This window comes from Camellia sinensis, chromosome 7, assembly GCF_055761805.1.
Source record: "Camellia sinensis isolate YWXY chromosome 7, ASM5576180v1, whole genome shotgun sequence".
Lineage (NCBI taxonomy): Eukaryota > Viridiplantae > Streptophyta > Magnoliopsida > Ericales > Theaceae > Camellia > Camellia sinensis.
This window is the reverse complement of record NC_138967.1, coordinates 197,602,149-197,674,237: the sequence shown is the minus strand read 5'-3', so window position 1 is coordinate 197,674,237 and position 72,089 is coordinate 197,602,149. Positions and strand designations below refer to the sequence as shown.

Genomic DNA, 72,089 nt, shown 5'->3' with positions numbered 1-72,089 from the left:
ACACTGTCTTCGGCGCGAGCGATTTGTCGCTTTCTTAAAAACTTTCGAAAAATGTTTTGCGCAGTCCTGTGAAGACTTGTGTGGAATCGCTCTTGAGATTGTGCAGCCTAGGATCGCTCTCAGCCTCAAGATTCTGTCCATTTGTTTTCAAACCTCGAACTTAAATTCAGAATGTTCAATGGTCAACCGCCATATGAGGCCTGTGTGGCCAGATTCGAAGCAGCCCTCGGACAAGAGGCAAGAAAGTCAGATCAAGAAGATTAGATGTCATCAAAAGAAGCTTGCAAAGCTAGATCAGAAGTATCCCTGGAACTAGGTGCAAAAATGCCAGATGTGTTCGAAGAGCCGAAGATTGGTCGTCCTGCAAATCAATGAAGACCGGCAAGAACGCCAAATCCCAGAGGGAGGGAAGAGAAAGTATTGTTAAAGAAAAATTGAGTTCCGATCTACAACACTAGGGGCAAATCCAGCCCCCATGGGATGGACTCCTGCACTGTCAGCGAACAACAGTCACTCTCCTGGATTTAGACGAATTCGAGATCTCAGAACCATTTGACATGGACAAAGCTACACTTTTACCCTTGAGAGGCTCGCTGGGTCGAAAACCTGGAAAGGCGACCCAGGCAAAAGTTAGAGCAAGGAAAAAAGGAAAAGAACAAAAAAAAAAAGAAAAGAAAAAAAAAAGGGAAGAAAAGAAAAAAAAAAGAAAGAAAAGAAAAGATAAAAAAAATGAAAAGAATTGAAAAGAAAAGAAGAACGAAGCTCGCAAGGTCGAAAACCCGCAACGGGCACCTTGGCAAAAGTTAGAGCCTAAAAAGGAGAGGTTAATACCCGAGTGTACCTTACCCCGAACTACGTAAGGCTTGATTCCCATGTTTGGGATACGTAGGCAACTTCATTCTGAAGTCCAGCCGTAAAATACTTCAAATTCAACTGTGTCCATGTGATGGTTCTAGTCATCTTTGTCTTTTCTGTATCCGGGAGTTCGGTTGCAATCGTCGCTCTGAGGACTGATTACAATACACTACGGTGCCATTCAGACAAGGGGCAACTTTCCGTTGCCATTCAATGCGCTGCGGTGCCGTCCAAACAAGGGGCAACTTTCCGTTGCCATACAGCTCTCTTCGAGCAAGAGGGCAATTTTTGTCCAAATCCGAGGTTGTGCGTCTCAAGAGTGGGTTCCGTGCTTGTTAAGCATTGGCCGTTTGCAAAAATAGTTTTTGAGAATTTTTACTGAGGTTGACTAATTTTCTCGAAAATTGTTCCATCTTTTCCAAAAACTAGACCATTTCTTGGACCCAAAAAGGAAAATTTTCAGTGCTCATAGCCTAACTTGCATGATTTCAAATCAAAAATCGAACAAGTATGTTAATCTAACTCTCATATTGGTCAAAATTGTTTTAGTAGAAAACCAAAACAAAAAATGGTCAAAATGATGAACTAGGGGCACAGTTGAGTCAGGCTTCTTGGCTTTTCCCTGTTGTCAATGCATTTGCCAGAAAGGGCACTCTACTTGCCAGAAAGGGCACAACTGAAGTCAACAACAAAGGGCTAAAAGCTCTCTCATCCTCCAAGCAACGAGGAATCAAGTCAAGTACGAAGCACGAACTGGAATGGGGCGAGATGTTCCACTCCCTCATCTGGACAGATCTAACCACGTCCAAACTCCCCAGCAGGGCATCATCAACCGATGTTAGCTGCAGATTTGCTACACACCCAGTTGTAGCACAACCCCTCTATGGGAGAAACTTACTGTTGTGAACAAGAGTCTAGCGAAATACCAGGGGCAAGAGCCCACAATTTCCAGCTTATCCATCAACCACCCAGGGGAGGGATGAAAAATGAGAGATTAAAGAATAGAGAGATGTGCGCTGAGAGAAAAAGCGAGAAAAGGGTTTTGAGAGAAAAATCGAGCTTGAGAGCCGAGTGATGTGAGAATCACAAATAAGAAAGGGTGGGAATAATACCCGGTGAAACAGGCTCACTGTGCACGTCTGTGTGTCGTGTCTTTTGTTTTGTTTGTCTCGATTCTTGCTTTGAGTCGTTCCGAGCGTGTCTCGACGTGTTTAGGTTGTTTACCTTTGTTTTTCCCTTGTCGAGTCGTTTTGGTTGTGGCCAGTCGTCGGCTCAATACCCGGTTAAGAACTCATTTCTCAATTTTCAAAAATCATCTTGTGCTCAGAGTGCTGTGCCATTCTCCACATTTGTGCAAAACAGTATTTGTTCTTTCATAAAACTGCAGGGTCCACCCCCGATAAGTGTGAACAGTAGAACAATGACCTATCTGAAGCTATGTAGGTTCCAGACTGCAAAGCAAAAGAAAAAGGAAAATTCGGAGCATCTTAGGGTGTTCCAGCTTTGGCAAGATCCGAGACTGCATTCCAGGTGCACCTTCTCAGGCCTCACCATCTCTCTGGAGTATGAGTGTATCTCGACCCCAAGTGTAAGCCTGCTTCAAGTCAGAATGACAATTAAAGCAACAGTAGATGTTATCTCTTGCCAACATAAACAGGGTGTCCCCTTTTGAGCTGAGCGTATTACAAAGTCCTCCGAAAGGTAAATCGGAGGCACCAGAGTACATGTTTGATGCCTTTCCATTGCATGGAGTGTGCACTTTCATATACACTTCTGTTACATGCGTGCCGCACATTGTTATGATTCATGCATAGAATATGCTTGATTTCGATTCTGCATAGAATTTGCTTTCAAATACTGCATAGAATATGCTCCCGTTTCTTGCATAGAAAATGCTCGTATCTTTTGCATAGAAAATGCACTCTTCCATACTTGCATAGAAAATGCACCTCATTTGCATAGAACATGCATTCACTTGCACTGTCTTGTGCACTTACACTTTGTATCTCACTAGCACTGTCTTGTGCATCTTGTGGTTGTATCTCGCTCGCACTATTTTGTGCATTTCAAAATCAATCGCGCTGTTTAGCGCATCGCACTGTTTTGTGCATTTCAAAGTTGTTCGCGCTGTTCTGCGCATCGCACTGTTTTGTGCATTTCAAAGTTGTTCGCGCTGTTCTGCGCATCGCACTGTTTTGTGCATTTCAAAGTTGTTCGTGCTGTTTTGTGCATCGCACTGTTTTGTGCATTTCAAAGTTGTTCGCGCTGTTCTGCGCATCGCACTATTTTTGTGCATTTCATTGTATTGTTCGCGCTGTTCTGCGCATCGCACTGTTTTGTGCATTTCAAAGTTGTTCGCGCTGTTCTGTGCATCGCACTATTTTTATGCATTTCAAAGTTGTTCACGTTGTTCTGCGCATCGCACTATTTTTGTGCATTTCAAAGTTGTTCGCGCTGTTCTGCGCATCGCACTATTTTTGTGCATTTCAAAATTCGTTCGCGCCGTTTTGCGCATCGCACTGTTTTGTGCATTTCAAAGTTGTTCGCGCTGTTTTATGCATCGCACTGTTTTGTGCATTTCAAAGCTGTTCGCGTTGTTCTGCGCATCGCACTATTTTTGTGCATTTCAAAGTTGTTCGCGCTGTTCTGCGCATCGCACTATTTTTGTGCATTTCAAAGTTGTTCGCGCTGTTCTGCGCATCGCACTATTTTTGTGCATTTGAAAATTCGTTCGCGCCGTTTTGCGCATCGCACTGTTTTGTGCATTTCAAAGTTGTTCGCGCTGTTCTGCACATCGCACTGTTTTGTGCACCTCACTTGCATCTTGCATGCATTCTATCGCGCTATCTTGCGCACCTCACTTGTACTTGTTAGTACATTGTATTGTTTTGAATACAAACCGGCTTCGCGTAGCGTATAAGTCCAACTTTCAAAATCGGCTTCGCGTAGCGTATAAGTCCAACTTTCAAAACCGGCTTCGCGTAGCGTATAAGTCCAACTTTCAAAACCGGCTTCGCGTAGCGTATAAGTCCAACTTTCAAAACTGGCTTCGCGTGGCGTATAAGTCCAATTATCAAAGTCTTCCTGCATATCATTTGCATCATGCCCCTGAACTACGCTGGTTTGATTCCTTGCAAAGGGATACGTAGGCAGCCTGTGGGCACAACCAGTCATTCATTTGTATTTTGTTTGTTTGTCCAAATCTTCGGCCTTGTCAAAAATGGGTCGTCTCGGGGCTTTGACATTCACTCCCGTCATTGTTATGACTTTCGAGTTCTGTCAAAGAGGGGCAACTGTAGACACCCCATTTTTGACCGCCCTTAAGACTTGGGCGTTACTGATGGTTTACTTGGTGGAGACAGGTGTGCAGGGGAAATGTTTAGTTTCTTCGGCAAGGAGAGAGGCAAATCCTTCAAAACACTTTGTTTAGGAGTTTGGAGTTGAAGAAGAGAGGAAAGGAGAGGAGAAAACTAATTTGGGAGAAGTTCGGCATGAATCCGGGTAGAAGCGAGTCGAGCAGCCCTCGCTGAATCGGGCTTATCTGTCTGTATGCTTGGAGTTTAGCTATGGGGCCACCACCGTCTGAAAGCTTACTTCCGGGGCTTCATTTTTCACTCAAGAATCGCCTAGAGCCAAGTCCGGGTGGGGGAGATATGATCAGTTGAAGTCGGGCATCATCCCGGTTGGATCGAATCTGCGCGGCTTCACGAAAAAGGGCATAACTTTTTGCACAGAAGAAATTTTAATGCAAGGTTTGCGCCATTGGAAAACTAACTTCCGGGGCTTCAATTTGGACACCAACCGGAACTTTTTTGACCTCACCGGCCACCCATCGGCACTATATTTATCCGACCGGCAATTTATTGTGCCGACCGGCAGGTTAAAGTAGCCGACCGGCCTTTTTTGCTAGCCGACGACCTTCCGGAGCATTCTGCAGATTGAGTGGATTCCAGCTGTGCCAGCTGGAGGGCACAGACTGGATCCTCCATACACGTGTATGGAGGATCTTGGCTCTTGGTTTTGAAGCTTCTAAGAGAAGTCTTACTCCCTTGGCTCTATAAAGGAAGCCCTCTTCTTCCTTATACTGGGTTAGAAGAAAAAAACCAGCTGAGGCACCATATAGATACAACCCTATATCTATACATTGAACCCTCCTCTTCCAAGCTCAAAAAAGTCCATTATCCTTGGCCATTTACACACCAACCCATAGCACAAGGCCTCCATCCTCCATTCCAGCCATTTGAGGCTAATTTTCAGAGGTCAAGAGCTCCTTTTCTTGGATCAAAGGCTGCTGCATGGCTGCTCTTCAAGGGTAAGTCTTCATTCCCTCTTTTCTAGCCTTTTCTTGCATCATATCTAAGCCATAGTTTCTGGTATATTTGAGCTCCGGCCAAAACTGAAAGTAGCCTTATTTTGAGCTATTCTACATGTTTGTTGAAGGGCTCAACACTGTTTGAGCCCCCCCTCTTGCACTTGCTTCATTATCCTCCTTGAATGCCATAATCTTGCATAGAATTCTTGGCTTGTGTGTGATCTGTTTTAGAGCCTGATTTAAACTGAAAATAGGCTTATTTTGAGCCCCTCTTCAACATTGAAGAAGGGCTCAACACTGTTTGGGACTTCCATATTGTACTTCCCTTTATATCCTCTTTTTGGTCCCATTTTTGTATGTCTTGGCAGCCCCTGATGTTGCTGTTTTTGGACCTTGGTCCGAACTAAAAGTGGCTTTATTTTGACCTTCTTAACATGTTTTATTAAGGGTCTTTGGCTGTTTGGTGAATTTTTTGTATACCTCATGTTATAGCCACTTTTGAGCCTCATTTTTGCATTGCATTTATAATATATTTTTATACTGTTTTTGGGGCTTCCATAAACTGTAGATAGTCTTATTTTGGGCCCCTCTTCAATGTTGTTGAAGGGCCCTAACCTGTTCGGAGTTAGCATCCGTGAGTTGCTTCATAACCTCATGTTTAGGGCCATTTTTGCATGCCATTGTTGCCCTATCTTTACTTGTTGTTTGGCCATGACTTGTACTAGAAAAACGCTTATTTTGAGGCTGCCTTGCTTCTGTCTTCATGCTCCATGTCCATATTGTGCATGCTTTGTATAGCTGTAAGCCATTTCGGGTGCCAAAAGTCCATGTTTCGGGACTATTCCATGTATCGGTTGTGTTTTCGCCTCATTTCGGGGCTGTTTTCCCCCACATTTCAGTGCTGAAATTCCATTAGCATGATTGCATGCCATTTCCATGCTATTGCATTGCGTATGCCATTGCCTCGGTTTGCGTGCCCGTGTGCACGCATTTCGAGGCACTTCATTTTCATCCATCGGCCTCTTATGTGGGTGTGGCTGAGGCTCTCTCATGTTAGTATAAGTCCATGTTGCATTCTATATGCCGTTTTAGCCATTGCATTGCATATGCCATTGCCTCGGTTTGCGTGCCCGTGTGCACGCGTTTTGAGGCACATCATTTTCATATTATGGCCACTGTTTTGGGCCTAACTAGAGCTGCCTAATTCATGTTTAAGACCATCCTTGGCTTATTTGCATGCATCATCTTGCATGTTTGCTTGTATCGGCATGTTGCATCCTTAGCTCGTATGCCTAAGTTGCATTGCATCTTGCATGCATCACCTTGCCTCTTGAGATGAGTATGATAGAGGTTAGGCCTCCTTGTGTGTTTATTTGGTTTGCATGCATTTGAAATCAAAGTTGCATACTTGGTTCTTTGGGCCATCATGCATGGAAATGCATGATTGGTGGTCCGAGAATCGAGGCACATGTCCCTTCGAGTCATTACAATGATAAGAGACATGGTTGGTGCATATATGCCTTGAAATGTGCTGCCATGCTTTTCCTTGTCCTCTGTTGCTGTGGGTTGCAGGTTCTGCAGGAATACTCTGCCGACCGGCAGTGTAAGGTGCCGGCCGACAATCTTTTCTCTGCTGACAGCTTCAATTTTGTGCCGGTGGCAACATCTCAGTGCCGGTGGCAATTTCACCCAGCCGGTGGTGTCTCCCAGCATCCAAGGAAGCAGTCCTGAAATTTTGGCAGCCTCCAGAGGAGCACAGGAAAGAAAACAGAGGCAGCCTACGCATGGTGACGCGCTTCCCGAGGCGGTTTACTGTTTTCTTAGAATAATTAATTTGTTAATTAAGTTGTAATATTTAATTAGCTTGCGTAGTTAATTAATTTGTAATATTTATTTGGTCCCTCCGAGCGAGGGCATATTTGTAATAAGTGTGCGTGCGTGTGTGTATGTCTTCCAACCCCCACTTCTTTCTCCCTTTTATTTACCTGCTTATGATGGTAGATTAGGGCACATTTATTTTAGCATACCTTATGCTATGCATGCGTGCATTCATGCATTTGTTGACATGCATTAGGCTCGGTAGATCACGCTAACTGCATTCGTACTTCAAATCAAAAAGTGAATATGGCAAAGCAGTCCATGTTTGGCACTACTCTTTCAAAAATCTGTTTCTCAAAACGATTTGCCAGGTTTGGACTCTTTGGTTCAGATTAAGAACCGTGACACAAATCGAGTCCGAACTGTAGCATGAGGTCCCACGCGGGCGCTGTTACACCGGGCCACCTGGGCCTCCTTGGAGAGCTGGGCCATCTGGGCCTTCTTACGGAGCTGGGCCATCTGGGCCTTCACAGGGAGCTGGGCCATCCAAGCCTTTTCGAGGAGCTCGAGGAGGGTCCTCCCGCAGACGTAGGGTACGCGTTGTAGAGGCGGAGCCCGAGGAGGAGGAGGAGGAGGAGGTTACCGACCGCCAGTCAGAGACATTTGCCGAGGAGGGGGGCTCCGGTCTTGGTTCAGGGAACAGAGGCGAGGCTGAGGGGGATTCTGAGGATGACAGCTCCGACCCGGATGATGATGATGGTGCAGAGGTTGTCCCGCAGAAGAGGATGAGGAGTGCTTCTCGTTCCCGCTCCCGAGGACATTGATACTGCTATTTCCTGTTTTATTTCTCTTTTTGCTAGTAGTTTGTAGCACTTTGCATATTGCTAGGCAGTTTTATTTTTTTGTAAAACTTGTACCTTTGTTCATTGTAAAGCATGATGGAATGAAACAGCTTTTGAAAAGGTGTTCGTATTTTAAACTTTTAGCATCGTATCGCATCATTTTATTTTTCACAAAAATGAAATTGAATGGGAACGCGCATTGTGTAATCACCAAGTCAGGTAGTGAACCGACGCAACAAACTAAGCAGCTCAACTTACTAAGATATAACAGAACCTTTAGCAAGTTTACAACTCGATAAGCAAAAACAACAGTGTTGATAACGTAAATAAACAAGACTCAAACAAAGATTGTTTATACAGAGAGCAATGACTCGAAAACACGAAAACACGTCCGCTCGACAAACAACTCGATAAGCAAAACAACAACTCGATAATCAAAACAACAACTCGATAAACAAAACTTAGCAACAATAGAGTGTACTTCGGACGATCTGGGCACCGGAACGCATCCGAAACAGAGGGAAATGAAGGCCTTTGACTCTCCCGTTGCACGGAAATGTTTGAAACTTTCCCTCGAAGGGTAAAACAGGGCCAAGGAGGTACACTGGAGCATTGCCGGCCATCTTTGGGAGTCGGCCGGCCAATTTTATGGAGAGTGGGAGCCGGCCGGCCAGTTTTTGAAAAAGAGAATGGCCGGCCAGCCAGAAAAGGTGGCCGGCCGGCCATTTATTCCTGCAGCCACCTGGTTTTTGACACGTGTCCCCGTGAATAGTGTTTTTCCCTCTATAAAAGCCTCAACTTCGGGAACATTCATTTCATCTTAGTTTTTTACGAGGATGGAGGCGTTTCTCGTGGAAAATCTCACATCTTGGATCTCTTCTCTAGATGGCTCGGAAAAGCTGAACTTCTGGGGTTTCGGCTTGAATGCACTATTCACGTTGAGCCGTACTCCGCTATAGCTCCCTTTTCTCCATGCCGCGGCAAGGTTCTGGAACCCAGTGACGCACGTTTTTAGCTTTGGCGGCCAAGAGATATGTCCCACTTTCGAAGATTTTCAGGTTTTGATGGAGTCTGAATGTTCTGAAGTGATCTTGCCCCAGCTCCGTTTTGGCCATGCCCAGGCTTTAGGGCGGATGTGTGGGCTCATGGCGCATGATGCTCGATCTCTGATCTGCAGTGGGGAACTGGACATCCTCGGCTTGATCTATCGTTTTTCCGACGCCGGTGACCGCAACAACCATTATTGGTAGGGTTTCCGGCAACACGCCCTCTGCTTGTGTTTGTTGTCTCACTTTCTGTTTTCCTCGGGCTTCGGCGGAGCTAGCATTCGCCTGATTAAAGTCACCCAAGGCTTGAGGGAGGGAAAGAGCTGCATCGCTATGACCTTGGCCGAGACGCTGATGGGTTTAGATTCTGTCTATTGCCGGGAGGTGACTAGGTTTGCTGGGAGTCCACTGCTGCTGCAGGTAATGCTTCCCACCCAACCTTACATATATATTTGCTCACATCACTCGACCCTCAGGCTCGGTTTTTCCTCACAAAACCCTTGTCTTACTTTTCTCTCATCGTACATCTCTCTGTTCTTTATTCTCTCATTTTCCATCCCTCCCCTAGGTATGGTTAATGGACAAGTTGCAGGTTGTGGACTCTTGCCCGGTCTATTCAGCTCGAGGCTACTTCTTTCGGCAGCGCCTAGTCAATGCTCTTGACGAAAGGTGGTGGTTTGATTGGATGTGTAATTTGTCCGCAGACCGCATCGCTTGGCGTTGTCCTTGGCTCGACCTCCCGGCAATGAGCTATAGTATGTCCCGGCTGATTGGGATCCAATTGATTGGTCTAACCCACTGCGTATTCTATTTTCCGTTCCGGTTCCTGCGTCAGTTTGGTCATGATCAGACCTGTCCACCGGAGGGGATTGAGTACCCAGCTGCTTTCCCAGTCCGGGGTGCACAGCTTGCCCGATATGCCACAGCATGGAGGACTAGAGAGCTCCTGGCCCCTGCTTCTACTTTCAGTTGCACTTTGTCCGATGAATGCTTAGATTGGCTTAACGAGGAGGCACAGGTTGGGCCTAGCTTGGCATCAGATGCTTCGTCCAGCTCTGGGAGGGGACGCAGAGATACTTGACTCAACCATGCCCCAAACTTATTGCTTATTTAGCATTTTCAAGTTTTCTTTATGAATGTACAAAAAAAAAAGCAACCTCGATTGTAATGCAAGAGCAGGAGAACTCAGTTTTGAAATCAATGGAATTGAAGGTTGTGGTACTGAAAATTTTCCGCTTTGGTCCAAAAATGGTCTTAGTCGTAAAAAGATTAATTTGAACAAAGTCAACTTTTATTAAAACTTTTCAAAACTATTTTCGATGTGGATCAGAACTGGACACGCCGAAGATCTGTCACTGAGATGCACAACCCCAGATCCCTGCAACTGGAAAGTTGCCCCTAGTCTGAAGAACAATGCAGCACTTCATGGCAACGGAAAGTTGCCCCTAGTCTGAGTAACTTTGCACCATCGCGGCAACGGAAAGTTGCCCCTAGTCTGAACAGCACTGTACCGGAGATCGCGATAAATGCTGATGGATAAAGATGACTGAGATGATCAAAATGGACAGAGTTGATCGGGGAAAAGTTTATGGTTGAACTTCAAGGTGAAGTTGCCTACGTATCCCAAAGATGGGAATCAAGCCTTACGTAGTTCAGGCCGAGGTTCACTCGAGTATTTTCACTCTCCTTTTGCGCTCTAACTTTTGCCAAGGCCGCCCTTTGCGGGTTTTCAACCTTGCGAGCTCAGTTTTTATATTTTCTAATTTTTTGTGCTCTGACTTTTGCCTAGGTCGCCCTTTCGGGTTTTCAGCCTAGCGAGCCTCTCAAGGGTAATATTTCTTCAACTTGTCCATATTGATCGGTTGTGAGAACTCCAAGCCATCTAGATCCATCAGAACCACAGCTTCACCTGACCAGATAGCTTTGATGATGTAAGGACCAGTCCAATTGGGTTTGAACTTGCCCCTTGGGTCGTGGATGGGAGCTCGGTTGTCTTTGAGCACCAAATCCCCTTCCTTTAGATTTCTGGACTTAACCTTCTTGTTAAAAGCCCGCGCAATTCTGCGTTGATAACTTTGGACGTGGTACAGTGCTTTCAGCCTTCTCTCGTCAAAGAGCATGAGTTCCTCAAACCTGCTCTGCTGCCAATCTGCCTCAGCTATCTGACACTCAGCCAATACCCGTAAAGACGGAACTTCAATTTCAATAGGTAGAACAGCCTCCATTCCATAAACTAACGAATACGGAGTCGCTCCGGTAGAAGTTCTAATTGAAGTCCTGTAGCCCCACAGAGCAAACGGCAACTTATCTGGCCAATCTCGGTAGGTTTCCACCATCTTCTACAGTATATGCTTGATGTTCTTGTTGGCGGCCTCAACTGCTCCATTGGTTTGCGGCCGGTACGTAGATGACTTATGAAAAGCCACGTTATACTTTTCCAACAAGTCGACCACTTCTTTCTTAAAGTGGGATCCATTATCCGAAATGATCTCGTTTGGCACCCCGTAGCGACAAATGATGTTGTTTCTGATGAACTTGGCGACGTGCGACGCCTTCAACACCGCGTATGATTGGGCCTCGACCTACTTTGTGAAGTAATCTATCGTTACCAGGATATACTCATGTCCGTTCGACCCCTTCGGGGTAACAGCTCCGATCACATAAATTCCCCAAATGGAAAATGGCCACGGGGACGTCATGTTGTATAGCTTGGACGGTGGGATGTTCATACGGTTTGCATGGATCTGGCATTTGTGGCATCGCCGAACAAAGCCGATACAATCCTCCTCCATGGTTGACCAGTAGTAGCCCTGTCTGAGGATCTTTCTGGCCAGCATTACTCCATTCATGTGCGCACCGCACTCCCCTCCATGGATGGCCTCCATTAGGCGCTTCGACTCTTCAGCTTCTACACAGAGCTTATGCATTCCCAGATGACCCCTTTTGTACAGCTTACCCCCGCAGATGATGAACTGAACAGCCATTCTTCTGATTGCCCTCTTATCCTTGGCACTCGCCCTGGTGGATACGTCTCCTTTTCTAAGAAGTTCCAAATGTCATAATACCAGGGGTTGTCGTCTTGAGCCTCATCTATGGCAGAAATTGACTCGTATGCCGGTGCAAACTTCTGATCAATGATGACTGGACGCATCCGGACTCCGGACGGGATGTCTATCATGGAAGATAGAGTTGCTAGCGAATCGGCGAACCTGCTGTTCTCTCTTACTAGGTGGGTGAAATTTAACTTCTCAAATCAAGGAATTAACAAATCCAAGGTTTGGTGGTAAATTATCATCCTTTCCTCTTTGACTTTCCAGTCTCCTTTTGCTTGTGATACAACGAGGTTTGAGTCCCCAATGACGTCCAACCGTCTTGCCCCTAGTTCTAGGGCCGCTTCTAGGCCAGCAATACATGCCTCATACTCTGCCTCATTGTTCGAGACTTTGAACTGGAGCTTGAATGCTAAAGGGATACGGGAATCGTCAGGCGCTATCAGCAACACCCCTATCCCATACCCATACTGGTTTGATGCTCTGTCAAAGTACATCGTCCAAGTTTCATCTTCGATGTGCAGAATGGCTTCATCTGGGAATAGGTACTCAACCGCTTCATCCCCCTTAACCGGGTGGTCGGCAAGGAACTCCGCTACCGCTCTCCCTTTTACTGACTTGCGCGTTACATACTTCAAATCAAATTCGGAGAGCAACAGCAGCCAACGAGCTAGCCTACCCGTAAGTGCTGGTTTCTCGAAAAGATATTTGATGGGACCCAAACGTGAAACCAACATTACAGAGTGAGCTAATAGGTAGTGCCGCAGCTTCCTGGTAGCCCATACCAAGGCCAAACAAGCCTTCTCCAGCGGTGTATAACGGGTCTCGTAATCCAGCATCTTTTTGCTCAGATAGTAGATGGCTCTTTCCACTTTGTCTTCTGACTCCTACGCGAGCATGCAGCCCATGGTAGTCTCAGTTACCGAAAGGTACAATATCAACGGTCTCCCCGGCTCTGGTGGTGACAACACGGGCGGGTTCTGTAGATATTCTTTGATCTGCTCAAAAGCTGCTTGACATCGGCCGTCCCATTGGAATTTCTTTCCTTTCTTCAGGAGACCAAAAAGTGGTTCACAAGTCAAGGTTAATTTAGAGATAAACCGTCTTATGAATTGCACTTTACCTTGAAAGCCTCGCACCTCCTTTTCAGTCCTTGGTGGTGGCATTTCTAAGATGGCCTTGATTTTGGAAGGGTCGACCTCGATGCCCCTTTGTGTAATCAGAAACCCTAGCATCTTCCCTGCTGTAACACCAAACGTGCACTTCTGGGGATTCAATCGCAGCCGAAACTCTCTGATCCTTTGAAAGAATTTTTGTAAGGCGGTGTAGTGGCCCTCTCTTTCTTTGGACTTGACAATTATGTCGTCCACATACACCTCGACCTCTTTATGGATCATATCATGCAATATTGTAGTTGCTGCCCGCTGATAAGTTGCTCCAGCGTTTTTCAACCCGAATGGCATCACTCTATAACAATATGTACCCCACGGGGTAGTGAACGTAGTCTTCTCTCGGTCTTCGGGTGCCATTACTATCTGATTATAGCCTGAGAAACCATCCATAAACGAAATCAAAGCGTGTCCTGCCGTGAAATCCACCAATTCATCAATCTGTGGCAAGGGAAAGTCGTCCTTCGGACTGGCCCTGTTCAAATCTCTGAAGTCTACACAGACCCGAATTCTGCCGTCCTTCTTTGGCACCGGAACAATGTTGGCCAACCAAGTTGGGTATTCAGATACCAGCAGGAACCCTGCGTCAATTTGCTTGGTGACTTCTTCCTTAATTTTGAGAGCCCAGTCCGGGCGGATCCTTCTGAGTTTCTGTTTGACAGGGCGGGCCTCGGGATCGAGAGGGATCCGGTGCTGTACAATCTCAGGATCGATTCCAGGCATGTCTTCGTAGGACTACGCGAAACCATCTTTGAAATCTTTTAATAAAGCGACTAAGCGCTCGCGCTCCTCCGAAGACAACGTGGACCCGATCTGGACCAGCCGTGGGTCCTTCTCAGTACCAACATTCACAGTAGTGATTTCATCCATTAAAGGTTTAACAAATCTTTCCTGCTCTTGATCAATTAACCGTTGCAAAACTAGGGGAATTTCTCCCTTGTTGTTTTCATCAAAATTTTGAAAATCCTGATTTAAGCAATAAATCAAAGGCACAGAAAAATACTCAGAAACCACATCCACATCATTCTCATTAAATATTTCCAAGCCGTCAGATTCCTCTGTTACAACAGACTCAAAAGAAAATGAAAATGACGACCTAGACAGGACTGTGGCATCTGGGTTATCACCTCCAGGAATACCGGACTTAGACTCAGTCGAGCTGGAATCTGATTCCGACGCACAAGATTCGGTGGAATCAGATTCCGGCTCATTACCTGACCCGGAGCTGCTAGATAAAAGGCCTTCTTCATATTGCCAGATGAGAGAAGGTGCGATAGATGCATCCAAGATCGGCGCTGGAAAGCCCGCAGCTATTTCATCTCTAATCATGGAAACCGAAGAGTTATCCCCCAAGCACTCTTGGTCGATCGGAGGATCTAAAAGTAGACTCGCCAGTGCTACCCCCATTTCAAGCTCTGTGCTCTCAGGATCCACTGCTCTACACTGCTCAACCTCAGTTGGTGGGTCTTCCCCCTCCCGGACGAAACGTCCGTTTAGGGTACCCCAGATGGGCCTATGCATTAACTCAAATGGCTTCCCAGCCTTCTTTGCTCTGGCCCTTCCGGCCATTTCTCTCCCTTTTCTCACCCAGTCCTCTTTGGTGGGCAGATAACCCAATCCAAAGGTGTGAGGGTTGTGTGGCACTTCGGCCGATACCGCGACGCCCTTCTGGCCGCTTCTTCCTAATCCCATGCCGGGGATATGTTGTAGCTTGTTCATGAGGTAGATAGATTGAGCACTGACGTACATACCCTCATTCACAGCCATGACATTCTGCGCCACTTGAGCCTTGGCCAAAGTGAACCCCGACAAAAACACATCCTCCGTGCCGTGCTCGATCTCCAAGACAGGTGTGGACACTTCCGGCGGCGGATGGATTGATGAATTCCCAAAAACGATCGCTACCCCTTTCCCGTGAGGGTACTTTAGCATCTGATGTAGAGTGGAAGAGACTGCTTTGACCTGGTGCAACCACGGTCGCCCCAAAAGTAGGTTAAAGGTTCCAGGAACGTCCAAGATATGAAATTCAATGCTGTGTTGTCCTGGACCAACCTTGGTTTGAATTTTAACAGTCCCCATCACTTCTCTGCTGGTATTGTCGTATGCTCTGATCACTTGAGTAGTTGGGACGAAATCCACGGGCTTCAACCGGATTGCATATGCCGTTCTGGTCGGGCAGACATTAATCGCAGACCCGGTATCAACAAGTACCACCGGTATCCACTTATCTCTACATTCGACAGAAATATAGAGAGGTTTGTTATGATTTGTGCCCTCAGGCGGTAATTCCTTGTCCGAAAAGGTTAATGCCGGGGAACCTCCTCCCGGAAAAACCAGCCCAACCAGCTGTTCAGGCGTGGTGTCTATGGAGAGTTTGGACTTGTCCATAGCAGACAGGACAGCTTCCCTATGTACTCGTGATGCCATTAGCAGTCCGCAGATGGAGATGTCTGCTTGTATCTTTTTTAACTGTTTCAACACAACTTCGTCTTCAATCTGCTTCTCCTTCTGTTTCTCCGCTTCTCTATCCTTCCCGGATGCCTCGGGTTGGTCCAGGTGTGGGGGTTTGAAGTACCGCCCACTTCTCGTCATATGGTCAACCTCATCGAGGTACCAAGTGTCATCCGGTTGATTATTTCCCCAGTCTTCATCCGTGTGGGCAAGACATAAGTCATCGTCTTCCCACCACATTCCGTCGGCAGCCAGCAGACACCTGTCTAGCTCCCGTTTAGTTGCACTCGCAGAACTCCCTGTCCACATGCTCGCAGCATTCTCTATCTTCGTGCACACAGCACTTTCAGTCCCCTCAGGACCTTTAGCTTTCCTAATTCTCTCAGCCTCCTCAAACTTTTCTTGTTCCAGCTGCGTCAGTACAGCTGGTTGTTGAACAATTCCCGTATCCATAATGCCCATGTCTCGAGCGGAATTCTTAGCACCGGCGCTCTCCGGTGATACAACTTGACTTTCGGCCATTCCGGCCACAGCTGATACCCCTGCCCCTGCCGGGCTCTGTTCTGGTTGGGCTTCCCCCACTTCATCTGGTTGATCCTCGAGCCATCCAATGGCCTCTGCCGATTCCTTATAGTCGAACCAGTTGATTGCCGAATCCCTCGATTCCTGGTCGTCAAAAAATTGCAGGTTGGCAAAGTCCTCCTCTACGGCTGTCAGATCATCTGCCCCTAGCCCAGATCCATCCCCCCGGATCATGCATAGCTCTCCTGTCTCTGGCAATTCTATACCTAGCCCAATTCGGCTCGTTGATAGGATGTACTCGCTTGGATCATAGGCTCCCCCAGCAAAACTCTGTCCAGTCCCAGATTCAACAATCTCATTCTCTCCTGAAATCTGCCCTGCCCCATCTTTGACGGTCACCACCGTCGGTTCTGGTTGGGTTTTGGAGATGTCCACCATGCACAAAAGGTCAGTGCAATCGGGGAGGAGCACCTCCGGCTTGGGTAGGTGGGTGGGCGTAATATAGATGCTAGGATCGTAAGACACGACCCCAGTCTGGATAAAATTGATTCTATTGGGAGGGGGAGCTTGGTTATGTGGTGGGAGAGGGTTGGTTGTGACATTGGGTTTATCAGGAGGCGCGATCACCTGCTTGTCAATAAGATCTTGGATTTCATGACGCAATCTGAAACAACGGTCGGTGTCATGACCGTGTTGTTGGTGATACGCGCAGTACTTTGCTGGGTCATGAGAGGGAGGGAGTGGATTCGGTAGTGGCTTCGGCTCCAGGGGTTTCAAATGCTTTTTCCTGATCAATACCCCTAGAGCTTTGGACAGGGGCATATATAGTGGGGTAAAGGTTCTTTGGCCTCGCGGTTGGAATCTGTTGGTTTGTGTGTTGCTTCCGGACGCGCCGGAGAAGGGTGTGGCAGCCATGGGCCTTGGAGGGGGAGGGGGAGTGGTGGTGACCATACTGACTTCCGAGGCTCTTGTATTTGCAGCACCACTCGGGCCTGCATTGTTGTTACGGTTGAAAGTCCTCCTCGGTTGTTCCCTGTCGTGGTCAAACAGACCTTGTTTCATTGCATCTTCGATTTGCACCCCCATCTCGTGTAAATCTGCAAAAGTAGGAAAGGGGACTACAATCATTCTCTGCATCAACTTTGGGTGGAGATTGCGCACAATCATCCGGATTTGATGTTTGTCAGTAGGCCTTAAAGTCATCATTGACGCCTTCGCCCTCCATCGGATTACAAAGTCCGAGAAAGTTTCCTTGGGCTCTTTCCTTGTTGTTTCGAGATCACGGGTTGTGATCTCGATCTGAGTGTTGTACGAATATTGCGCGACAAAGGCCTCAGCCATTTCATCCCAATTCTTTTTCACTTCATCTTGTAACTTTGCGTACCAGTGGGCGGCCACACCCGACAGGGTTCGGCCGAATAATGAAAGCTTCTGTGGTCGTGTTAGGCCCATTGGCCGCAAGATGTCTGCAAACAGTCGGAGATGGACCATGGGGTCGCCGGACCCGTCAAAGCGGTCGATTTGTGGCATTTTGAACCTATCGGGGAGTGTCACGGCCTCCTCGGTATATCCGTCTTCGATATCCGGCATAGCCTTGACCCCTTGGGATTTCTTGAAGAGCTTCTCAAGTTTGCTCAATTTCAGAGCTGTATGATCAACCTCGAACTCGAAGGGAGAGTCGGGGCGATTGGGTGCATGGACCTTGGACAGTTGTGGTGGAAGCGGGGGCGGAGCTGGCCCCATTGGAAGATTCGTGTCCTCTTGTAAGTTTTGGGGATTTGGCAGGGTATTCTGGGCATTTGGTGGGGCGTTCTGAACAGTAGGTGCCTGCTCAGGTAATGGAGCCCCTGCCGGAGGAGGGACTTGATGTGAAGCAGATGCAGCATTCTGCTGTTACAATCGGGTAATTAGCTCAGCCTGCTGGGTCATAATCTCGGCCTGTTGCTTGGCAAGTTCATCTCGGCGAACGGCATCCTGCTGCATGGCCCGCATGGTTTCTTGCATTTGGCGCACCATCTCCTCAACTCCTGTTGGCGTCGCCATACTGTTTTGATCTATCTGAACTACTGGCAGATCTGTCTCAATGGGGATCTCAATCCGACTGTCCACTAATGGGGGAAACCACTGTTCTGGTGATCTCTGTTCAGATACACTGCGCTTTTTCTGCTTTCTTCTGGTAACAGGGGGTAGAGAATGGAACACTGGCTATCCGTCAATTAGATCCTCAAATCGATTGAGTCGACGACCTCGTGTCCAAAGTGCTTGGGGGGTATCTGCTAGGTTTGAAGCAATTGTGCTAGAACTGCCCTAGACAAAAGATAAATAAAGCAATAAGGAAATAAATAAACAGATAAATGGACAGCATAACAGCGTAAAATAAAATGCATGACACACAGCCGGGCATAACAACACACAGTCAATAAGCTGAATACACACTGTCCTCAAACACTGATTATTATCCCTGTATCACTGTCCCCTAAAACAGAATCTGATATCCGCAGATAACTAATTCTCAAATACTGGCTGATGCCCGCAGGCCTGATACCCATAATACTGAACTGATGCCCGCAGGCCTGATGCCCAAACTCATATACTGAACTGATGCCCGCAGGCCTGATACTGACAATACTGAACTGATGCCCGCAGGCCTGATGCCCAAACTCATATACTGATATATGCATTCCTGTAGAGACGCACTCTAAAGCACATAACAGATAAGTGAGAGCCAAAACACCCCTATGTTGGGGTAGGGTTTCCCTGTCCTATTTTGTCAGGAGCTAGGGTTTCACTACGCACACAACGGTTTCAAACAACCTATAAACGGGTAAGCAACCTGTCCTAGTTTGGAATGGTCACTATGGATTCCGAATATGCACTAGGTCGAATGGTCAAAGAGGGTGCCCCGATAAAACCGGGGTTTGTGTTCCCATACTGGCAGAGCCCACAACCGGTCAGCCTTATGGTCATGCCTTGACAAGGCAAACCGTTCAGGAATAGCAGATGGCAAACACGGTGTCCTAGGTGCACCAATGCAAATGCAATACAAAGAAACACACAAGTGTAGTCAAAAACAGATATCATGAGTTCGAGTCATGTTCTCTAAATCCCCAGCAGAGTCGCCAGAAACTGTAACAAGCCCGCGGGGGACCTCGCTCCAGCTCGGACTCGATTTGTAGTCACGGTTCTAAATCTGAACCAAAGAGTCCAAATCCGGCAAATCGTTTTGAGAAAACAGATTTTTGAAAGAAGTGCCAAACATGGACTGCTTTGCCAGATACAGAGTCGCCACATAAATATTTTATTTTGGGAAATTTAGGAAACCCTGACTCGTTGCCAAAGGCCACGTGTCTGTCATCACCAAAGTTGCCTTGGCTCGGGAACTTGGGTACGATTGGGAAAGGTCACTTCGTGAGCACCCCCGCTCGCCCGGTCATAGACCGGCCTCTACTAACCATGATATCTATTTTTGAAAACATTGTGTGTTCTTATTCCGGTTATTAGCCTAGGTTACTATGTGATGCGTGCAGCATACAAGTATAGATCGGGTCGCCCGAATTGGAACAGAACATTTTATGTTTGCTTTTTTGGAAGATGGTTTGCTACTCGCAAGTAGGCTTAAAATGCAGATTTTGCCACTCTCAGGTGGGCTTAGAAAAGATGGTTTTGCCACTATCTAGTGGGCTTAAAACAAATATTTGATGAATTGTCCCAATCCAAACAACCAAACCTTCACCCATAGGCATTCAGGCAGTTATATCATATAAGCATTTAGCCTCATGGTAAGCATGTTATTCATGGCAGTCACTCACACGCATGCAAGGATGCTAAAGCATAAAGCTCACCGGGTACTCCAAGCCAAAATAGAAACTACATTAGAAATCATGCATGATCCTAAGTATACAAAAATGCCTAATGCAACACATGCAAAAATGCAACTATAGCAGGCTCGGCTATTCTAAACATGGCATATGGAATGCTACAGCTAACACGTATTCAACTTTGAAATTGAAATACAATGCAGTTAGTATGATGCGCCGAGCCCGGTGCATGTAAAACAGATGAATGATGCAAACATGCTGTCATACTGTATGCTAATTAAAATATGCCCTAATCTAACCATCATATGCAGGTAAATAAAAGGGAGAAAGACGTGGGGTTGGAAGACATACATCACACTCACGCACACTTATTACAGTTGTGCCATCGCGCAGAGGGTCCGAATAAATATACAGTCCCGAATAAAAGAATATTACAGTCCAAATATTATTACAGTCCAAATAATGTACAAATTCCTAATTAATTAACAAATCAACTAAGAAAACTGTAAAACTGGCATGCAAGCCAGGGACTGCCTTGCTTCTGATGGATGATGCATGTCCGGGTTGTCTTGCGCGGAAATCCACCGGGATGCCCCAATTAGCCTCTGTTTAGCAGTTTATTCTTGGAAAATGGGCCAAGTCCCGAAAAATTACCGATTCTTCATTTTGCTGCAACAGAGAGCAGGAAAGGGGCATAGCAATGTATTTTCACAGATATATGCATGTCTCGATCCTCGTGCCACCAATCACGCATACCGAGGCATGATGGTCGAGGAGTCGAAATGCACAATTCAATATAGGATGAATGCACATGAAAACACAACAAAACCTAACTCCATCATGGATGATCCGGAGTGTCGGTGATTGGGAATTAAGACGCGTTCCGTCACTCAGAGTACGAAATGCACCTCGTTTCCCGTGCCCGGGCTAACTCCTATCCCGAACACGATGCAATATGCATGACATGCATGAAATGCAACTAAGATACAATCCTAACATACACAATGCTATGGAAATGAGATGTCTCAAAATGCATGCACACGGGCACGTAAACCGAGGAAATGCATGAATGCGATCTAAGATACAACCTAGTATGCACTATGCTGTGAAAATGAGATGCCTCAAAATGCGTGCATACGAGCACGCAAACCGAGACAATGGCATATGCAATGCAAATGACATGGAAATATGATATGGGCTTACACTAACATGAGAGAGCCTCAGCCACACTCACATAAGAGGCCGATAGATGAAAATGAAGTGCCTCGAAATGCGTGCACACGGGCACGCAAACCGAGGCAATGGCATACGCAATGCAATGGCATGGAAATGACATATAGAATGCAACATGGACTTATACTAACATGAGAGAGCCTCAGCCGCACTCACATAAGAGGCCGGTGGATCAAAAGAAGTGCCTCGAAATGCGTGCACACGGGGACGCAAACCGAGGCAATGGCATATGCAATGCAATGGCATGGAAATGATATGCAAATATGCTGAGGGAATTTCAGCACTGAAATGTGGGGGGAAAACAGCCCCGGAATGAGGCGAAAACACACCCGATGCATGGAATCTCTCCCGAAATGCAAAGTTAGGCGCATAGAATGAACTACAGCTATACAAAGCATGCATAATTGGTACATGGAATGAAAATACAGAAGCAAGGAAGCCTCAAAATAAGCATTTTTCCAGTACAAATCATGGCCAAACAGCAAGCAAGGATAGGGCAACAATGGCATGCAAAAATGGCCCTAAACATGAGATTATGAAGCAACTCACAGCTGCTAACTCCAAATAGGTTAGGGCCCTTCAACAACATTGAAGAGGGACCAAAAATAAGCCACTTTACAGAACTGTAAAAAACCTAAAAACAAACATGGATATGGCTAAGCTCTTATGCAAGAAAAAGGGCCAAAAGGTGGCCAAAGAGGCAAGTGGTATATGCAAAGCCCAAACTGAAAAAGTCCCTTCTACAACATTGAAGAGGAACAAAAAATATGACTATTTACAGAACTGTAAAAACTCCAAAACAGTATACAAACATGCTAGAAATGCAATGCAAAATAAGGCTCAAAAGAGGCTATAACATGAGGTATGCAAAATATTCCACAAACAGCCAAAGACCCTTAATGAAACATGAATAATGGGCCAAAATAAGACTATTTTCAGAACTGTAAAATGGCCAAAAACAAAAGCATGATAGGCTAACAAAACATGCAAGAATGGGGACCAAAAGAGAGATATAACATGAAGTGGCATATGGAGGTCCCAAACCATGAAAGGCCCTAAATGAAACATGAATAATGGACCAAAATGAGACTATTTTCAGTGCTGTAAAATGGCCAAAAACCAAAGCACAATAGGCTGCCAAAGCATGCAAAAATGGGACCAAAAAGGGAGTATAAAGGAAAGTATAGCATGGAGGTCCCAAACAGTGTTGATCCCTTCTTCAATGTTGAAGAGGGACTCAAAATAAGCCTATTTACAGTTTACATAATGCTCCAAAACAGATCACACACAAGCTAAAAAAATCATGCAAGAAAACGGTATTTAAGAAGGGTATTGAAGCAAGTGCAATATGGGGGGCTCAAACAGGGTTGAGCCCTTAACAAAAAGTGAAAATGAGCTCAAAAAAAGGCCACTTTCAGTTATGGCCGGAGCTCAAAGCAAAAAGCATATATGGTTAAGAAAAGTTGCAAAAAATAAGCCCAAAAAGGGTGAAATAGCAACTCACCCTTGTAGACCAATCTTTGGTTGCTTCTTGGACCAAGTTGCAGCACCTTTAGCCTTGACAAGCCCTCCTTGTTGCTGGAAATGGAGTGGTGGTGGTGGTGCTTGGTGGTGATGAAGGAATGAAGTATAGAACTTGGATGTTTTTGAGGAAAATGAGAGAGATAGAGGGAGGTTTGAATGTATATGCTTGAAGGCAATTTCTCTAACCCCTAATACAAGTGTTGGCCCTTGGTTATATGGACCAAAAAGAGGGGCAAAAGGTGGGGGAAAAAGGAGGCAAGCTTTCCCCCACAAAATATCCCCCGAATATAGATATTTTCTGGGGGATAAAGCTATACAGCTGTAAAGTGAACAGTGTGAGGATCATGGCCGGCTAGGTATTTTTGTTGCAGGTGGCCGGCCGGCCACACCCCCTAGCCGGCCGGCTAGGGGTCAAAAGGGTCAAGTTGGTTTAGTGGCCGGCCACCACATAATGGTGTCCTCCCATGTGCCCTCAACACAACCCTGTGGTTAAAAGTCCAAGAAAGTGGCTCAAGGGTGTTCAACATTGGCTCGGAAGGAGGGGTTCAAAAGGGTCAAGCAACATTAGTGGCCGGCCACCAACTTTTAGGGTCCTCCCATGTGTGTACATCACAAGTATGTGGTTCAAAGTTCAAGAAAGTGGGCCCAAGGTGTTCAACATTAGCCCGGAAGGAGGGGTTCAAAAGGGTCAAGTAACATTAGTGGCCGGCCACCAACTTTTAGGGTCCTCCCATGTGTGTACATCACAAGTATGTGGTTCAAAGTTCAAGAAAGTGGGCCCAAGGTGTTCCACATTAGCCCGGAAGTGTGAAAAACGGGCGTCGGAGGGCGTCGGAGGATATATAACTGGTTGCTGCAACAATTACTGGCCTCCCACCCTTCAGTGACCTTCCCAGTGATAAAACAGAGGTACCTGCCAAAAATGAACGAAAACCGTTGCAAAACGAATGTTCGGGGGCGAAAACGCGTAGTTCGAGGTCCCGAAAATGGGCTGTTAAGCACCAAAAGTGGCATTCGGCCACGAAGTGGGTTTCTCAGACCCCAGTGTGCCTCAAAAGGGAGTAGAAAGGAAGTATGCCAAAAATCAGAACAAACGGAGATGGTTAGGCGGTCCCGAACCGAGGCACACGGCCTGACGGCTCCGAAAACTGCGAACCAGACTCCAGAATGGGCAAAATGGCCTGCGGCCACTGAATGTAGCCTACGGCCACTGAGAGATGGTCTACGGGACCTCTCCCTTCCCTCAGAAAAAGGAACAGCGAAAACCGAGCCTGGTTCGCAAACCGAGGCAAAGCACAAAAGAGGGTTCGGAAGTCCGGAGGTAGGGCTCACGGCCGCGACTCTGAAACTTCTGAACGAGCACATTATGTAATATCACCAAGCACTCAATCGGTGACGTCTGAGTCTTAAGGTCGGTCAAAAATGGGGTGTCTACACTTAGGCTCACTTTTTCTCTCAACTTACACCTCTCTATTCTTTATTCTCTCATTTTTCATCCCTTTCCAGGTGTGGTTGATGGACAAGTTGCAGGTTGTGGACTCTTGCCCAGCATACTCAGCTCGCGGCTACTTCTTCCGGTGACGTCTCGTCGGTGTCCCAGATGAGGGAATGGAGTATCTTGATCCGTTCTGATTCGTGCTTCACACTTGGTTCAATACCTCGTTGCTCGGAGGTTGAGAGAGCTTTCAGCCCTTTAATGACAGCTTCAGTTGTGCCCTTCTTGGCAAGTATGCTGGCGATGGGGGAAAGACAGGAAGCCTGACTCAACCGTGCCCATTGTTCATCATTTTGACCATTTTTTGTTTTGGTTTCTATGAAAACAATTTTGACCAATATGAGAGTTAGATTAACATACTTGTGTGATTTTTGATTTGAAAATCATGCAAGTCAGGCTATGAGCACTGAAAATTTTCCTTTTTTGGGTCCAAGAAAATGGTCCAGTTTTGGAAAATGAAATAGTTTACGAGAAAATGGTCAACCTCAGTGTAGACACCCCATTTTTGACCGTCCTCAAGAATTGGACGTCACCGTCTGAACACCCGGTGATCATCCATGTTTGTGTTCGTTTAGAGTTCCCGGAGGTCTCGGCTCACGCGCCTTGCCTCAGGATCTCCGAACCCGACTGTTTAGTGTCTGGTTTTGCACCAAACACTTATGTTTTACCTTGGAAAGGCAGGGAATGCCTTGTGAGGCATCCCCACACATCACCGGCCATGGCCAGAGGCCACCGGCTGGTATTTTACTGCCATCGGCAATGTTTATTGTCGATCGACATTATTTGTTGCCGGTCGGCACTCCCTTTTGCCAAAATGGCATTTTTGGGCAGCCGACTACTGTTTATCTGCTTTTGTAGATATTTTATTACAGCTGTCTTGCATTTGGCTCCCCTCCATACACGTGTATGGAGGGATCTCCCTCTTTAGAAGCTTGTCTTGTAAGCTTTACAAGACAAAAAGCTCTATAATAGGAGCCCTTTTCTCCCTTGCTTAGGGTTAGAGACTTTAGAGATTTTAGACAGCCATATTAGGGTTTTGAGTTCTAGGGTTAGGATTGATACACATTTTATCTCTATACCTCTCTCTTTTTACCTTTGTGTGTGTTTAAGTGTGTTTGTGTCTTACTATTGCACACAAACACACAGTGTTTCACCTTCCCTTTGCTACTGAGGTTCTAAGAGGTTGTTTTTGAGGTTTTGGAGCTGGTTTCAACCTAAAAGAGGCTGCTGGTCCACCATTGTTGAAGGGGTCTTCAAGGCTAAGAAACTAGTCCCTTTATTCTCCATTTTTGCATTGTATTTTTACCTATCTTAAAATTGTTTTTGAGCTTGGTGTATAATATAAAAAGTTCTGTTTTTAGGCCCTCTAAATAGTTTCTTTAGAGTGTTTTGTGGTTTGGAGGTGTTTGACCCCACTTAGGCCTTGAAAGGCCCCATTTTGTGCTATTTTGAGTGAGCTCCGAGACCTTGATGTTTGGGCCTCCTCACCACTGAAATCTTGAGGGATTTTAGAGGTGAGGATGGTGCCTTGAGGTCCCAAGAAGGAGAGGGCAACCCCTCTCCTTGTTGTCCTTGAAATGGACCATTTTTGGCCTCTTGAGGGAGCATCCGGCTAAGCTTCATGTTGACCATGCCTTGGCTATTTTTTGTGCCTATTATATCATAATATTCCTCTGTTTATTGTTGGTTTTGGTACACCATGCATGCTTAGCATACCTACCTTGTAATGCCATGTTTAGGCCTTAACATGCCTTAGGTTGTAAACCTTTGTTCAAGCTTGTTTTGGGTCTAGTTTTGTGAAGCTTCTATGCTTATTTTACCATACTAGAGGTCTGTCCATAGTTGTTTGGGTCGGCCATGGCATGCATTGTATAGCCCCTTTGCATTTTTGGCTTGTTGGCCTTAAGTGTGTGAATGTATAGCATGCATCCTTGCCTTAATTTAGTGGGTTGGGACCATTTGTCATGTAATTTCAGTCCCTTTGACATGCTTGTATGCTTGCCTTGGACACCTCTTTAATGCTTTGAAAGCTTGTGTAGCATATTCCATGTTTTGGCCATTGTACATGCCTTTGAAGTCGAGCCACTTAGATGCCATCTAGGGGGTCCTCTTTGCATGGTCTAGGTCTGCCTTGAACCTATTTTAAGTCCTCTTAGCCTTGTGGGGCTTGGTTGACTTGGTCATGGTTCAAGTCCCTTTGACTTGCTTCAATTACTTGGGCCATTTTTTTTGCATGCTTAGTCTATTTTGTTTGTTTGGTTTGGCACCATCTTTACATGATTTTCAATGCTTACCTTGCATACCACATGTCCATGATTACCCACTTTCAAATGTGTTTGAGAGTTGTCCCATTTGTGCCTAAGTGTTGGCCCCTTTAATATGTGCATGTGTGTATGTGTTTAGCCCCTTATTTTGGTCACTTTGGCCACTGTTTTGGGCCTTATTAGAGTTGCCCAAATCATGTTTAAGTTCATTATTTGTTTGCTCGCATGCTTACCTTGCATGTTTGTTTGCATGCTTGCATGTGCATCTTGCATTTCCATGTTGCATCCTTAGCTTGTATGCCTAGGTTGCATTACATTTAGCATGCATGTCTTGCTCCTTGATCTAGTGATAGGAATTGGACTTTGGTTCGTTGGTTTGCATTGCATTTGACATCAAAATGTGCACACTTGGTCCTTTGGGCCATCATGAATGGAAATGCGCGATTGATGGTCCAAGAACCAAGGAGCATGTCCCTTTGAGTCATTAACATGATAAGGGACATGATTGGTGCATATATGCCTTGAATTGTATTGCCATGCTCTGCCTTGCCCTCTATTGCTGCCAATTGCAGATTCTGCAGGAGCTTTCTGCCGACCGGCAGTGCTAAGTGCCGACCAGCAATCCTACCTCTGCCGATAGCTTCACCAATGGCCGGTGATCACATGCCACTGCCGGTGGGCATTCTACCCAGCCGATGGCATTCCCAGTATCCAGAGAAGCAACCCTGAGGTTTTGGCAGCCTCCAGAGGAGTACATCAAGGAAAACAGAGGCAGCCTATGCATGGCGGTGCACTTCCGAGCAAGACCCGAGCACACATTGCATTGGGTTCCCTTCCCGAGGCAGTTTACTGTTTTTCCTAGCTTAGTTAGTTTCTTAGCTAATTAGGCAATTTGTAATATTTAATTAGCTTGTGGGTTAATTTTCTGTATTATTCTTTTGGTCCCTCCGAGCGAGGACAAATCTGTAATAAGTGTGGGTGAGTGTGTGAATGTCTTCCAACCCCCACTTCTTTCTTCCCTTTTATTTACCTGCTTATGATGGTAGATTAGGGCATGTTTAAATTAGAATACCTTATGCTATGCATGCGTGCATCCATACATTTGTCTCGCACGCACCGGGCTCGGTACACCATGCTAACTGCATTTGTATTTCAATTCCAAATTGAATACGTGCATCAATTGATTGCATTTCACATGCCATGTTTAGGTTAGCCGAGCCTACTCTAATTGCATCCTGTATGTGTTGCATTAGTCAATTTGACATAAACTAGGACCATGCATGTTGGCTAACTAGTTTATTGTTTTGGCACGGAGTATGATGTAAGTATTTTCATGTTTTAGCATATCGCATGCGTGTGAATGCTATTATGACAGCATGCTTACCATGTGGCTAGATGCTTATGTGATAAACTGCTTGAATGCCTGTGGGTGAAGGTTGGATTGTCTGAGTTGGAAAAACTCGTTGAAATCCGTATTTTTAGCCTACTTGCGAGTAGCAAATTCCAAAACATTTTTTCAAAACAAACGGATATGCAATGCTTGTTTCCAAATTAGGCAATCTAGTCCATATTTGTTTGCTGTGCGCATAACGTAGTAATTCTAGGCTAATAAATGGAATAAGAACACATAACGTTTTCAAAAACGGATATCACGGTTAGTAGAGGCCGATCTTCGGATCGGGCGAGAGGGGGTGCTCATAGCTGACCTTCCCCAATCGTACCCTAGCTCCCAAGCCGAGGCAACTCTGGGGATGACGGACATGTGGCCTTCGGCACCAAGTCTGGGTTTTCTAAATTCCCCCATAAAAAATATTTTGGTGGCAACTCTGTATCTGGTGAAGCAGTCCATGTTTGGCACTTCTTTTTCTAAAAATTTGTTTCTCAAAATGATTTGCCAGATTTGGACTCTTTGGTTCAGATTAAGAACCGTGACACAAATCGAGTCCGAACTGTAGCGGGGTCCCTCGCGGGCGCGTCTACAGTTTCTGGCGACTCTGCTGGGGATTTAGAGAGCTTGACTCGAACTCGTGATATCCTGTTTTGATTTCAGTTATGTGTCTCTTTGCATTGCATTTGCATTGGTGCGCCTAGGACACCATGTTTGCCATCTGCCATTCCTGAACGGTTTGCCGGAGGCATGTCTTGTCAAGGCATGACCATAAGGCTGACCGGTTATGGGCTCTGACAGTATGGGAACACAAACCCCGGTTTTACCGGGGCACCCTTTTGACCATTCGACCTAGTGCATATTCGGATCCATAGTGACCATTCCAAGTTAGGACAGGCTGCTTACCCGATGTTAGGTTGTTTGAAGACTACTGCGTGTATAGTGAAATCCTAGCTCCTGACAAAATAGGACAGGGAAACCCTACCCCAACATAGGGGTGTTTTGGTTCTCACTTATCTGCTATGTGCTTTTAGAATGTATCTCTACAGGAACGTACATATCAGTTTGCGAGTTTGAGTATCGGACCTGAGAGCATCAGTGTCAGTTATGAGAATTAGTTATCCGCGGGTATCGGGTTCAGTTTTGGGAACATTGATTTCTAGGGAACAGTGATCAGTGGTAGAGTGCAGTTGTTCAGCTACGCCCGTGTTTGATCTGTTTAGGCTGAAATGCTGTTTGTTGTCTCTTTCAGTTCGGACAGTTGGTACAGAATAGCTAGTGCTCCCCCTTGCTGAGGCAGGACTTATGATGACGCAGAATTTAGAAGAGATCGTGGTTATGATAGATGCATTAGATCAAGGGATCACTCAGCAAAGTGAGGCCAACATTGATGTGTCACATCCACCCAGGTCGCCTGTTGCGCACCCGGTTTGGGCCCCCCAACTATACCAGGCTCGCGAACTTACTACATTTGAACTAATGGGGATGATAGGTGATCTCCAGAGGTCTGTGGCGGATCTTGCCTACAGAATGTCAGCTTCACCTCCAGCCGCACCATATACTGGGAGTTTTGTACCCCAGGAACCCCCGTTGTTGGGGCGAATTGTGATCGAACTTAGCCAACTGGAGATGGCCTCCAGCTATGGCAATGACATATCAACATCAACTCAAACGCTCGATCAAGCTGAGGCCAGAGGAAAAGACAAAATGAAGGCAGATGCCAATCCCATTGAACAATTGCTGTGGGCAGTCGAGGCTTTGAAAGCCGGAGGGATGAACAAGCAACAGATATCCACAGTTGTGGCAAAAACTGTGGAGGATGCTTTCCCCACTCCACCTGAGGGTAGTTCAAGCCAGTCAGAAAATCAGGATAGGCCCCGTCATGCCAGAACAGTTCCTCCTATTCCCGCACCTGCACCCGGGAAAGATCAGAAAGCTAAGGTGGCACCTGCCGACCCTTTCGCTTGTGCGGCTAGTAAGAGCGCTCAGACTCCAAAGTACCTGCCCCGGGGGCGCAGGACCTTTCATGCTCTCTACATGCCTCTGTCCAAGGCACTTCAGATCCTTACCGAGAGGGGACACCTTAAACCCTTGGAGCCTCGGCCTCTCCCGAAGAATCTCCCGGCCACGCATGATGCTGCCCAGTACTGCGCGTACCATCAGCAGACAGGCCATGCAACCGACAATTGTTTCCGCCTCCGTCATGAGGTGCAAGATTTGATTGATAACGAGGTTATCCTCCCGCCCACCTCAGCCAAGTCCGTTACCACCCAGTTATTGGATTTTGAGGACACAGATACTGCAAGTATGTAATCAGAAAGTGAACCACCCGCGGGCGGCATCTGGTATATTTTGAATGTGGCGTCTGGCATGCATTTTTGAGCATCTGTGAACGCTAGCTTTGTAAATTCTGGCTTGGGTATCGAGTCAGTCTTTTATTTTGAGTCTGTCTCTTTGTCTTGAGTCAGTCTTTTTTGCTTAAGGGTCTGTCTTGTTGTAGCGAGTCAGTCCCTTTTATATAGAATACCAGGTGATTCTGAGTTGTTGCCTCGAACACCGTTTTGTCTTGTAATTACCTGTTTTTGTTTTTTGAGTCTGTTTCTGCCGAGGGGCCAGTTACACCAACAAATCTGAATGAAACAGCTGTTGCTATCTCACTTTCGTGCTTGCCTTCAGTGTAAGTTAGTTGTGCCAGAGAATTTGAATGGGCTGACAGTACATCTCGCCTGCTCTCCTGTGCGCCAAACTCATTGCATTAACCTAAATTTTTCAAAAAACCCTTTTGAACACTGTGGTGATAAAAACGAAGAGGAAGGAATTCCTCGGGTTTTATAAAACTTTGATCGTTTTGAGAGAAGGAGAGGCATGCTAAGCCTTTTTATGAATGAAATCATGCTTGTCGGCGTGAGTACTGAGAAGGATCCTGGCTTGATCCAGATTGGTTCCACACTATCTTCGGCGCAAGCAATTTGTCGCTTTCTTAAAAACTTTCAAAAACAAATGTTTTACGCGGCCCTGTGAAGACCTGTGTGGGATCGCTCTTGAGATTGTGCAGCCTAGGATCGCTCTCAGCCTCAAGATTCAACCCGTTCGTTTTCAAACCTTGAACCCGTTCAGAACGTTCAACGGTCAACCGTCAGAGGAGGCCCGTGTGGCCAGTTTTGAAGCAGCCCTCGAACAAGAGGCACCAAAGTCGAATAAAAAAGATTAGATCTCACCAGAAGAAGCTCGTGGAGCAGCCATGATGGATTCTCCTACAAATCATTGCAACAGCTGTTCTCCTAGATACAGAGAGGCTTCAACTTCAAAAACCATTTGGCATGGACTTGTTACATTTTTACCCTTTGAGAGGCTCGCTGGGCCGAAAACCCGGAAGGGCGACCCAGGCAAAAGTTAGAGCAAGAGAAAAATACAAAAAATGCAAAAAAAAAAAGAGGAGAAATAAAATAAAAAAAGAAAGAAAAAAAAGAGAGAATGAAAAAGAAAGAAAATGAACAAAAATAAAATAAAATAAAACAAAGCTCGCAAGGTCGAAAACCCGCAATGAGTGCCTTGGCAAAAGTTAGAGCCTGAGAAAGTGAAGGTTAAAATACCCGAGTGTACCTTAACCGGAACTACGTAAGGCTTGATTCCCATGTTTGGGATACGTAAGCAACTTCATCATGAAGTCCAGCCCCCAACGCTTTCATAGCGTCTCGGTCCATACAATGGTTTCGATTTCATCCCAAAGTCCAGTCGCCAACACCTTCAAAGTGACTGTGTCCATATATTGGTTTTGACCATCTTCGTCTTCTCTGTGTTCGAGGGAGTTCGGTCGTGATCATCACTAGTGAAGACTGCTTGCGGACCGCTGCGGCACCATCCCAAACAAGGGGCAACTTTCCGTTGCCACGAGTCGTCGTGACCCGCCATTCAAACCAGGGGCAACTTTCCGTTGCCATCCACCCGCTTTAAGCCAGGGGCAATTTTCCATTGCCTCCGATCCGAGGTTGCGCATCTCAAAGAGTAAGTTCCATGCTCGTTGAGCGTTGACTGTTTGCAAAATAGTTTTTGAAAATTTTTACTGAGATTGACTATTTTCTCGAAAACTATTCCATTTTCCAAAACTGGACCATTTTCTTGGACCCAAAAAGGAAAATTTTCAGTGCTTACAGCCTGACTTGCATGGTCTTCAAATCAAAAATCAAACAAGTATGTTAATTCGACTTTCATTTTGATCAAAACTGTTTTAGTAGAAAGCAAAAACAAAAATGGTCAAAATGATGAACTAGGGGCACAGTTGAGTCAGGTGTTCTGTCTTCCCCCCGTCGTCAACATACTTTCCAGAAGGGCATTCTACCTACCAGAAGAAATAGCCGTGAGCTAACGGTGTTGAGCATGAACCCACACCTTCCTATTCATTCATTAATCACCTTGGGGAGGGACGAAAAATGAGAGAATAAAGAATAGAGAGGTGTAAGTTGAGAGAAAAGAGAGGAAAAAGGGTTTTGAGAGAAAAAACCGAGCTTGAGTGCCAGAGTGATGTGAGAATCACAAATGACAAAATGGTGGGAAACAATACCCAGAGAAACTGGCTCCTCGTGATCTGAGGTCCCTCGTCTTCGTTGACGCGTCTGTATGTCTTGTCTTTTCGATTTGTCGGTCTCGCCTTTTGTTTTCAAGTCTTTCCCGAGCATGTCTCGTTGTGTTTAGGTCGTGTACCCTTTTGTTTGAGTCCTCCCCACTGTGTTCAGTTGTAGGCTCGATACCCCGGTTTGAAAAACCCTTATTTAATTTCAAAAATCGTTTATACTCAGAATGCTGTGCCGTTCTCTGTATTTGAGCGTGCTTCAACTCCAACCGGTTCCATCTTTGAGCTCCGTCTTGTCAGATTGGGCCGTTCGCTCAGGATTTGCTGTGTGCAGAATGAATCGAATGCTGTGTTACGGGCTGTATGCAGATTAATCCCCAGCAGGGTAAGGGCTGTGTGTCCAGAATTAGGCAGTGGGTTGCTTGGGTTTACTTTGCTGTTGGCTGTTTAATTATCTGATTATTACTATGCAAGTGTTCAATTTTCAAACAACTAATCATATTTCATTTACATTGAGGTGTAACATGGTGTGATGCAATGCAAAGTATGAAATGTAAAGATATACGGATGTAAACACTTTTTCAGATAAAAAGCCTGTTTCATTTCATCATCTTTTCAAGTACACAAATTTTGGAAACAAAAAGCTGCCTGCGGCAGTACAAAGTATCCTGACTACCAACAAAAGGGAAAAGTACAAAAAGAAGAAAAACAACAAAAATCTGTATCCATGTCAAGCGACTCCGAGGGCTATCAGTCTGTCCTAGTCCTCTTCCTGGACGAAGGTCCAGGAGCATCATCAGCATCGTTGTCAGAGCCCGAGCTAGTGCTGCCTCTGGTCTCCTCCTCCGATGACTCCGCCTCTGACTCTGCCTCCGCCTCCGACTCGTCATCATCATCATCATCATCATCATCATCAGGGATGGGAGCCCGCGAACTACTCCCGACATGAGTGCGCCCCGCCTTGGTGCGGGGGAATACTCTGCCCTCCTCATCTCTCCCTCGGGCAGGGATGGAAGGTCCAGCTGGAGCACCTCCTACCACGGGAATCTGGAAGGGAGGCTGAAAAAGTACATAAAAGGCAAATGCATCAGTATACTGTGGACAGTTTAACAGTGCAGAATGCAGTGTATGAGTACAATGTGTGAATGCTGTGGACAATCTATCAGTGCAAAATGCGGTGTATGAGTACAATGTATGAATGCTGTGAGCAGTTTATCAGTGCAGAGTACAGTGCAGAATGCAGTGTATGCAATGTATCAGACGTTGTGAGATCAGTGTGTCGGGTGTTGTGTCGTGCATCAGATTACGTGAATCAGCTTGTGAGTGATTTGAGGCCGTGATCAGAAGAACATACTGGAATGCTGTAGAGGGCCAGGAGGTCAAAGGTCCGCTGTAGAATCCCCATCATGGAGGCATTCAGCTCCACAGACTGCCGGGTGTACTCGGAAGACGCCTGCAAAAGTACAAGCTATGTCAGTATTCCGTGGAATATCAAACAAACTGAAATGAAATGCCAATGCAAGATGCAAAATGAAGTAATACATACTGGAGGCAAGTCGGGGATGCCGGCTAACTCATGACCAGCCGGGGGAGGAGCAAAGGGGATCTGGTAGGTCACCCCATCCTGCCCTCTGTATGTCAGTAAAGTGGGCAGAGCAGGCCAACCGGTCCCCCGTCCTCCCTGAACTCCGCCCCTGCCACAAACTCGAGCCCTCCTCGAAGCTCCTGCTCTAGCTCTCGCTCCTGCCCTAACTGCTGGCGCCACGGGCCTGGCTCCCTCAGCTCGACGGCCGCCGCTCAGAGACCGCATAATGTACGTCTGCATGTACTCTCTGTAGTCGCCGATGCCTCTGAAGTGGGTCACCTCCCAGCCGATAGTATAATCGGCCATCTGCTCGGTAGTGAGTCTCTCGGTCTCCCTCATGTCCTCAGGAGGGTGAACCGGGACTATCTGCTCCAGTAACCCTAGGGTCTGGCGTAGGAAACGCTCACCCAGGTACCAAGCCCGACAGACCGGGCCCTCCAGTAAGATCCGGAAACGCGAGGTCTCCTCAGCACCGGCAAATCGGTCCCGAATCGTCGCCGGCAACGGAGCCCAAGGCTGCCAAGAGATCTGAAAGTGACATACAGTTTGTTATCTATCGCTATTGAAGTATGCAGTGAAAAGCAAAGCTTAGATAAATTCTGAAATAAAACATACCTCGGCAGGGGTGATAGTGTCGAAGTAGCGGCGAAAGAAGCTAAATGTCTCTCGTGGCCTCCGCACGCATCTCCTGTCGAAGCGTCGCGAGAACGGGACGACGAGGGGGGTCTCCGTGTCTGGTACAGGTGCGAGCCTGGAAAAGTAGGCATAGACCCACAACTGCAGAGAAAACATCAATATGATTATCAAATAAGAGTGGAATGCAAGATAAAACGGGAATAATAGGGCCACATGTTGTACAGTGTGTTGCGCAGACAGTATATTGTGTACAGTGTGAGCAGTGTACAGTCAGTGTAAAGCAGAGGGTATGTGTGTGCCGCGTGTGCAGTATACAGTTAGTGAAAAGCAGACTACAGTATGTGCAATACAGAATACAGTACAAAGTACAGAAGATAGAAAAGCGGAAATGAAAAGCGGGAAAGAAGCGTACCTCCCAAGCACGCCAGTAGCCTCCGAGCAACTGTCCGCTGCCACGGGAAGCCGAGCTCATATACCCGTAGAGTGTGGCTAGAGCGGCGCCACCCCAATCATAGTGTAAGATCTGCCTGACGTCCACCAAAGCACTAAGCAGGCAGAGGGGCACGGTGTTCGCCCGGTCGGCGAAAATAGTTGTCCCCAGCAGGAACATGAGAAAGCCGCGCGCATACCTCTCCACGGCCTCCTGAGTCATCTGCGCCTCCTCCACCAATGCGGGCTGGACCCTGAACTGCACCTCAAACCAGGAGTAACGAACAAAGCCTGGACGGGCGAGGGGTGGCACCTCACCAAGCAGATAGATCTGAGCGGCAGTCCACTCGTCCATGTCAGTATCAAAGGGGATCGGATCACCCCCTACCCCGATGCCTGTGAGCATCGAGAAATCATAGGGAGTCATCGTCATGTCTCCCGTCTCAGACAAATGGAATGAGTCGGTGGTGTCCCACCACCTCTCCACTAGAGCAGCGAGCAAGGGCCTGCAGGTCGTGAGTCTAGATAGTCCCCAGCAGAAAGCGCCGAAGCCCGCCTAGTCCACGATGTGACGAGCCGCATCGGGAAGCTCGGCATACCAGTCCCGAGCGCCGGTGTTCCCATACCCACGGATGGTATGGGAATCCTCCTGTAAACAAAAAAAAAACAATTGCAAGGCAACATTCAAAATGCAGTTCTAAGAAGCATATAGGTATGCAGCATGTGTGCAAGTTTAACAGATTTAAACAAATACCGGGTGCCGGTGTGCTTACAGTGAACTACAACGTGTGATGCGTCAGCGTGTTCGGGTGGTTCAGTACAGTATAGTATGTGTGCATAGTTCCAGACTCAAGCAAATATTGGGTACCAGTGTGTATGCAGTGAAATATAGTGAGCGCCGTGTGTTCGGGTGATTCAGGGCTAGTGCAGTGTGTGTGCATGTGTCAGTCTCAAACAAGTATCAGTTGCACGTATGTTTACAATCAACTATAGTATACAGGGTATCTGAGCTAAAGCAGTTAAAGAGCACAACCAACTACGGCAGTTTTGTATTCTACATTGCAGAAAGTAAAGCAGGGAAGGAAAGTTACCCCGAAAGCGCCGAAGGACAGGTGGGAGGTAGGCTCACGCAGTAGTAGCTCGGGTGGCACGTGCCTATCAAAGCTCCTGAACTGGCGTAGTCCGTCAGGAGGTAGCACATGAATCGCCGGCCGGTAGGTCGCCGAGTCGAACGGGCGGACGCTCAACGGGAGAAGCTCAACCCCGGAATCCATCTTGTGATCCGGGGGAGTCCCGCCCTGTGGAATATCGTCGGCCATGTCAAAAATGGTGAGAAAATAGCCGAAAAAGGAAAATCGGGCGAAAATGTGGAAAGTCAACCAAAAAGTCAAACCCCGTGAGGGTTGGAAAAGGCCAGAAAAGCTGGAGTACGGAAAAGGTACGGATATCGAGAAAAACTCGAGGGAAACAAGCCCCGAGTGGCGGAAATCAAGAAACAAACACCGAAACGAAGTTTTGTTCGGTTGAAAATGTCCGAAACGCGAAGGAGATCGCGAATCGAACGACGAAATGAGAGCTAGAATGCACGAAAATGAGAGAATCAAGGGAGGAAAACACTCTAGAGAGAGAGAGAGGCATTTTTCGACCAAGGAGAAGTAAGAAAATAGGGTTAGAAACCCTGTTTTAAAAGACCCATGCCGAAATGACAGAATTGCCCCGATACAGCAATTATTTGCCGGTCGGCCACACTCTTTGCCGGTCAGCAAAATATTGTGCTGATGGAATTGAATTATGGCCGGTGGATGGCCGGTGATGTATTCTGATGGCCGGTGGGAATCTGGTGACCTCCTACAGTGATTTTGGAGCCTCTTACACCATTGTTTGAGTTATGTGTGGGGTCCAGGGCCTTTAGTGTTCAAAACAGTGCAAAACAGTGCACTTCCGACACTCAGCCGGCCTCCGTTTTGACCTCGGGCCGTGTCTTCTGTGCGTGACGCTCGAATTCGCGCAAGGTGTATCCTTTTCATATCCTTTTGGCTTTTACGAAATTCAAAAGTTGCCCCATGCGTATCGCATATCATCGCACTGTTTTGTGCATTTCAAATTATCGCACTGTCTTGTGCATCTCAAATCAATCGCACTGTTTAGTGCATTTCAAAATCAATCGCACTGTCTTGTGCATTTCAAACCATGGCACTGTCTTGTGCACTCGCATTGTCTAACGCATCGCGCTGTTTTGCGCATCTCATTGCATTTTGCATATCTATTCATTTCATTACTTGCGTAGACCGCATGTTTTGTTTGCGTAGACCGCATGATTGTTCAAATTTCATTACATGCGTAGACCGCATGTTTTGCTTGCGTACACCGCATTCTCTTGTTCAAAATTCATTACTTGCGTAGACCGCATGTTTTGCTTGCATAGACTGCATTCTCTTGTTCAAAATTCATTACTTGCGTAGACCGCATGTTTTGTTTACGTAGACCGCATATTTGTTCAAATTCATTACTTGCGTAGACCGCATGTTTTGCTTGCGTAGACCGCATATTTGTTCAAATTCATTACTTGCGTAGACCGCATGTTTTGCTTGCGTAGACCACATATTTGTTCAATTACATTACTTGCGTAGACCGCATGTTTTACTTGCGTAGACCGCATGTTAATTACATTACCTGCGTAGACCGCATGCTAATTACATTACCTGCGTAGACCGCATGTTTGTAATCAATTTCATTACTTGCGTAGACTGCATGTTAATTACATTACCTGCGTAGACCGCATGTTTGTAATCAATTTCATTACTTGCGTAGACCGCATGTTAATTACATTACCTGCGTAGACCGTATGTTTGTAATCAATTTCATTACTTGCGTAGACCGCATGTTAATTACATTACCTGCGTAGACCGCATATTTGTAATCAATTCCATGACTTGCGTAGACCGCATGCTTATGTTCAATTTCATGGCTTGCGTAGACCGCATGCTTATGATCAATTTTGTTGCTTGCGTAGACCGCATGCTCCACTTACATCACTGTGCCTTCACAGCATTGTTATGCTTCCCACTTGCTTTGCGTTGTCACGCATTTGCAAATACATTAATACACATATTGTTGATCACATCGTACCTGTTGAGTTGTTTTCTTTACAGGCACGATATTGCATGTACGGTTCATTTAAGGCTGGTGCAACCAGACGAGCCGCACAGGTATTGTACGGTCTAGGAGACCTTAAATCCTCTGAAGGTGCAAGTCCTTCGGTGTCCGTCGTGCCCGAACAACTTTTTGATAAGTTGCATTATCGTGCATATCTTAAGCCGCGTGTTGGCGCGCATTCCATGCAACATGTATTTTATACATCATTTGTATTTCAAAAAAAAAAAAAAAAACAAACACACATGCATTGTCACGCATCATCAAAAATAGTTACATTGTCATGCATCATTAGAACATAGTGCATACTGCATTGTCATGCATGTTTGTAAATATCCATTCCATTGCATATTTGTAGATATTGCATTGTAGATCGCATGCATTCACTGCATCACCTTCCATCTATGGCTTGCGCCTTTCCAGGTTGAGCTTGGTCTGGTATGTGCCCATACTTCTCGTGTCGAAGCATAGTTCAGTGGACCGTTCTATGTTAGATCTGGCTCGTATGCATACATGCCTTTCCTAGACAAGATTTGGTTTGGCCCGCGTGCCATATCTATTGCATTGTAGATCGCATGCATTCACTGCATCACCTTCCATTTATGGCTTGCGCCTTTCCATGTTGAGTTTGGTCTGGTATGTGCCCATACGTCTCACGTCGAAACATAGTTCAGTGGACCGTTCTATGTTAGACGCGGCTTGTATGCGTACATGCCTTGCCTAGGCAAGATTTGGTTTGGACCGCAGGCCATATCCATTATATTGCATTTCCATTCCATTGCATATTTGTAGATATTGCATTGTAATTCACATGCATTCACTGCATCACCTCCGCCTATGGCTTGCGCCTTTCCATGTTGAGCTTAGTCTGGCATGTGCCCATACTTCTCGTGTCGAAGCATAGTTCAGTGGACCGTTCTATGTTAGACGTGGCTTGTATGCGTACATGCCTTTCCTAGGCAAGATTTGGTTTGGCCCGCGTGCCGTATCCATTGCCATCTCCCCAGCATATCCATATATTACATTATAGTGTAATTATCGCATCCGGCATTAGAATCCTTGTCCTTTCTCCAGCGGGTCGTTTCCTCACTTATGTCAATTCCCCCCAATACTTGTTCTTGCGTCCGTCTACATTACTCATAGTTCAGTAGACCGTTCTATGGTAGACGGACTTGTTACCTCCATCAACCTATTTGACATAAGCGTGGTTTCGAACCGTTCATGATTAGATCATGATTCAATTGCTTTGCATATAGTTTGCATTGTTTCAATTACATTGCATCTTCATTTGCATTATTTATACATTGTCTTGTATATATTGCATATCATCTTGCATCCATTTTTGCATTGTCATGCATGTTTCTAACAACATCGTACCTGTTGAGTTGTTTTCTTTACAGGCACGAAATTGTATGTACGGTTCATTTGAGGCTGGTGCAACCAATCGAACCGCACAGGTATTGTATCCTCCGAGTGAGACGTATCGAGAATTACATAATTCTCTTACATTCTTTCTGCATTGTAGTGTAGTTTGGTGTATGCTAGCTTAAAACTGTCGCATGTTATGCTTCGTTACAGTTTTTCTTTGCATGATCATAAGTTATGCTCGGCTTCGTGCATTGTCTTGCATTTTGCCCCTGCCTTCGGGCGCATACCTTGTTTGTCTTGCATGTTTGTCTGAGTCTTCGGCCTTGTCAAAAATGGGTCGTCTCTGGGCTTTGACATTCACTCCCGTCATTGTTATGACTTTCGAGTTCTGTCAAAGAGGGGCAACTGTAGACACCCCATTTTTGACCGTCCTCAAGACTTGGACGTCACTGTTTGAACATCCGGTGATCATCCATGTTTGTGTTCGTTTGGAGTTCCCGGAGGTCTCGGCTCGCGCGCCTTGCCTCAGGATCTCCGAACCCGACTGTTTAGTGTCTGGTTTTGCACCAAACACTTATGTTTTGCCTTGGAAAGGCAGGGAATGCCTTGTGAGGCATCCCCACACATCACCGGCCATGGCCAGAGGCCACCGGCTGGTATTTTGCTGCCATCGGCAATGTTTATTGTCGGTCGGCATTATTTGTTGCCGGTCGGCACTCCCTTTTGCCAAAATGGCATTTTTGGGCAGCCGACTACTGTTTATTTGCTTTTGCAGATATTTTATTACAACTGTCTTGCATTTGGCTCCCCTCCATACACGTGTATGGAGGGATCTCCCTCTTTAGAAGCTTGTCTTGTAAGCTTTACAAGACAAAAAGCTCTATAAGAGGAGCCCTTCTCTCCCTTGCTTAGGGTTAGAGACTTTAGAGATTTTAGACAGCCATATTAGGGTTTTGAGTTCTAGGGTTAGGATTGATACACATTCTATCTCTATACCTCTCTCTTTTTACCTTTGTGTGTGTTTAAGTGTGTTTGTGTCTTACTATTGCACACAAACACATAGTGTTTCACCTTCCTTTAGCTACTGAGGTTCTAAGAGGTTGTTTTTGAGGTTTTGGAGCTGGTTTCAACCTAAAAGAGGCTGCTGGTCCACCATTGTTGAAGGGGTCTTCAAGGGTAAGAAACTAGTCCCTTTGTTCCCCATTTTTGCATTGTATTTTTACCTATCTTAAAATTGTTTTTGAGCTTAGTGTATAATATAAAAAAGTTCTGTTTTTAGGCCCTCTAAATAGTTTGTTTAGAGTGTTTTGTGGTTTGGAGGTGTTTGACCCCTCTTAGGCCTTGAAAGGCCCCATTTTGTGCTATTTTGAGTGAGCTCCGAGACCTTGATGTTTGGGCCTCCTCACCACTGAAATCTTGAGGGAATTCAGAGGTGAAGATGGTGCCTTGAGGTCCCAAGAAGGAGAGGGCCACCACCTCTCCTTATTGTCCTTGAAATGGACCATTTTTTGCCTTTTGAGGGAGCATCTAGCTAAGCTTCATGTTGACCATGCCTTGGCTGTTTTTTGTGCCTATTATATCATAATATGCCTCTGTTTATTGTTGGTTTTGGTACACCATGCATGCTTAGCATACCTACCTTGTAATGCCATGTTTAGGCCTTAACATGCCTTAGGTTGTAAACCTTTGTTCAAGCTTGTTTTGGGTCTAGTTTTGTGAAGCTTCTATGCTTATTTTACCATGCTAGAGGTCTGCCCATAGTTGTTTGGGTCGGCCATGGCATGTATTGTATAACCCCTTTGCATTTTTGGCTTGATGGCCTTAAGTATGTGAATGTATAGCATGCATCCTTGCCTTAATTTAGTGGGTTGGGACCATTTGTCATGTAATTTCAGTCCCTTTGACATGCTTGTATGCTTGCCTTGGACACATCTTTAATGCTTTGAAAGCTTGTGTAGCATATTCTATGTTTTGGCCATTGTACATGCCTTTGAAGTCGAGCCACTTAGATGCCATCTAGGGGGTCCTGTTTGCATAGTCTAGGTCTGCCTTGAACCTATTTTAAGTCCTCTTAGCCTTGTGGGGCTTGGTTGACTTGGTCATGGTTCAAGCCCCTTTCACTTGCTTCAAGTACTTGGGCCATTTTTTTTGCATGCTTAGTCTATTTTGTTTGCTTGGTTTGGCACCATCTTTACATGATTTTCAATGCTTACCTTGCATACCACATGTCCATGATTACCCACTTTCAAATGTGTTTGAGAGTTGTCCCATTTGTGCCTAAGTGTTGGCCCCTTTAATATGTGCATGTGTGTATGTGTTTAGTCCCTTATTTTGGTCACTTTGGCCACTGTTTTGGGCCTTATTAGAGTTGCCCAAATCATGTTTAAGTTCATTATTTGTTTGCTCGCATGCTTACCTTGCATGTTTGTTTGCATGCTTTCATGTGCATCTTGCATTTCCATGTTGCATCCTTAGCTTGTATGCCTAGGTTGCATTACATTTAGCATGCATGTCTTGCTCCTTGATCTAGTGATAGGAATTGGACTTTGGTTCGTTGGTTTGCATTGCATTTGACATCAAAATGTGCACACTTGGTCCTTTGGGCCATCATGCATGGAAATACGTGATTGATGGTCCGAGAACCAAGGAGCATGTCCCTTTGAGTCATTAACATGATAAGGGACATGATTGGTGCATATATGCCTTGAATTGTATTGCCATGCTCTGCCTTGCCCTCTGTTGCTGCCAATTGCAGATTCTGCAGGAGCTTTCTGCCGACCGGCAGTGCTAAGTGCTGACCGGCAATCCTACCTCTGCCGATAGCTTCACCAATGGCTGGTGATCACATGCCACTGCCGGTGGGCATTCTACCCAGCCGATGGCATTCCCCAGTATCCAAAGAAGCAACCCTGAGGTTTTGGCAGCCTCCAGAGGAGTACATCAAGGAAAACAGAGGCAGCCTATGCATGGCGGTGCACTTCCGAGCAAGACCCGAGCACACATTGCATTGGGTTCCCTTCCCGAGACAGTTTACTGTTTTTCCTAGCTTAGTTAGTTTGTTAGCTAATTAGGCAATTTATAATATTTAATTAGCTTGTGGGTTAATTATCAGTATTATTCTTTTGGTCCCTCCGAGCGAGGACGAATCTGTAATACGTGTGGGTGAGTGTGTGAATGTCTTCCAACCCCCACTTCTTTCTTCCCTTTTATTTACCTGCTTATGAAGGTAGATTAGGGCATGTTTAAATTAGCATACCTTATGCTATGCATGCGTGCATCCATACATTTGTCTCGCACGCACCGGGCTCGATACACCATGCTAACTGCATTTGTATTTCAATTCCAAATTGAATACGTGCATTAATTGATTGCATTTCACATGCCATGTTTAGGTTAGCCGAGCCTACTCTAATTGCATCCTATATGTGTTGCATTAGTCAATTTGACATAAACTAGGACCATGCATGTTGGCTAACTAGTTTATTGTTTTGGCACGGAGTACGATGTAAGTATTTTCATGTTTTAGCATATCGCATGCGTGTGAATGCTATTATGACAGCATGCTTACCATGTGGCTAGATGCTTATGTGATAAACTGCTTGAATGCTTGTGGGTGAAGGTTGGATTGTCTGAGTTGGAAAAACTCGTTGAAATCCGTATTTTTAGCCTACTTGCGAGTAGCAAATTCCAAAACATTTTTCCAAAACAAACGGATATGCAATGCTTGTTTCCAAATTAGGCAATCTAGTCCATACTTGTTTTCTGTGCGCATAACGTAGTAATTCTAGGCTAATAAATGGAATAAGAACACATAACGTTTTCAAAAACGGATATCACGGTTAGTAGAGGCCGATCTTCGGATCGGGCGAGAGGGGGTGCTCATAGCTGACCTTCCCCAATCGTACCCTAGCTCCCGAGCCGAGGCAACTCTGGTGATGACGGACATGTGGCCTTCGGCACCGAGTCTGGGTTTCCTAAATTCCCCCATAAAAAATATTTAGGTGGCGACTCTGTATCTGGCGAAGCAGTCCATGTTTGGCACTTCTTTTTCTAAAAATCTGTTTCTCAAAACGATTTGCCAGATTTGGACTCTTTGGTTCAGATTAAGAACCGTGACACAAATCGAGTCCGAACTGTAGCGTGGTCCCTCGCGGGCGCGTCTACACTCAGTAAAAATTTTCAAAAACTATTTTTGCAAACAGTCAATGCTCAGCGAGCATGGAACTTACTCTCGAGATGTACATCCTCAGATCGGAAGGGAAATTGTCCCTTTTCTGAAGGACACAGCATGGCAACGGAAAGTTGCCCCTTGTTTGAATGGCACCGTAGCGCTTTGAATGGCAACGGAAAGTTGCCCCCGGTTTGGATGGCGAATCATGGCAACGGAAAGTTGCCCCTTATCTGGATGACGCCGCAGCATATTGTAAATAGTCCTCCTTAGTGATGATCACAACCGAACTCTCAGATACAGAGAAGACGAAGATGGTCAAAACCAATATATGGACACAGTCACTTTAAAAGTGCGTGGTACTGAACTTCAGGATGAAGCTGCCTACGTATCCCAAACATGGGAATCAAGGATGATTAAAACCATTACATGGACTTAGTCGCTATGAAAGTGTTGGGGGCTGGACTTCAGGATGAAGTTGCCTACGTATCCCAAACATGGGAATCAAGCCTTACGTAGCTCCGGTTAAGGTACACTTGGGTATTAACCTTCACTTTTTAGGCTCTAACTTTTGCCAAGGCGCCCGTTGCGGGTTTTCGACCTTGCGAGCTTTGTTCTTCTTTGCTTTTTCAATTCTTTTCTTTTCTTTTTTTTTCTATTTTTCTCTTTTTATTTCTTTTGCATTTTTTTGTATTTTCTCTTGCTCTAACTTTTTACTGGGTTGCCCTTCCGGGTTTTCAGCCCAGCGAGCCTCTCAAAGGGTAAAAGTGTAACAAGTCCATGCCAAATGGTTTTAGGGTTTCGAAGCCATTCGTATACAGGAGGGCGGCTGTTGTATTGACTTGCTGAAGGACCCATCTTCGGCTCTTCGAGCACATCGGATATTTTTGCCCTTAGTTAGAGGGGTGCTTCTATTCTAGCTTCACAAGCTTCTTCTGATGAGATCTGATCTTCTTGATTTGACTTTGGTGCCTCTTGTTTGAGGGCTGCTTCAAATCTGGCCACACAGGCCTCTCTTGATGGTCGATCGTTGAACACTCCGAATTGTGGTTCAAGGTTTTAAAGTAAGGGCTCAAGTCTTGAGGCTGAGAGCGATCCCAAGCTGCACAATCTCAAGAGCGATTCCACACAAGTCTTCGCAAGACCGCGCAAAACATTTTGTTTTTGAAAGTTTTTAAAGAAGCGACAAATCGCTCGCGCTGAAGATAGTGTGGAACCAGTCTGGAACAAGCCAGGGTCCTTCTCAATACTCACGCTGACAAGCATGATTTCAATCATTAAGGGCTTAGCACGCCTCTCTTTCTCTCAATTTGATCAAAATTTTGCAAATTCCGAGGAATTCCTTCCCCTTTGTTTTCACCGCAGTGTTCAAAAAGGTTTTGAAAAACTTAGGTCAATGCAATGATTTTCAGGGCACAAGAGAGAAGGTGAAATGTGCTGCTATTCCATTCAAATCCTCTAGCACAACTAGCTCAAAATAGCAGTAAGCACGGAAACATGATAGCCGCAGCTGTTTCATTCAGATTCCCTGGTTGCAACTAGCTCCATGGCAGAGACAGACTCAAAACAAAGCAAAAGGGTAATTACAAAACAAAAGGGTGTTCAAGGTAACAACCCCGAAATCACTTGACATTCTGTACAATGGGACTGACTCGACGCGATAAGACAGACCCTTAAGCAAAAGAATTGACTCAAAACAAAGAGACAGACTCAAAACAAGACCATCGAACTGACTCAACACCTAAGTCAGAAACCAAAAAAATTGGCATTCACAGATGCTCAAAAGTGCGTGCTAGACGCCACATCCAAAATGCACCGAGCGTCGCCCGCAGGTGGTCCAACCCCTGATCACAAACTTGCAGTGTCCTCGAAGTCCAATAGCTCAGTAGTGACAGACTTTGCTGAGGTAGGTGGGAGGATGACCTCATTGTCGATCAAATCTTGCACTTCGTGACGAAGGCAGAAACAACCATCGGTGCTATGATTGGACTGTTGGTGGTACGCGCAGTACAAGGTAGCATCATGTGAGAGAGGGAGATTCTTCAAGAGAGGCCGAGGCTCGAGGGGTTTAAGATTCCCCTTTTTAGCCAAAATTTGAAATGCCCTAGACAAAGGCATGTAGAGGGCATGAAAGACTCTGCGCCCTTAAGGCAGGTACTTCGAAGTCTGAGGGTTCTTGCTAGGCGCACTAGTGAAAGGGTCGGCAGGCACTGCCTTGGCTTTCTGATCTTTTCCTGGTGCAGGGTTGGGAATGAAAGGAACTGTCTTGGCATGATGGGGCCTATCCCGATTTTTCGCCTAGCTTGAACTGCCTTCGGTTGGAGTGGGGAAAGCATCATCCACAGCTTTAGTCATGACTGCGAACACTTGCTGCTTATTCATTCCCCCAGCTTTCAAAGCCTCGACTACCCACAGCAGTTGCTCAACAGGATCAGCATCTGTTCTCACTTTATTCTTACCTCTAGCCTCAGCCAGATCAAGGGTTTGGGTTACTACATCAGAGCGAAACCCGGTTGTTATTGACAAGTTGTTGCTGTAGCTGGAGGTAACCTCTGGTTGGTTGAGCTCGATCACAATCCGCCCCAGTAGCGGAGGCTCTTGTGGTACAAAATTCTCGGCATATGATGTGGCTGGTGGCGAAGCCGACATTCCATAGGCCAGATCGGCCACGGATCTCTGGAGGTCGCCGATCATTACCATTAACTCAAACGTGGTGGGCGCACGAGCCTGATACAACTGGGGGGTCCAGATCGGGTGTGCAGCAGGCGACCTTGGCGGGTGCGGTACATCAACATTGGTCTCATTCTGCAAGATGATCCCTTGGTCTAACGCGGCTGCCATAACCACAATTTTCTCTGAACTTTGGGTCGTCATAAGTTCGTTGAACTTGAACGGAGATTACGCAACCGGCAATTGACGGATCAGACGTCTGCCTTGCCTCAGCGAAGGAGAACACCAAATCTCTGAACCCAAAGGGAAAACAAGCAGCATTTCAGCCCAAACAAAGCAGACACAGGCGTAGCTGAATAACTGTACTCTACTACTGATCACTGTTCCGCAAAATCACTGCCCCAAAAACTGAATCTGATACCCGCAGATATAACCGATTCCCCAAAACACTGATACTGATGCCCTCAGGCCTGGTACTTAACTTGCAAACTGATACTGATCCCCTAACTCTTATACTTGCTTATCAAACCATCCACTGTAGCTCTCAAATCACTAAGATTGCAAAAAACTTGCAAACCAGCCACAACCTCAGCTTGATTCAGCCCTTCCAATCCCCTCTCCAAAACCCTTATCCCCTCCGACCAGTTATGAATAAGCTTGCAAGGATTGCTGTGATTGATAAGGAATTGAATTGGCTATTCGAAGCTGGACAAGCGGATGAGCGTTTTGGAGAGGGGATCGGAAGGGTTGAATCAAGCTGAGGTTGGGGCTGGTTTGCAAGTTCTTTTAGAATCTTGGTGATTTGAGAGCTACAGTGGATGGTTTGATGAGCAAGTATAAGAGTCAGGCTGTGAAGAGTGTCAGTGTTGCATTGGATATGAAGGCCATTTCGGCATAGTCTAGCGGAGGATATGGACTGGAAGGGATACAGAGGATTGGTACACCACAGATTGGAAGAGGGAGAAAGACAAAGGAGGTGTTGTGGCAGAGAATGAGTACCTATATGGACCAATTGCATTCAATTGTGGTCGTGGTTTGGCATTTGCAGACGATTCTTTCAATGAAAAGAGACCTGTTTACGCATTGCTGCTTGACGAGGTCATGCAGGTGAGTGAACAGAATTGTGTCATGCATCATGTATTTGTTGCAGTCAGTGGGTTTTAATTCAATACATAACATTCCATTGCTGGTAAATAACAATTTTGTAATTCTGCTATCCATTAAAACACAATAGATTATAACAACTTCAGAATGATGATTTACCTTTCTGGTTGGTTTATAATGAACCAGAGGTTTGTTCAGTGATTTTTTTCTTGAGGTTTTCGAATGTTTTCTATTCGTTTAATGAAATTGAAGGTCATGTGGAGGCCTCAAGGGAAATCATTAAATGAGAGGAGTTCTCATATTTTGGTAATAATGTTAGGATTTATAGAGTACGTATAGAATAAGTTGGACTAAAGCATGGGTACACAAGATTAACCTTAATATATTGCATCACAAACCACTACTTTAGTCTGTTTAAAACCATTTGGTGATTTATGAAGTTTTTAAACCCATAGATAAATAAACTGAAACAATGCTTTAGGTTGATTACATATTGGTGGAATTGAGGATGTTAATGTTTTGAAATAGAGCTGACTGCTGAAGTATGGATTTGATTTCAGGGCTGTATGTGATGGCACGACCTTTCGAAACTTTAAGGAATTTTCTTTTAGGTCCTTGTATATGGCATAATTTTACGCATGCCTAGTTGTCCCTGCCTTGAGGCCATATCTGCCATGACTTCCAATCCACCCCCAACTAGGAGATTGTGACTGGTTAATAGTCATTGACTACCAAACACCTAATTGTAAAAAACACAATATGTGACTTTGTGCAAATAATGTGAAAGGTTAGGCATGCTTGTACACAATCCATCCTTCATGCCACCCTTATTAATAGGAAGTAAGACTGTTAATGTCCTTTAAATTTGAGAAGACACGGGGCATTTTAACCAAGGAAGAAGCATACTTTTCATTTTTCCATATCATGGAGCTTGTGACAATTGACATATGATGACGTTGTCTCACAATTATCTAAAATAAATAAATAAAGAGATGGATTGTGTTATGTGGAATTATTAAAAATATATTTCAATGCCGATATGATGGAGTCAGCTGAATTATGTTGATGTCTTATCTTCATTGCGTGCAAGTCTATTTACTTTTAGAAATTTGTTATGAAAGGTTGAAATAATATAGTTGATCACTAGTTTAACCTCATCAAATTGGCTACAGCAGCATTAGAGTAAAATTAAAAATTTACCTTGGTCCCTAATATGGAGCAAGGGAATCAATTTTCAGGTTCTTTCACCTGGAGTTGAGCTCCTTTTATTGGTTAAATTTAGTGTGAGAATATCCTTTCTAAAAGATAGGTTATTGTAGATGGCTGTAGAATTATGGTGGCTATTTTTCTTCTCATTTTTGGAAGGGTATACTGGTGCATGAAGTGGCTTCAATATAACTAATGAATGAACTTGAAAGAGTTACATGAAACCATTCGGGACTTGTTTAGCTTTGAAGTTATTATTGATTCTTATTTTTCTGGAAGAACTTTTCCATTATTCTTGGCTTTGTAAAGCATCACAAGTTCATAATTGGTTGGCTATAGTTTTTTTTTTTCTTTTTTCAAACGGTTTTTTTGCTTTGTGTATCTTATGTAAGACAAGATTGAGTCACCTTGTTCACGATTGTCATTATGCATCATGTACCCCTAATTTTTTAAAATATTATACTACGTTATTTTGAAGTTGTGAAGTTATTTTTTTATTAAAAAATTGAGTCTTCGGCATAGAAAGAGTGGGGATGCTTGAGATGCTATGCCCTTTTGAATTGGAGATGCTTATCCTATGATTTTTGTTAATGCCATGGATGTTGGTAGTCATCATTTCTAATTTATACTAACCTGTGTACATTGACTTTTGGGGATAATTTCCTGCTTTTGTTTGCTTATGTGAGCTCTTGTTTTCTTAGGAAGGTGATCCAATGTTAACAGATTGTGTTTGGGAGGCTCTTGTAAAATCCTTTGCAAGCCAAATGAAGTATGCTTTCACTGCATCAAGCTTTGTGAAAGAGATATTTACTGTTGGGTATCCAAAGCTATACTCTATGATAGAGAATCTTCTAGAAAGAATTTCACGTGACACAGATGTGAAAGGAGTTTTACCTGCTATAACCTTGGAAGGAAAAGATCAAATGGTTTCTGCCGTTGAAATATTTCAGACAACTTTCTTGGCCTCTTCGTGAGCCGCTTGTCAGATCTTGTTAATACTGTGTTTCCAGTGTCATGTTGTGGAAGTGTACCTTCCAAAGAACATATTTCTAAAATTATATCACGCATTCAGGAAGAAATTAAAGCTATTCAGCCAAATGGGCGCTTGACTCTTCTTATCTTGCGTGAAATCAGCAAAGTTTTGCTTTTGCTTGCTGAGAGAGCTGAATACGAGGTACTTTCCTTTTTTACTTTTATCAAACAGGATTACTACTATTTGTAGCAATTAATGTTTTAGTCTCCTCATCCTTTGCAAAGCACCTTTTAATTCAATTATCTTGGGAAGAGTTGAACTCATGACCTCCCCTAGGGACTAAGCTCTTAGGATAGTCATGCTGGCCAACTAGGCTACTCCACTACAAAAGAACATACTTTTTGAGTCGGCAGGTTACTGTCGCAAAAAACATAATTGCCGTCGCAAAAACTTTTTGCGACGGTCTTTCGACGGCATGGTGAGGGACGAGAGTACGGGGGTCGCTAAAACTTTTTGAGTCGGCAACTGTGCCGTCACAGAATATTTGCGACGGCAAAATGTATTAATTGAGACGGTATCCTGCCGTCACAAAAAAGACCAAAAAATACTACTACTATTTATGTCGGTACATTACCGTCGCTATAGAGTTTTTTGTGTCTGCAATGTGCCGACTCTAAAAAAATTCACCTGTACATTGCATTGGTTTTTTGAGACTGTTAGTTGCCGTCACAAAAAAAAAAAAAAAAAAAAAAAAATTTCATAAAAAAGTTATTTCTTTTTTGTAATTAATACCTGTATTATGTTCATTGAAATCTAATAAAAAAAATGCATTCAATCAATAAACATTCATTCATTCATTCATTCAATCAAAAACCAAAAATATTTATACAAATTCAGTCATCATCTTAGCTTCATTGACATCAAAATATTAACAAAAAATTTGTTACATCAATACAAAAAGTATGGTAGCAATATGTAATAAATATTAAGTACAAAAAGCTTGACATCTCAAGCCATAATATAATATGTCCAAAAATAAAGTTAGCTTCCATGCCACCATTAATTCATCTATCAGTCTTCATGCAAAACCTGAAAACAAAAACCAAAACAAAATTACCATCACTGTTTATTTTATATAATATATATATATATATATATATTATATTTGATTTATATGTATTGTCGTGAGGTTTAGGTAATGGGTTGGAACATCAACTTAATCATACATATGACATTGACCATGCACAAGATACTCACTAAAAAAAACACAGAAAAAGCAAGACATGGACACACTTTGTTATAAGACAATGTTTTGTTGTTTATGTTTATGTTTTTTTTTTTTTTTTGGGTATTTAATCTAGACAAAAAAAAAATGATGAGATATCAAACCTAATTTGATTTGCAAACTCCCAATAATTGTTATCTTAAGTCAAGGACGTGAAAAACTATAATTTTAATTTCTAAATCAAAATCATTATGAAGCGTGCCACATGACTCAAAATCAAGTTGACATGTCATTATAACAAATTAAATCAAATATTAGGTTATATAATATATATATATAGCTTCACCAAGTCATAAACTCAATTTTAGTAAAACACTCCCTAGCTATACTATTAGGCCTCACTGAATATAATCAAATTGTCTAGATTATAATCAAATTGTCTAGCTCAGTGCTGGACAGTGAAGGCAATTGGGACATTGAAGTGCTGGAAAACTAGGTGTGCTCTTGAACCATACTAGAAATTCTCAAAATAAAATAGGCCCAGATTTGTGACCTTTACAAATGCTCCTTTTTAGGTTGGTTCCACTAGTGGTAAGTTCACTGCTGCTAACTATAAATTGCTAATCAGGACATGAGCAATGGAGATTGGAATTGGATCTAGAATTTCATCTGGCTTATTCTTAAGGGAAGGTTGCTCATATGAGACTCATAAAGAATATGGCCTCAATTGACTTGTGCTCGATGTGGATTAGCTAGTAATGACATGAATCATCTCCTCAGAGAGTGCAACTCCTCTAAATACATTTGGGTTCAAATAAAGGACACTAAATGATGGGAGGATGGATGCGGTCATCCACTTTGTGAATGGGTTGCTGAGAATTTGAAAAATAAAACTGAGTTTTTTGGTAAAAAATGATACACTATTTTCATTGTTATCCTTTGACAGTTATGAAAAGATTGAAACAAATTTGTTTTTGAAAGCCAAATTACCCCTATTCAAATCAGTCTTAAGAACATGAAAAATTATGTCCATGAGATTGATGAGGCCTTCCAATCTATCCTCCACTCGAATCCCTCTCATCCTAGACTAATCAAATGGTTTTGTCCACCTGTAGGAAAGCTGAAATTAAATGTTGATGGCTGCTCAAAACGAATGCAAAACAGGTTCAACACTATTAAGAAATGCAAAATAGGTTCAACACTAATCAGTCTTACTTTAGGTTCAACATCACGAAAATAGGTTCAACAGCAACAATAACACTAAATCGTGTTTTCAGTAGGCTAACCCTTAACCTCAATTGCGTGTGATTGTGAATATTACATTATGTAATAGAGATACCTGCACAGGAGAACCCAACAACTCATCATCTTGACTGTCATGATCTCCTACAGACTTCCTGACTTGTTGACGTCCACTAGAGGCATTTGGAAGCTATATAACCAACACCAATACCATTTTATTAAATATGATACATAGAAATAAAAGAAAAGAAAAGAAAAACAAACAAATTGCCCAAGTTATTCAGTTAGTCATTTTTACTCCACCTGTATACCACTTAGGCCACCTTGGGACCTTATGAAGTCCATCCAAGCTCTAACTTGCTCGAACTCTGCCTTCAACTTCTCAGTGACCCTTTGCTCAATCTCAACCGTCAGCCTTTGCTCGATCTCTTCAGTAACTGTTTGGCGTACTTGTTGAGTGATCTCCTCAACAGTCGATGATGAGGATGCTTGTGATGGACTGACATCTTTTTTGTACACTGCACTTCGAGGCACACCTATCCCATAAGTCTTGCAATATCCGTGTCCATCCTTTCCTACTAGGTTATGGAAAATCTTATCTTGTACCTCTTCTGTCCTGAGGGGCTCGTCTATCATTGAGAGTTGCTCATTATACTCATCCTAATATTTAAAGATATTAGTATACAAATAGCACAGTTAAAAAAAATATTAAACCAATATGCAAAGGCCCATACCAAAAATAATTTCACATCTGGATCGGTTATCATGCGTGTCTTTGCCTGTGAAAATCACATCACATCACATTAGAATTTTTTTATCCATCGTCCCACTTTTCTTAACTTTGCCTGTGAAAATCACATCACATTAATTACTAAAGGTTTACAATTTAACACAGTGAGCTACAAACTACAATATATATTTATGCATTCCTAAATTATGAAGTTAGAACATGTGTATAACTACAATAAACCATTAGAAGTTATGCATAAGACTCTGCCAAGGACAAAAAATAAATCGTGAAATTAATTGGGAAATTCCTTCAGTATATATATATATATATATATATATATATTTTGTAGAGCCATTTCTTGGTTTTGAACTGATTCATATATAGTAAATGGATAATCAATGAATAATGTTTTAGAGTTCATGAATGAATTTGAGATTATCACTTGTTTTTGCTTACTGCATCATCCAAGTTTGCCTTATATGCTCTCATACCTTTGTGATCTATACGGGCTTCCCTATTAGTGCCTATGTTTTGTTTGAGCTTAGCAATTTTATTTTATTTTTGGTTTAATGACAAGGGATGTCCGAAAAAATTTATGCAAATCTTAACTAATCCCCTCTCTAGTTCGGTCAAAGATAGATGATCCACGCTAGAATTAGGAAATTCATGAAAAACTTCTTCCTCGCAAATTGGCATAAGAGTTGAATTCTAAACAATTGTATAAATAGCATACTTACTTACCAACCATTCAGGACAATTATAATTTAAGATAAAATAAAATAAAATAAAATAAAAAGGCTTCCCTTAATGTTTGCGGGTATGAGGATTAAAATTTAAGACCTTAAGTCTAAGGAATAATATTTTTATCATTTGAATGGCACACAATAAATTATTTATTTATTTAACTAGCATACGCAAATATGTATATATATATGGAGAGAGAGAGAGAGAGAGAGAGAGAGAGAGTATGCGTTTAACACTAGTAGGATAGGAAGTTACATTCAAGAGAGTGAGAGTGAGAGTGAGAGTGACAGAGTAGTAATTGTTTAACACTAGTAGCAAGTTATTTTCTTTGAATAAATATCTACTCACGAAGTTGAGTTCTAAGGGTTGGTGTGAAAACATTTTCCACCACCATGAGCAATGGAGTGGACTACACTGAAAGGAACATACATATTCATATATTAAGCATGCTTGTGTCTATGTAAGTCAATATTTTCGGCTATGTTCAATAAACTTGCCTATAAGTACTTTCAATGAGGCAAATGGCCATGTTTAGGCCATATAATATATCTATCTTGTTTGGTGGGTACCCTAGTTGGTCTGCCATTTCTTCAATGACAACCACAGTTGAATCACACATATAGGACCATTTGATGGGTACAGATCATCATGACCTGATGTTCAACAATGTACATCACTATTCATGATCATCGTATACAAAACAAACATGTCTTGCATTCCGAACTCTTATCTTTTAATATTCTGATATTAAATGGGAGAATATGCACTTTTTATGCATTTTGATGATATATATTATGTATTTTTGTGATTAATGTTACGTAATTTTTTGATAAAATTATAATAATTTGTAATTAAAAAATAATATTAACATAATGACAAAATATATAATTTTATTTTTAAATAACAAATTATTATAAGAAAAAATATGTCTGGGTTATCCTTCTTAAGTCAATGATCACTGTCCTCCAACATATAAATAGAGGACCTAAGGATTTAGAGTGGAAAGAATTAAGTGGGTCAACCAAAGCATTTACTTTAAAAAATTTATAGATATATGAACCCCCAAAGCCATAGTCTACCAACCTCACAAATGCCATTTCATGAGTTAGTGAAGTAGTACTTTAGCAGAATTGTTGTTGTTAATCAAAAGTCCCTCCAGTCAAAAAGATAGGCACTGAAATTAGATATATTTCAAACCATATCCTTGTGTTTGTTTTTTTTTTCTTAATGACTTTCTTGACCGTTCTCAAAAGCTCAGTGCAATTTTCACCATATCCTTATATTCTTACAATTTTTTTATATAAATTCTTGACCTTATGTTCTTACAATTTTTTTATATAAATTCTTCACCAGAATGATATATCATATATATGATGGTGATAGTTTTATTATTAAAGTAGTCATTTATTTTAAAATGATCAAGTTTAAATTTAACTGCATATATATATATTTTCTTATGTATGTGTAACATATATATATATATATATATATATATTTTCTCTCTCTCCCTCACTAATATATTTGTCTTTATATTTTAGTAGAAAAATCAATGGAGATGGAATCATGTGTCCCTCCTGGCTTTACATTTCACCCAACTGAGGAAGAACTCGTGGGATATTATCTCAAGCAAAAGATTAACTCATTGAAAATTGATTTAGATGTCATTGTTGACATTGATCTCTACAGAATTGAACCATAGGACATCCAAGGTAAATTGGCTTTCTTTTCAAATTTTTTCCTATTACTTAGACCAATTGACCAACCAAAATTACCATGTAATACTTAGGTTTGATTAAATTATGATGATGTGAAATACAGATAGGTGTAGATTGGGATATGAAGAACAAAGTGAGTGGATTTGAAAGACAAGGCTGTGCTTTCAAAGAATTGAAAGAACAGAATAATAGGGATGAGAAAGACCCTAGTTTGTTTGTATACACCATTAATCCCTCATACATAAACAAGCCAAATCAAACCAAACCCAAACCCATTTGGTGAAAAACAGAGAACATTTTTTGGGTACATAAACAAGCCAAATCAAACCTCATACAAAAGTATACACCATTAATCCCTCATACATAAACAGAGAACATTTTTCGGGTACAAATCAAGCCAACCCATTCGGTGAAAAACAGGGCCGAAATGGAGAACCGGCGGTGAAAGAGGGGTGGAGATGGAACACAAATCAAACCTAAATTCTTACAGAGACTGATATATATATATATATACATATATATATATAGAGAGAGAGAGAGAGCACTTACCCGCAAGAGGAGAGTCGGTGGTGTTGGTGGAGGGGAGGAGAGTCGGTGGTGTTGGTGGAGGGGAGGAGAGTCGGTGGTGCCGGTGGAGATGGAGAATCGGCGGTGCCGGTGGAGAGGAGAATCGGCGGTGCCGGTGGAGAGGAGAAACAGCGGTGCCGGTGGAGAGTCAATGAAGAGTTTGTTTGTAGTGATGAACCAAAGATCGAATTTAGGGCAAAAGAGAAAAGAAAAAAAAAATAAAGAGGAAGGGTATATATATTAGGTTCTAAAACTATGTCGTTTCAATATTTTTCAATTACTTTTTGTGACGGCAAAGAATACCGACACAAAAGCGACCTGAAATGGCGCCAAAAAAAGGCGCGGGATGTAGTTTTTGGAGCCAAAAAAGTGGAAAAAAAATTAAATAATTTTTGTTTGCGACGGTAAAAATTTGGCCAACGCAAATAAAATGTTTTTGTGACGGCATAGTCTGCCGACTCAAATAATAACACTAAGTAAATTTTTTTTGAGACGGTCCTACTTTGCCGACTCTAATAACACATTTTTGAGTCTGCAAATGTTTCTGTCACAAATAATGGGACTCAAATAGCTCATTTTCTTGTAGTGCTCCTAGTCGATTATTTTTACCCTGGGACTTGCTTGATGAAAATAGTAGGGCAGTGGGATGAAAATCCTCTTCTCTTTTTTCTGGGAAGAAGTTATTGTTCTCTCACTGTTGGTACTCCTTTTCATTTTTATTTTTTATTTTTTATTTTTTATTTTTTTTAAAAAAAGGAGTATCTTTTTGGGTTGTATTTTAAATTTATCAATCCCATTTGATTATATTTTAGTGCTTGACCCAATTGGAGGAGTTCATTGTTTTTTTTTGGTTCTTGTCCTTTGAGCCATAGCTGGCTTAATGGACTAGAATGCCTTCTATGACATCAAGTAAACAATCAATTAACTAATTTGATAAGTTGAGAAAATATTGCGCTATGCATGCTTGGTTGAGCACTATTTATCTGGAGATATTTTGGTGAGATGTTTGTATGTGTTTATAATAAATTTGTAGTTATCCATCTTCTAGTGTTCTTGTCTAATAGTCTCACCTTCAAGAGTACACATCTTCCATGGATTGGCATGGTGTTGTTTTAGGGCTTTTACACTTTTCCCAAGTTACTTTGATGTGGGAGTGGATGCATAGGTTTGTGACGTATAGTGAAGTTCAGAAATTGTAGGGCAAGTATCAAGGTTAAACTATCAAAGGAAGGAATTCAAATGTGAAAAGGCATTTTTGGGCCTTGTTATGGAGGGAAATTGATAATACTTAGGGTTGTCACCTGTTGTAGTGGTGGAGTGTCCCACAATCCTCTTTCTGAAAAGAAAGAGAAGAGTAAAACATAAAATTCTATTTAGACCCATGCTATACGCTTTATGTTTAATCTTGTTTAATCTCATGAATCACAAACTTTGGCCCCCACAAAATTCAGGTCATTCTACCTTGTCCCCTACTTCCTCCATGCCCTTTAACTCGTTCTAGATATTTCCAGCGGGCCATAAACTCCTTATAAACTTATTACTATAAGGTCACCCTAGAGGGTGATTTTTTCAGTCCCTTTCTCTTTACATATTTCTGCATTTCATTCAGTAATCAATAAGTAATGAGTCTTTATAGTGTAACAAAAGTTAAACATATTCAATTGATAGGGCCTGCCAAAAATAAACCCTTCTGCCAACAGTCACTATTGCCCTGGCGATAGGGCTTGCATAAACTAAACATCCAAAAGAATTCCCTGTACCAGTCTTTTCCCTTTTGCAAGTACAGAAGTGTCCCCATCACACTTGAGAAGTGGGCTTTTGCTTCACTTTTTTGAATAGTGATAAGGACACCTTGGGTCATGGAGTATTCTTATATTGTGTCTTTCTCAGAAGTTATAATCAATGAAGAAAGCTTGTATGAACTCATGTAGCTTGCCATATTCGGATTAGAGACTGTGAGTGAACTACGTCAAGGCACTACTGTCCTTTTGAAGTTTATTCTTGTGATCCTTATTTCTAATTTTTTTATTTTTAGTTTTTTGCATGAATTGACAAAAAACATTGTGGTAGCAGATTTCTACTGGGCCTGGTGCACGACAGATAACAGGTCCAGCAACTCCGGCACAACTCAAGAACTTTGCATTATGTCAACATCTTCAAGAAATTCATACGCGCATCTGATCTATGATGACCGGACTTCCCAATATCATTTCCGACATAATGTCTCCATCACTAGGTGCCATGTACGGGGTTGCTTGCGACTCGGTGACATCCCTATTCCAAGCCATGCTTGACCGTCTTGAGTCTTGCATCCTGCAGATTCATGAACAGAATTTTAGCGGGCTTGGTATGGATGCTGCAATGGAAAACAATTTATTGCCTTACATGGAAGAATTATAGAAATGCATTCTTCACTTTCGTAGCGAATTCCTATCTCGACTTTTGCCTTCTTCGACAAATACTCTCTTTGCTGGGACAGAAAACATATGCACTCGGCTCGTCACGAGCATGGCTTCACGGGTTTTGATATTCTTTATCAGGCATGCTTCGCTTGTTCGGCCCCTTTCAGAATCGGGCAAATTGAGAATGGCTAGGGACATGGCTAAGCTGGAATTGGCCGTGGGCCAGAACTTGTTCCCAGTTGAATAGCTTGGTGCGCCGTGCCGGGCCCTTTGAGCTTTCTGACCCGTCATTTTCTTGATAACATCTCAACTGGGTTTATCTTCTCTTTTGCAAGATTTGCCCCTAAGTGTCATACTTCACCATTTTTATTCCCGTGGCGTGGAAAAATTGCAGTCGCCGACGCAAAGGAACAAACTCACACCACTACAGTATTTGCTATGGCTCGATTCTCAAGGGAAGGATCAGATTTGGAAATGCGTCAGAGCAACTCTGGATGATTATGCTGCAGAGGTGAGAGTAAGAGGAGACAAGGAGTTTAGTCCTGTATATCCTCTTATGCTTCGAATTGGTTCGGCATTACCAGAAAAGACCGTGTCCCAAAAATCTTGATGAATGTTGTAGCTCTAGCGAAGCTCGATAAACTAGTGTCCACTGGCTTTTTCGCTATTATAGTGCCATTGCAGGCGAGGTAACTTGGCTGAATTATATTAAGTAGGAGTTATACTGATTTCTTTTGAGGTATATGATGGATTATTCAGTCATTGTCACTCCTCTTGTGCTTTGCTGGCCCTATCTCAATCCTTATACCTTATGTAGGCTTGATTACCTTCACTTTTTGATTATTTTTTATTTTTTGGTTCCCCTATTTTTGTAATGATATGTGTAAACATCTTTACAATAAAACATTCTTCATTTCCTTTAGCATCAATGTATCAATTGAATGCTTTGCCACTCTATAGTGAAATAATAATTGTTTCATTGTGAAGTTGTGAAATTGATCCCAATCTGTGCAATATGGTAATATGCTGAAGATTTGTATGGCAGACCCAAAAAAATTGATTGATGAGAGCTATGGTTAGTTTTTTTAGTTTTTCCTTTTATGTTTATGAGTTGTTTTCATGTTTTTATTTTAATTTCTCAATTTTAAATAAATCATACATTTAGGCCATTTAATTATAAAAAATCTTACAAATTTCTTCCTTCTAAAGGATTCAAAAGTGATGCCTATAATAAATTGTATAAAACTTTTCCTTTGTGAAAAGGTCCAAAATGTACAGTTTTGAAGAGATCTTAGAATCAATCTAACAGATGCTTATGCAATGACATTTATTTATCACGTTCAAATCAAGACATTACATGATATTATTTTAAACAGTGGTATTACATGTATCAATTACGGTTCGTTTTGGATGTGGATGGGTTTTTTTAGCTTTTTAGCTATTTTAGCTTGGGGTTAAAAAGCCTCGTTTGACTTTTTGGACTTTTGTGAGAGAACAAATGTAATGTTTATGGGTTGGATGTGATGTTTTGTCTTATTAGGCTAAAAAGTCTATTTTTTTTTTTTTTTTGTGTGTGGCTATTTTAGCCAAAAAGTCTGGGTCTTTTTCTTTCCAAATGAGCTCTTAATATACCAATTAGTGTATCAACATATGTTAAATTTTAACACTGTGATTCTACTCATTATATAAATTATAAATATTCAAATTTTTTAATTAATATACTAATAGATAATCTTATATGTATTCATTAATGTATTATTTAATATACTAATAGATAATGTGACATAATTTTAAAGGTTTTAAATATTTGTAATTTGTATAATAGATGAGTCAATAATAATAACATAACACTTGATATACTAATGTGTAAATTAATTAGTGCATGTAACACTCTGTCTAAAAAAAATTCTTTCTCTCTCATCACTCCCTCTCCCTCTCTCTCTCTCTCTCTCTCTCTCTCTCTCTCTTTGTAGATATATATCTATATTGGCCTGGCGGCAAACCTTTGTCAAACAGTAGTAACACTATAGGAAATATTAGTTTTGGGGGCGTATTTTTAACGACATTTTTTAAAACGCCATTGTTTGTAATATTTAACGGCGTTTCATAAGCGTCGCATTTTTCTCTAATCAAAACGGCCATTTCCAAGATCTTACATCGGTGATTCATTAGAGCCATTTCGAAGTTCTCTCTCAAAATCGATTCAGATCGGTGAGCGACTGTCTCTCTCTCTCTCTCTCTCTCTCTCTCTGCTGTTTCAACCCTAATTATCTCTGTCAGTTCAGCTCTGTGATTGAGAGATTCATCTCGGTCTCAGCGAAACAGATCGGTGATTCATCAGAGCTATTTCAGTTCTCTCTCGAAATCGAAATCGAATTTCATCTCAGCGATTCAGATTGGTGAGCTCCATTGTCTTTGTCTCTATCTGTCTCTCTCTCTCTCTCTCTCAAGCTGAACTGACATTTGAATTAATCTGAACTGATATTTGATTCTGACCTGAATATAAATATATATGTATATATATAGCTGAAGTCATTCTTGTACAACTATTTGGAATAAATTAATTTGGGTTCATATATTGGGAACACTCTGCTAATTACTTTAATAATGGCAGCAAGAACACTCTGCTAATTACATTATTAATTATAAAAAGTATATATTTGCAATTTTTTTTTTTGTTTTTTTTTTTGGGGGTCAAAAACAAAATCAACATATTAAGATATTTTTATTCATGATTTTAGAAAGAAATATTTAAGACTTTACATGAGCCCATCAACCACAAGTTTTGGAGCCGACACTGCTCAGGATTTTCAAGATTGTCTTGCTAAAGTAAAAAAAACTCATCCCTTATTGCTATATTCCATAAATATATCCCCATTGTTTATTTATTAATACCAACAACATCATCCTTGATTTAAAAACATTAATGTTTTGTTTCTGAACTTGGCATTTGAAAAAATAATGTTGCTTTTGTATCTATATCACTGATTCTACAGACCTGGTGCCACAAACAAAACATTGTACTCTGATTATTATTCACGCATTTTGGCACCTTACAGTGAATTTATTCATTTATCCCACATCATAAAACAAGAAGTGAATGCCGCTGCTATAACCCTTGTCCCTAAGGTACTTAACCCAGCGGCATGACTAATTACCGACCTATATCTTGAGACAATACTACTTATAAAGTCCTTACTAAGATTATCGCCAATAGGTTGAAGCAAGTCATCCATCTTTTGGTAGATACCTGCCAAACTGCTTTTATTTGTGGGAGATCTATTTATGACCAAATTCTTCTCATGCAAGAGTTAGTAAAAAATTACCATAGAAGTAATGCATCTCCTAGATGTGCTATGAAAATAGGCATCATGAATGCTTTTGACTCTTTTTCTTGGCAGCTTATCCTTGGTATTTTGGGTAGTTTTCAACGCCCTTTGAAGTTCAGAATTGGAATGCCTCTTGTATCACCTCTCCCAAGTTTTCTATTTCCATTAATGGTATTTTGGAGAGATACTTTCCTGGTGCTAAAGAGTTGAGACAGGGGGACCCATTAATATACCTTTCGTGATTGGATGAGTTAAAGTTTAGAATTTGAGGAGGTGGGAGTGAGCAACTTTGAGCTTGGGATATCAATATGGGTTGCCCAAAATCATTCTCTATTAGTGGCGGAATGGGCGCTGCATTATTGACTAAGCTGGAGCTTATTCATGATGTATGTGGTACATGGCATTCATGGAGTTCTATTTTTCTTTTTCCTTCTTTGTTTATTGTTTGAATTAAAAGCATTAACCCTCATGTTGTTTCTGTGTTGATCTAGATATTGACGACATTAAAGCGAAATTTGGACACACTAGTAACATGTAAGATTCAACTTCTAAAATCATCCCAGGATACGGTAGAATTAGCATGGAGAATCGAGAAAGCTGGTGTTTCTGCTATAGCTCATTTGGATGATTAATGGTTTGGGATATTTCTAAACTCTTGCATAACACTGAATATTTTATTTATTTATTTTTGGAGTACTGAAATTTGGTTGGTGCACTCTGTTGAAGCTTTATTGTTACACAATTAGCTTTATTTGCATTTGAAATTGCATGATGTCTTGTTCAATTAGCATTGTTCAAATTAGATAGCTTCCAAGCAATTTTCTCTTTGTAATTCATATCTTATACTTTCCAGGAGGTAGCTAAACAATCAAAGCATTATGTAATACTCAATCTTGATGGCTTATATAAAATTGGTTCATCTAGTATGGTTGTTAGGTCTGCAAGTTTAAAGATGAAGCTTCAATAAAGAGCTTAGAATGTAGAATTTGCTAAAAGTCTCACCCTCTTTAACCTCTAGAGGCAAAATTTCTCTTGGTCATTTTTGTTTAGAATCATTTAGAAATGATCACAGGACAATCCCATCATGATCACAGGACAATCCAATCATTTTATCACAATCATATATAATGCCGCATTGATATCATTCTTGGAAAAAAAAAATTTTAAAACAAATTTTGAAAAAAAAATTCAAAATAAGTACACTGTGAGCTAAAGTTGTTGCTGGGAGAATTGTGTATGAAAGAGAGGAATTTAGGATTCATTTGAAGTAACTGAAACAATGCAGCTTCTTTACAAAAAACTTGGTGGCCTAAGAGTTGGAGCTGATGGAGACATGGGAGTGGATGATAAATCGATTGCCCTTGATGCCGTCAACAAGGAAGCTATTGATCTGGTATGTCCTTAGAACTATCAATTGAACCAAAATCCATAAGTCTGTTTGGTTGTGTTTTTGTTTTCTGTTTTTATCTTCTAATCTTCCCTTTTCAGTTACAATTTTGTTGCTTGTTGTCTCCTCAGAACTAACTATCAATTGAAACAAAATCTATTGAGTTACAATTCTGTTGTTAATGTGCTTTTTTTTCCCTTATTTTCTTTCTTAAGTTAATGCTCTTGTACACCCTTGAATTCTTTCATGATGATTAGTGTGAATATAAGAACTAGAGAGTGTATTTAAATTAATCTGCTGAGTTAGTATGAGAAGTCCAACAAAATGATTTGGTTCTTCTTGTAAGTCTTCCGTTACATGTGTTTTTCTATGCTTCAAATGAATATAACATTTGATGAATTAATTTCTGGAGGGGGATAAAAAAAAAAAAAAAAGACAATGGAAAAAAGCTCCATAAATGATGTAGCAATGATAGCAAGAGGGAACTAGCTATCATTCTCATATCCATGAGGTAAGCCTTGAATCTACCAAGAGAAAATACCAAGATCAGTAATGTTATTAAAGTTTCTATCCTTCAATGGACACTTACAACTCTATAAACTGAATTATCATATTCTTAAGAAAACATGAAACAAGAAGGAAAACTGAAAACTATATGAAAATAAAAATAAAACAAAATAAAAACTAACACTATAAAGTCTTGGAACTATGCCAAACAAACGGGGTTAAAATTTAAACTCTTTATTAAAGTTATGGCTATAAGAATACTATCCACAACTACAAAATAGCAAAAACAAAATTTTGAAAGCCTAAATGATAGAATTTGGCCAAAAATGGCTTATCACCGCTATGCAGCGAGTTTCAGCCCACTAGCCGAATTGGGCCATGCTGAATCAAACATGGGTGTTTCGGTCCAAATTTGACGACTTTGACTGGTTGCCCAAACTCGACAACAAGCTTTGTCCATCATGAATAAAGGTGATATTGAATTTGTAATTTGCTTCATGCAGGAGAACATGCCCCTCAAAGAAGTATTTGAACATCTCAAATGTACAAAAGAGGGTCTGAGTACCGATGCAGTTCAAGAATGGTTGGAACTGTTTGGATACAACAAACTTGAAGAGAAAAATGTTAGGAAAATTTATGTTGGATAACTTCCTTTTCTTTTTCCACATCTCATCTTATCTCTATTTTTTTTTTTTTTTTTTTTTTTTACACTGTGTGATTTATTGTATACTTTTCTTTCTTCCCTAGGAAAGTAAAATATTGAAGTTTTTGGGCTTTATGTGGAATCCTCTGTCATGGGTCATGGAAGCAGCCGCTTTAATGGCCATTGCTCTTGCACATGGAGGGGTAAATTTACATGCTCTTATCTTACTTTAGTATAGTGTTGACTTATCATTTAGTCAAAGCTTCATTATGCGCGCGCAAGACAATTTAAGATTATTCTATACTGACAAACCTTATTTTGTGCAGCATAAGGGCACAGATTATCATGACTTCTTTGGCATCTTGATCTTGCTCATTATCAACTCTACCATCAGTTTTATTGAGGAAAATAATGCTGGCAATGCGGCTGTTGCTCTTATGGCTCGATTAGCTCCAAAAGCCAAGGTTTCCCTCTTCCCGAATAAATACAGATCCAAAAATTTTGTTTTCTATTTCTATTTCCTTTTTTTTCTCTTGAACTTTCAACATAAGTAAGGGAATGACTTATATTTGACTCTCTAATTACTCCTTCTAGGTCCTGCGTGACGGGAAGTGGAGTGAGGAAGATGCTTCAGTGTTAGTTCCTCTTGAAGGAGATCCTCTAAAAATTGATCAGGTATGTGATTCACTCCAAAATATGAGTTATCTCAACTTTTACATACACAGTCTAGTTGAAAAAAATAAAAAATTGTTGTGCACTTCTTTTGCTTGGATAGGTGTTGTAAGCAGTCTTCAGAGTTCTGCATCTAGTGGAAGTTGATAAAGTCTATGAAAACAAAATTTTACATCTAACCCTCAAGTTCTTAGCTCTTACAACTTCATTACGATTTAAAGAGCCAGTGATTTCTTCAAATAATTTACTTTCCAGGGTTTGAGATATTTAATATGTCTCTGACATTTGCAGTCTGCTCTTACCAGAGAATCACTTCCTGTAACCAAGATTTGAGATATATAAATATCTGATTTATGTTCTCTAGAGGTTGAAAATACTCGAAAGAAGATGCAAAGGCTATCGTGGTACAGATTTTGAGTGTGGTTGCCTACTGTCATCTCCAAGGTGTAGTTCATCGTGACCTCAAGCCTGAGGTAATGAACTCGGACATTTTCATTATTTTCTTGGTAATTTATAGAACTTAACGTGGAAAATATTACATCTTGTAGCAAGTTCCGGATAGTGTGTTCACACATAACCCTACTAATAGGCTTTAAAACTGTTTTTAACATTTTTCTTCTCATAATCATAAGTTAGTCAAAACATGGGATATAATACACAATTTAAAGAGATCAATAATTCTAAAGCTAACAGACATTAATTTCATCTAATCTAATCCATCCTAACAAATATGTCGTAAATGGACAATGATCTCTAATAGCGTTTCAAAGTTGTTTTCATTCATCTCAAATATGTCCTGCCTTTTATTTTGCCAGAGCTAATGCTTTTTGGACTTGTGTCATTGGTAATTGGTCATTGGATCAATCAAGTGAAAGCGTTGTTACATAATTTTCCCTCTTGTTGGCTGCAGCCGGGAATGGTAACAACTGATCTTCTGTTGTCTGGAGCTTCTACAAAGCAGGTAGAATGTGTATTGCATATTTCCTTGATTTCTTTTGTGAAGCTTTTGGATCAATCAAGTGAAAGCGTTTTATTTATTACAGGCCAAGTTTTTCATTAATGTTTTGGTAGAACCGGCAAAAGTGGTAAGAGTTTATTGATGTGGTGATCTACCTAAGGGAGTGATGTACAAACAGTGTTTTTAATTCCTTGTTTTTGAGTTTTAGGTGCTTGCTTTGTTTCAATAGTCATCTGAATTCATGATTATGGATTGTGATGTTCGATGAAATAAATCATATGGTTAGGTTTTCCAAATAGGCAAATGTACATACAAGACTTAGAGATGAACCGTTTAGACACAACATTCTAGGCTATGATCAACTATTGACTGAATTATCTCGTCCCAAACATCAGATCTGTCCCTGCCAATGGATTGAGCAAGCCCACTTGCATTCGTTTCCTTACTGGCTTGAAAGCATACTCTTAGATATTCTCAGTTAAGTGGAAAAAAAAAATGAAAAGAACTTTTGATTCTTGGTTTTTAATATTTAAATTGTGGTTATTAATCCTTTTGTTTTTTGGCCGTATTGTGTAGAGATTTGGTTTTGGTGCTAGGAGGAATCGATATTTGCTTGAAGATTGATGAGGATCAGAGGTCTAATATGTCCATACAACATATTTTCTTTCACATAAAATTTGCTGCTCTCTCTCCCTCTCTAGCTTTTGTGGTCAAGATTTGCATTAAATCATTGGCCTAGCTGTTTCTATACATGTGTAGCAAACTCAAATGTTTTGGAGACTGTCTCTACAATGCCTTACAATTATTTGCTTATTATTGTGCTAACCAAGATTGTAGAAAATTGATGTAGAAGTTCTGTTGAAATTATATTTTTCTGCTTGTCGTGTTGAATTTGTTATTTGACAGGTTTGAAATTATTTGCTTATTATTGTGCTAACCAAGACTGTCTCTCTCTGTCTGTCTGTCTCGGCCTCTCTAAATATGTATATATATATATATATTCTAATTATTTTGATTATTTTGATTATTTGCTTGTGATCCCTATAGATGTTGTTCTCTCGTGAAATTTGATTTTGTAGTCTGTGTATATGAACCTAATAATATTCCCCAATTTTGTATGTTCTTTGGCAAAGTTTGTAAACCAGAATGCTTGAGTTTTAAGAAATTTATTACTAGGTAAATGTTTCATTTTCAGATGAAATTGTAGGATGACACTAGTGTTAAATTATGGAGAAATGATAGAACTATTGTGTGCCCCCCTCCCAAAAAAAAAAAAAAACAAAAAAACTAGTTAAAAAGCATGTTCTAACCTTATTTATTACAATTTGAATGTTTTTAATGTGTTTTGTAAAATAGTATTGAATTCTATGTTGCCTTTTAAGGCAAAAAATGTGGACAATTTCACCTGACAAGGGAATTTTGCTATCTATGATAATTGGAAATGATATTAAGATCTGCAAAGGTCAGTGGTTCGAATATGAAGAACTTGGTTAGAACTCACTAGCGGCGTCTTGACCACTCTTTCAAATATACCATTCATCATCATTCGGGTAAGGCTTTTAGCATCCTTTTTGACCCTCTGATTGAATTTGGGCTTTGTGTTTTGGGGGAAGCCAAGAGTAGTTGGTACTGTTTCTACCCAGTTAAGAAGTTTTCACACTCCACCTGTCTGATAAAATGCTTCAGTGAAAATGCAATGGCACAAGGAGGAAACAGAGGCTGGTTTCCGGTAGTGAGGTAGAGGGAAAGAGGTGGTGTTCAAGGTAAGGAGGTTAAGCATGGACTATTCGCTTTATTTTTGGATAATTTACCTGTAGCTATGGATGCTAAAACTCTGTCCAAACTATTCACTCAGTTTGGCTTAGTTAAGGATGTTTTTATACCCTTCAAAAGAAGGACAATGTCAAACTCTAGATTTGGTTTTGTGAGATTTGACTGCCCTGTAGTAGCAGACATTGCCATCCAAAAAGCCAATGGTCTGTTGGTAGATGAAAGGGTGTTAGAAGTTAAAAAAGATACCAATATCAAGAGTAACAGAGCTGAACATAGTAGGAGCAGACCTCAGATCATCAGAAGACCTCTTGAAACTAATAGAAACAGGGATGATGTTTCATTTACAGGTCGTAGATCATTCGCTGAAGTATTAAAAGGGGTCACTCCCACTGTGGCTGAGAAACAAGATTGATCATAAAAGCCAATGAAGAGGGTAATGGTCGGCTTTATGATAGTGCAATAGTCAGGCTTAATTCTGAATACTCTACTAGTAGCATTGAAAATGTCCTGAAGGAAAAAGGGTTGGATCAGGTATTGGTCAGAAAATGGGGAGGAAGAGATATAGTATTAACCTTCAAATCTCAAGAGGAGCTGAAATCAAATATTTGCAATATCAAAGAATGGTTTAAGAATTGGAGTCAGTTTGTGGTAGAATGGAAGCCCGGAGTTTATCTAGAACAAGAGAGATGTGTGTGGTTGAGGTGTTATGGCTTATCTCTAAGTCTTTGGAATAGGGACACATTCAACAACATTGGAAGCTTTTGGGGTACTGTTCTAAGCTTGGATGATGATATTTGCCAACCAAAGTCCTTCTCCCATACTAGAATCAGAGTGGCTACATCTTCTATGGAGATTATTAACAAAAATATATTTTTGGAGTGCAAGGGTAAACTTCATCCCATTCTTGTGTGTGAAGAACATTTAGCAGATAGTAGCATCATGAAGCACGGTGGTTTGGAAGAGTGCAGCTTCAACGAAATATGTGGCAGTGGTGTGGAAAGAACAATTCCAGAGGGATGCTACAGGGAGAAGGAGGGAAAAAGTGTGATGGAGGTTAACACAGTTGTTGAGGAGTCAAAGTGCAATGGAGTTTTCAGCGGAGAAGAGAAAGCTTGTTCCAAGGAGGTAGAGCAGAGGACAAGGCCTAGTGATTGTCATTTGGGAGAGGAGGTTAACACAGTTGTCAAGGAGACCGTGATGGAGGAGTCAATGCACTACCCGAAAATTAATGTTGAGCAAGCTTTTACTCCTGGTTTTCCTAGGAGCTTTAGTGGATCTAGTGATGGGCATGGTCATGGTATTAATCTTGATGTGGATTTGGCCCAAGCACTAAGTATGAACTTAAATGGGAAGGGTTTTCTGAGCCCAAATCATTCAGGCTCAGGGAGGCAACTTGCATCTGCCCCTAAACTCTTGCGGAATGAGAAGAAAAAAAAGAAAGAAGAAGGTTCAGCTAGAGGGGTTCTCCAGTTTTGCTAGACTTCATGGGCATAAAGCTGCAGCAGTCAGCAACCACACCTCTAAGTCTGTCATCTTCAGACCAGCAACAGTTGCGATAGCTCGTTCAAATCTGTCTGAGGGTGTTACTAGCCCAAGCAATTTTCCAATAGGCAATAGGCACGACCGGGCCTAAGTGTGAGGTCGGTCAGTGCCGTCCAGCTGTCATGCACTGCTCCTTCTCATTCTCTATAAATGGTGCTCCCATGCTGTTTTTCTAGTAGAATAGCAAGTCTTTGATATTTTTCTCCCAAGATGGAGACATTGTGTAACAATAGGCTCCGAGATTGGATAGCCACTTTGGACAGCTCGAAAAAGATGAATTTTCACGGTTTTGACCTAAATGCCCTTTTTTTCTATAAGTTGCACTTCTCTTTGTTTTCTATTCCTCCATGCTGCTATTCGATATTGGAACCCGATCACCTGTGTGTTTCAACTCGGATCACAAGAGGTGTGTCCGACACTAGAGGAATTTCGAGCTTTGATGGCCTCCCGACGCAACGAAAAAATCGTACCGCAGCCCCGTTTTGGCCATGCCCAAGCTTTGGGACGGATGTGTGGGTTAACATTACATGAGGCTCGGTCTTTGGCACATGATGGGGAGCTAGACATCCCTGGTTTAGTTCATCGATTTTCCGTCATTGGAGACAAGACTGACCTTCTTTGGCGAGGCCGTCGACAACATGCTCTCTATTTATGCCTTCTTACATAATTCCTCCTTGCCCCTAGTTTCGGCAGAGCTAGCATCCAGTTTGGCAGATCATCTCTTCTACTACTAGCGGCTTTGGGAATGCTTCCTTACCATCTTCGTCAAGGGTCAAAGCATGCTTCAGTGAACCTTCCATTACCGTTGAAAACTGCAATGGGGCCAGATGCCTCCATCATTCTTCCTTCTAATTCGGCTACCATTTCCTGCTACTTCATATTGATCACGTTTGCCTTCTTTTCCTAAGTTGCTTTATACCACATAGCATACGGTATCTCTCTTCTCCATTATTTGTGTTGGCTATGGATCACCTTGCAGGGTTGCACCCAGTCCTAAATCAGCCTCAAAGTCTGTCTCATAGGGAATTTTATTGAAGTTGAAAGTAACTTGCTCTTTGATAAGAAAAGATACATAGGGAAATGAAGATGCTCTAATTCAAGCAAAATAAGGCAAAGGGTCGGCAGCATACACATAGGTGTAGGTGCTCCGCTCGTATTTGTCGCGGTCATTAGCTCAGTTGTTCTACCGGTCATTTATCCACCAATTAGTAAATATCCCATTTCCTCCATCTCTTAGCTCCTCTGCCATCTAGAATCAGTCATCCATCCAAAAATATGATTTCTGCAAATAGAGCTACTTCCCGATGTGCCATATCTTTTAATAGTTCTTATCTCGTCCTTGAGTCTAGTCGTGAATCCCTAGCTTGTTCGATACTGATTCCGTTAAATATTGATATTTGAATGAAAGTATAGTGTCAAGTGTTCAGTCAAGGCTGTAACCAGGTTAAGGCAAGCAAGGGAAAGCAACTGAAGAAGACTTATCCAATTAGGCTTTCCAGTCCTGTTCCCCTTAACAAAACACTTTCTACATTGGCTTTCTTGAAAGAGCCATGCTAAGTAGAAATGTGCCTACCAAACGGTACTGATTTGCTGCTCGAATGTTGAATGAAATGAAATATTGAATGAGTCTAGCGAAGGACCCCATCTCCTTTCTTCTTCTAACTACGCTCAGGTGCACCTAGGTCTTATGACCTAGTCGTCAAGAGAGTAGGGGCAAAGAGGTCTTCTTTCTCCAAGCCACAACTCGAACTCAAGAGAGGACGAGTGATCTGGTTTTGAACAAAATACTCGAAACCTCTCCTATCTATCTTCTAGATAGGCCCTAGCTCTTGCAAGAACTCGATAACCAGCCCTCGTAAGCCGAAGAAGGGTAAAAAATTCTTTTACATTGTACCGATTCTTGACCACGGAAAGATCCATTTTCCTTCGACACAATAGAAGAGCACGTATAGAAATCAGTGAGAGATCTATGGATGCGTCTACTATCATGAAGCATTTTGTAAACTCCAGAGCTCCCGACTCAGATACCAAAGATTTACTCTATGATATACTAACTTGGAGTTCGGTGAGCATGCTCTTGTATTCTGCCGTTACCTTGGTATCCCCGATGACAACATCATCACTGAGAATAGCATAGGCCTTGAATCTCTTAGCATCGGGATAAAGCCACTCTGCTGCCATCCACACTATCATATGATGTGATAATATGAAGAAAGGCCAAAAGGAGTAGTAACCTAATGGTTGACTAACAATAAACAACATATACCATTCCTGCCGCACCACCGAAGGTGTAACCATTATATAGGCTAACCCCAGACAAGCGTGTACAATGGCAGACTTAACATACTGATCAAACAAACATTACAGCCATCATCTGGTAGATGACCACTTTAGGCCATATATCCGTCACCAATTTCAAATCAAAACTATATCTTTAAAACCCATGAGGGACTGCAAGGGCTTTGTTTGATTATATGTACCGTCTTGTGGCAAACGTCGGACAACCGACATTGCCCAATCATGATACGACCTTAATAGGCGTTATTGTACATAGTTTTCGATGATAAACAACCTTCGTTTACCACCTCTCTCGATTGACGCCGCTACTCGACTATGGTAGACGTCTTCGAACTTATCTGCCATGTCCTCCGGAAAGACTTGAAAGAGAAATCGATTGATCGTCTCCGACAAATCCATGTTTACGTGATCAAGGGGATAGTAGATACGCTCCTCAAACAGCAAACATGAAAAAATCAATCCCACAACACCCAACTCGCCGAATAAATGGCGAGCATATGATACAATTTCATACTTTAATGAGGTGAAGCAAGAAGATCTCTTCTTTTTTGCCTCAGTATAATACATATATAGAGTTTTGATGTCGACTCCCTTTTCTCACTCAAAGAGGAATGAAGTTGAATTCGAGTGAAAAGCAGTTAGCTCAGGTAGCTTGAACTATAACTCTTCCTCCCACTAAGGGAAGATGACTCACTTCAAGAGCAGGG

General features: G+C 42.5%; 2 protein-coding genes and 1 pseudogene across 2 annotated transcripts; 2 read left to right on the top strand and 1 right to left on the bottom strand.

The window, feature by feature from the left end:
• The first annotated feature begins 47,012 nt into the window (after positions 1–47,012).
• Positions 47,013–59,225, top strand: LOC114313779 (conserved oligomeric Golgi complex subunit 5-like; annotated as a pseudogene).
• On the bottom strand, positions 50,610–56,094 carry LOC145795561 (uncharacterized). Its single transcript, XM_082880345.1, has 4 exons — positions 55,854–56,094; positions 52,419–52,775; positions 52,213–52,305; positions 50,610–50,737 (listed from the first exon to the last, which is right to left on the bottom strand). The coding sequence occupies exons 2-4, from the start codon at positions 52,749–52,751 to the stop codon at positions 50,720–50,722; spliced, it is 444 nt and encodes a 147-aa protein (XP_082736471.1). The 5' UTR covers positions 52,752–52,775; positions 55,854–56,094; the 3' UTR covers positions 50,610–50,719.
• Positions 59,226–62,881: 3,656 nt separating the features above from the next.
• LOC114313778 (plasma membrane ATPase 1-like) lies at positions 62,882–65,144 on the top strand. Its single transcript, XM_028260191.2, has 6 exons — positions 62,882–62,995; positions 64,000–64,119; positions 64,244–64,342; positions 64,466–64,603; positions 64,734–64,814; positions 65,103–65,144. The coding sequence occupies exons 1-6, from the start codon at positions 62,882–62,884 to the stop codon at positions 65,142–65,144; spliced, it is 594 nt and encodes a 197-aa protein (XP_028115992.2).
• Positions 65,145–72,089: the final 6,945 nt, after the last annotated feature.

Coding starts and splice junctions, on each gene's coding strand:
- LOC145795561 (XM_082880345.1), bottom strand. CDS start 52,751: ATGATAGACGAGCCCCTCAGGACAGAAGAGGTACAAGATAAGATTTTC. Junction 52,306..52,418: donor GTGGCCTAAGTGGTATACAG/GTGGAGTAAAAA, acceptor TTGGTTATATAG/CTTCCAAATGCCTCTAGTGG.
- LOC114313778 (XM_028260191.2), top strand. CDS start 62,882: ATGCAGCTTCTTTACAAAAAACTTGGTGGCCTAAGAGTTGGAGCTGAT. Junction 62,996..63,999: donor ACAAGGAAGCTATTGATCTG/GTATGTCCTTAG, acceptor TGCTTCATGCAG/GAGAACATGCCCCTCAAAGA. Junction 64,343..64,465: donor TTGCTCTTGCACATGGAGGG/GTAAATTTACAT, acceptor TATTTTGTGCAG/CATAAGGGCACAGATTATCA.